Source organism: Nannobrachium achirus, assembly GCF_963921795.1.
Source record: "Nannobrachium achirus genome assembly, chromosome: 9".
NCBI lineage: Eukaryota > Metazoa > Chordata > Actinopteri > Myctophiformes > Myctophidae > Nannobrachium > Nannobrachium achirus.
Window position 1 is genome coordinate 3931741 of NC_137818.1, and position 72089 is coordinate 4003829.

General features: G+C 42.5%; 2 protein-coding genes across 2 annotated transcripts in view; one reads left to right on the forward strand and one right to left on the reverse strand.

Moving 5' to 3' along the window:
* Positions 1 to 19575, forward strand: part of LOC308291723 (angiotensin-converting enzyme-like) — a gene marked incomplete at both ends in the record, with an annotated part of 23662 nt that extends 4087 nt beyond the window's left edge. Inside the window, 13 exons of the mRNA XM_080733852.1 lie at positions 767 to 854; positions 2681 to 2791; positions 2908 to 3067; positions 3166 to 3323; positions 5693 to 5836; positions 6903 to 7094; positions 10997 to 11094; positions 11912 to 12084; positions 12533 to 12756; positions 15293 to 15437; positions 17438 to 17536; positions 18697 to 18819; positions 19362 to 19575. Coding sequence (XP_080589978.1) covers positions 767 to 854; positions 2681 to 2791; positions 2908 to 3067; positions 3166 to 3323; positions 5693 to 5836; positions 6903 to 7094; positions 10997 to 11094; positions 11912 to 12084; positions 12533 to 12756; positions 15293 to 15437; positions 17438 to 17536; positions 18697 to 18819; positions 19362 to 19575 — 1929 coding nt within the window. The remainder of the gene's footprint in view (positions 1 to 766; positions 855 to 2680; positions 2792 to 2907; positions 3068 to 3165; positions 3324 to 5692; positions 5837 to 6902; positions 7095 to 10996; positions 11095 to 11911; positions 12085 to 12532; positions 12757 to 15292; positions 15438 to 17437; positions 17537 to 18696; positions 18820 to 19361) is intronic.
* A 5643-nt stretch (positions 19576 to 25218) lies between these two features.
* LOC308291724 (suppressor of tumorigenicity 14 protein homolog) lies at positions 25219 to 53988 on the reverse strand (the record flags this gene model as incomplete). The annotated part of the gene is made up of 17 exons (XM_080733853.1): positions 25219 to 25380; positions 27069 to 27205; positions 28873 to 29147; positions 29967 to 30124; positions 32252 to 32501; positions 32700 to 32762; positions 32901 to 33023; positions 33228 to 33290; positions 34709 to 34812; positions 35523 to 35620; positions 37973 to 38109; positions 40180 to 40396; positions 41604 to 41815; positions 44568 to 44638; positions 49271 to 49407; positions 51016 to 51144; positions 53931 to 53988. The coding sequence occupies 17 exons, from the start codon at positions 53986 to 53988 to the stop codon at positions 25219 to 25221; spliced, it is 2394 nt and encodes a 797-aa protein (XP_080589979.1).
* Positions 53989 to 72089: the final 18101 nt, after the last annotated feature.

The window sequence follows — 72089 nt, forward strand, 5'->3', positions numbered from 1 at the left end:
TTCACCCCTGCTACAGCCACACATTAAACATCAATAACAAATACACAGTAGAAATACATGACAGAGGGGGGACACAACATTACACAGTGCACAGTGATTAATCAATACTCTAAGTCAGTGCTGTTTCAGAGCCTCATTCAACAACTTAGTGGACACAGGTACAAATGATTTTTTAAACCTAATGTACTTCCACGTCGGTTATACCTTCTTCCAGAAGGCAGAAGTTCAAACTTCCCATGTAACACATGGGAAGCATCACCAATTATTTTCTGAGCCTGCCTTAGTGCTGCCTGCTCGTAAATAGACTGCAGAGAGGGGAGTTGTCTTACTCCTATAATCTTCCCTGCAGTCTGAACCAATCTCAACAATTTGGACCTCAGTTGCACTGAGAGATTACCGAACCAAACTGTGATACCAAATCTAACCAGGCTCTCCAAGACTGCCCGATAGAACACCAACATAAACTTTTGGTCAAAGGGACCTGGAAATAACGTAAAGTACTTGATCTCTTTTTCACTCTCTACCAAATTTTATGGCAAATGTTCCGCCCCAGGATAATGAATGTTGGGGATATTTTGATCATGGCGATAATATCGTAAATCACTTTAAGTTTGAAATTGTCATAACGACCCATCCCTACTGTCTGTGTATGATATTGATATGTACTGTATAGCTATTCCATTCTGAATTTCCTTATGAATTAGATGTGCTGTCTTACTGAAATCAAACAGTGATCGCTCCCCTCTGTCCTGTCCTATTGTTTCAGTACAACACAATTGACAGCACCATGACAAAGATCTTTTCAACAGCCAAGGTGTGTCCAAAGCCACACGAGTGCTGGAACATGGACCCTGGTAAGTTTGTCAGAATTCCATTTTAGAAACCACAGCACCAGTCTTTGTATTGAACAGTCAGGTGAAGCGGTGCCTGTTTTCCCCCTCTTCTCTCTCAACTGAGACCTACTTCACCGTCCATGGTGCTGAAGATGGTGCATAGGGAAGTTGGCAAGTCACAGCAGACAGGAGCCCTGTTTTCATCCATGCTAAACCCCTAAACTTATTTGCCTGTTTTTAGTTTGAAAAGCATTTTTAAATCTACAAGCTCAGGTTTAGCATGGACAAAAATAGGGCCCAATTAAAGTGTTATTGCATTTGAATATTGAACTATTAAAGATGGGGTACCATCAGGGACGTGCTGGCCATTGGGAAAAGCGGGACAACTCCCGAACGGCCGGTTCATTCCCGGCCGTTTTTTTTCGCGAAGCAAAGCCCTGCTTCATCATACAAGGCTGTTGCACAAAAGTAGTGAAAACAGCAGATCTACAAGCACACAAGATCGGCTGTTTTCACTAGTTTAAATCATTTTTAAAATGATAAATACAAAACAAACGGTTTTGGACATACAAGGTTTCCACCCGACAACGACAAAATATAACTCATTAATTGGCCCACTGGCTTGTCACTTGTCATGATCTGAAATGGCAAATCTTTGAGTAGCAGCAGCGCTATAGAGAGAGATCTCTCTCTATAGCAAGCAATGAGGGCCTCTGCAACTCTTTTTCCCGGGCTGAATCAGTGGCCCAGCACGTCCCTGGGTACCATGATCAGTTTCAGTTTCTGACATACAGAATGGTTCCACAGTCTAGATGAGAACCTGACAGAATTGCGTGTAGGGTCCGTTATAACAGCAATGATGTCATTAACTGACTCAGATGCCCTACACATAAACCTGTACATGAGGTTGCGTAGTACAGCAGAGCAGGTGGGAACCCCCACACTGACAAACATCTGGCTCGCACTGGAGCTTCTCGGAGCTCTTAACTCATCCCCTGCTTATGTCGAGTTTGACGAGCTATATTTATGGGTCCACTCTGCTTATGTCGAGTATGACGAGTTTGTAATTGGACAGGTGCATGTGATAAATTATAATTGTATCTACCCCCTGACCAAGTCTGAGGCTCCTGTGATGTAAAACAATGAAAATATCACAAATCAAAGTTGGCTTGTTTGATAAAAGCAGCAAAATAACCCCATTTGTTTGAGAAAAACAGCAAAATAACCCCATTTTCCCACAGTAAAGATTGCATGAACAAACAGACCTAATTACCTGGTGTGACCTGACGTGACTCACACACAGACACTTCACAGACACTTCAAAGGCTTAGCCCGCCCTCTGCAGTGGCGTCAGTTCAGAAAAAGGTAAGGTATGGCAACATGACTGGTGTCACCAGTCATGTTGCCATACCTTAGCAACAGGCACGATGAAAATTAAATTTTTATCATGTCCCCCTGTAGCCAAGGTATGTCAGCTGCATACCCCTGCCATACCCAATTGACGCCCCTGGCCCTCTGGTGCCTCAAAAGATAAACAACACGCTCACACAAACGAATACAAACCCACATGAAAGAGATTACTATACAAAGAGAAATCATTTGGTACCTTTGCATTTGCCAGTTGAAGCCGAGCCGTGCAGACGTGTAAAGCAAGCAGCAGCAGAGCAAACCATTTGAAAGACAGTTTATAGTTCCTTTGAGTCTTCTCTTCTGTTAGCCTTTTTTTTTTTTTTTTTTTTTTTTAGAAAAAAGCAAAAAAAAACTAAAAAAAAACTAAAAAAAAGACCGCGGGCGCCTCTGAACCGGACTCTGGGTTCATCTGGACAACAGGGCCGTGGGTCTCCCAGTCAACGAGCCCGTGAATCGCACAGCCAACGTGGGCGCGGGTCTACCAGTCAACGAGGCCGTGGGTCTCGCAGTCAGCGAAGACGTGGGTCTCTCAGTCAACGAGGCCGCCCGTGGGTCTCCGACCCCGGGTAGTTCTGGCCGTGGGCGACATGGAGCTGTACCTGGACAGCGAAGCAGAGCTCCGGTACAGTCAACGCTGGACGCGTTTCTGCTCGCGTCTATCCAGTTACAGAAGACGAGCTGGAAGACGAACCACAAGTGGCGGATTGGCACACACCGCCGCCGGCTGTGACGCCGGAACAGTTGTCTTCGCTGGGGCTGAGGAGACGCAGAACCCCCGTACCGATACCCAGGGGGGTGCTTGAAAGCCCTTACGATTCACATAGGTAAGTTTATAATCCGTTGGCCTTGTGTCAGTGAACTGTAGCCTACTTTGTTCCTTTTGTAAACTTTTCTAACTAACTAAATCATTCAATCCATTCAGATCCTTGTCAACGTCGGATTCAGACAGCGGCTCGGAGTGGACGCCTTCGAGACAATCACACATGCGCCCCGGAGATCGCTTGATTCATCGTCGAGGCCTGGACCATGCCCCAGGCTCAGCCCCCCGTCCCCAGCAGACCCCCGGACCACAGCGGCATCGTCATGCACCAGATCCCCGGGGCCCAGCCAGCATCCATCGCCTTGCCCATCTCCCACCCACTCGCAAGAAGCGTCACATGTGTTACAACCACAACGTTTGTCGGCCAAAACTGCGGAGTGAAACTGCATTTCAATGCATTGTGTGCTTGGTGCCCCTGCACCGCAAATTCTGCTTCCAGCGGTACCACGAAGTCCATGAAGTAACCGGCCAAACCTGTGCGAGGTGAGAGACATTATATTTGTACAAAAAAGGAAAAAAAAGAAAGAAAAAAAAAAAAAAAACGTTGTGTGTGTAAACTGTAAAGAACAGACATTATTTGTACAAAAAAGACTAAAAAAACAAAAAAAAAACGTGTGTGTAAACTGTAAAGAACAGAGACATTTTGTGCACAAAGAGCAAGATTCATTGTGTGTAACTGTAAACTGTAAAGAAAAAGAGACATTTTGTGTGCAAAGAGCAAGATTCACTGTGTGTAGAATAAACTGTAAAGAAAGAGACATTTTGTGTGCAAAGAGAAGATTCATTGTGTGTAGATGAACTTGGTTCCATTTGAGAGAGAGGGGTTCATTTGGGTCCATTATGGTTCCATTACAGAGGGAAAGGGGGGGAAAAGGTCCATTTGGTTCCATTTGTGTGTCTGTACACTTGTACACATGTGTGTGTCTGGGTCTAAAAAGGTCTTATGTAATCTGTGGAAAAATGCATGTGATTTTGAGAAACAATTGAGAATGCTTTTATTATTTTATTTTATTTTTTGGAAGACATACTGTATCCATCCATCTGATCTGTCACTGAAGTTACTGTATCTGATCTGTCACTGCAGTCACTGAATAAAGTCAGTTGAAAAGGGACATTTTTGTTTTGTCTCCAGTTTGTTGTGAAAGGCCTCCAGGCCTCCAGGCCTTGATTTTGGTGAAACAGGGGTTTTGAATTGAATAGAACTAGTACAGTACATGAAAAACAACTTGATTATGTTTCTAAAATACATTAGAGGTTCCCCCCTTTCATCTGAGCTATTGTGTGGCAATGTTCAAGTCAGTTTTCTGCTTGAAAAGACAGCATTCACAAAAATGCATTTATCTCAATTTGATGTTTCAAAAGGGCTTGATTTGAGTATTCTTTTTTTTTTAAATGGCTGTAACTAAAGAATGGTAAATGCAAAATGCATCAAATATTTTTCTAAAAAAACTAGAGACTTTCCTCTTTCATTTCCATTGGGGCATGACAGTATTGCCATGACAGTATTGGCATGACATTGTCATGCCAATACTGAATATTTGGTGGGTCCTTGAACATCTTCAAAAATGGCTAAAATGCCTGGCAGGGAATCCTCAAGGTCAAGGTTCAGAAATGGCAGTAGATGAGTTAACAGCAGCCCCATACAGTCATTAGGCTATTTAAGCTTTGCACTGCAACGGCAGATGACAACGGCAACCGGAAATGATCAGCGCTCGATAGATCAACCTGCCGCCGTCGCGGCCGTCTCGACTACAGCAGAGTCTACCTTTCCACGTAGCGGCTACAACGCCTGCAACGTGGTCGCGTCGCCATGGGAACCAATACGTTCAGCGAAAGGGGTGGGACCCCGTCGCCGACGGCTGGTTGCTTAACGCTTTTGAACGCCTCACGTCGCCGTAGTAGAAACGCGCCCCTTAAATTTCCTATTATAGGCCACTGTGAGACGTCTGATGCTGCCTTGTCTGTAGCGACACCAAAGCTTGGCAGTATACAGTGGTGTACAAAAGGATCTAAAAAGAGATATCTTCACAGGTACTGAGCACACTAAATTTGCGACACAGCATGTTGGTTAGTCAAACAGCTTCCACCGCTGTCTATAGATGTCCTTGTCATCTGAAAGGTTGGAAATAATATGACCCAAATAAGTAATCTCACTGCACACATTTAGGGCAGAGCCAGCCAGATAGAAGTCAGGGAAGGTTGCTTGTCTGTCTTCCCTACTTCAGATAATCATGATTTTGGCATTGTGTTTAATTTCAAAATCAAGGCCATACTGTGAGCATACACTCAGAAGCTGTTGGAGACCCGCACTATATGGACTAAAAATTACCAAATCATCTGCATCAGATTTGTCTGTGCACCAGTTGGGGTCTACAATGTTTTTCAGACCAATTGGCCCCCTAGCTGAGAGAGAGATGAAGCAGAGTGGGGCCTATAGTATAGGCTGATGTAGTTTGTGCTATAATGTAGTGTGTGTGTTTGAGGGTGTGTGTAACTGGTTTGTTGTGTGTGTGTGTGTGTGTGTGTGTGTGTGTGTGTGTGTGTGTGTGTGTGTGTGTGTGTGTGTGCGTGTGCGTGTGCGTGTGCGTGTGTGTGTGTGTTTCGTAACTGGTTTGCTGTCCCTCTGTAGAGCTGACAGACCTCATGGCCTCCTCTAGGAGTTACAACAAGCTGCTGTATGCATGGGAGGGCTGGCACAACGCAGCAGGACGTCCCATACGGAAGCTTTACCCCGAGTTTGTCAAGCTCAGCAACAAGGCCTCTGTGGCAGATGGTAGGATCATTACTATCACCTCTGTTAGAGTGGTTTAGATGGTAGGATCATTACTATCACCTCTGGTATAGTGTTGTTGTTTTATTGTTACCTTTATTTAACCAGTAAACAAACACATTGAGACCATAGTCTCTAGGGGTGTAACGATAGATTTTAATAGCGATTCGATACATATCACGATACATGGTTGACGATACGATACATGGACGATATTGGTTCATTCATAGCGATACGATACAATTCGATTCAATGATTTAAAATCGATATAGTAACTATTTAGCAAAGACATTACATTTGTGTGAAAGGTGTGGATAGTGCAGGTTTATAAGGGAAACATGTATTATTATGGATATAAATAAGTAAATACTGTGAATATCTGCCAAATACATGGACATTGTATATTGACAAACCTGCACCTTGACATGAACCCAGAGATTACACACATTTAACGATAGACCAGTGTAGCTATATGGAATGGAAAAGTAATTAAACCCTTCCTTTTAATTTTTTTCTTCTTAAAAATGCTAAATACAATGCACACGTAGGTACAAAATCAAACGATACAATTCGATTTTAGCTGTTTTCATTTCGAAATACTTTTTAAGTTAAAAACGATATTTCGATTCAGTTACTATATCGTTACACCCCTAATAGTCTCTTTTACGAGTGTGAAAAACAATACCCACCTAAGAAGCTCAAGGAGAAACAGAGAATCTAACAGAGTGACCAATATAAGATTAATAAACTAATAGCAACAACATTTTCTACTAAACTACCGGTAATATAAAACTACAACATTTGGTACACATCAAAACAAGAGCAATGTCTGGGTGTGCCCATGGCAATCCTTTAAAAACTCACTAGATTAGAAGTGAAGCATTTGATCTGAGATTGAGAGAGCTTTGCACTAACTGAAGGAAGGAAGGAAGTTATTTAGTTAGTTAGTTATTTTCAGATACTGTATCTTTCTATCAGGTAACTTTTGAGCAAATGTTTTTATTGTATTCATCTCTGCGATGCGATGATAATCAACACAATCAATAAAGTCCTACATGTCCTGATCCAGGTTTTAAAGATACCGGTGATGACTGGCAAGCTGAGTACGAGACGGACACCTTTAAGGAGGACCTGGAGAAGATCTATAAGACCATAGAGCCTCTCTACCAGAACCTGCATGCTTTTGTCCGCCGCAAACTCTACGACCACTATGGACCCAAATACATCAACCTTAGAGGACCCATACCTGCCCATCTGCTAGGTACCTTATTATTATTATTATTATTATTATTATTATTATTATTATTAAATACATCAACCTGAAAGGACCCATCCCTGCTCATCTGCTAGGTACCTTATTATTATTATTATTATTATTAAATACATTAATACCCAGGGGGCAAAGGAAGGTGTGCTGCATTTGCCCCGACATACAAAGTTGTCCACCAGAAATATTATCTATGACCCAGTAGGATCACAACCTATATGGACAACCCGGTCAATTTGTACAACAAAGTCCAATATGGCCGCCTTTAGTTTTAATGAGGGGTGAATAGGGCAAAATTTTAAACTGAGGGATATTTCCACGAAACTTCACAGGTTGATCAATGGTATACATATGAACATTTTTTGTATTGCAAGTTTCCATGAAATCCAATATGGCCGCCACAATATGGCCGCCATAATGTAAGGAGTAAGGACCCAGAAAATAGGTTTTGCCTCTAACTTCTGAACCAGATGAGCTAGAAACGCAAACTTGGTATCTATTTCATGGTGTCTGTCCATGGGAGACCCAATGGAATAGCTAATTTTATTATTGGGTGTGTCTGGACCTTTATTGTAAATATTTGCAAGATGGTGGACTCCCAAAATAGAGCTTTAACATAATTTCTACCATGATTGTTGACTGCTTTTGCAAATACAAGCAATATGAATCCATTTGCTAAGATTTATGGCACAGAAGGGACTTATACCTGTATTATTCTTGAGTTTGCATGTTGTCAAAATGGCTGTAAACGAGATATTATATTTCCTGTCCGATTCTACTGTATGTAGTTGTAGCAATGACTTCAGATAAAATCAGAGACCAAAACAATGTATCTTAGAAATATTTTTTTAATTAAAAAAAAAGAAAAAAAAAAGAGTGAAATGAATGCAACTGCCTTTTTGGGTCTTTCACACATAGACATGCACATGCTTTCCAACAACTTCAGCTTCAGGGAAATTATAATGAACACATGATTAAAACAGGCTGCATTATAATGCAAATAATTGCTAGTCACTATCACTGTCATGTGTACCTATCCGGCTGCATCTTGTCTCCAGTCCTTGGCAACAACACCCCAAGTAGCATGCAATTCCCTTCTTCGCACATGAACAGTTTTTCTGGCAGCCTTTGATACAGCTACATGATATTGCCTTTGATATTGTGATATTGTCCATTGATATAGGCCAGGCTGGCTCTGTAGATGGACAGGGGACTGCCCTCCCATCACTGAGAGACCATCCATATTCAGTGAAGCAAGGGATGTCTGGCTTCGCGATGTGTGCAGTTTTATGTATTATGGCTGCTAGAGCAGCTCTTTTCAGGTGCAGGCCAAAAGCATTTTCTGTAGGTGGCAGCAGCTTCAACAGGGTTGATCGGTTATTTAGGAACTTGTACACTCTCAGCTTTGCCAGGTCAAAGTCCTCCGAATGGTCAGCTTTTGATGCATATACAGCTATTGTGAGGTCTCTAGCCTGATTCTTGACATCCTCTGAGAGGGAATAAGAGGAATTTTCACCAAACTCCTGAAGTGCAGGGAGATCTAGACCCATGCTGGTCTTGAACCATGCCTTCTTTCCAGTGAAAAAGGGATAGCTGGTGGTATCTCTGCCACTCAGGCTGTGAATAAAGGGCAGGGCAGTGGACCCAGTCTTAAGACAGCTGAGCAGGAACACAGGTATGTCCATTCAAAACCTGCAAAAGAATATGAAGTCTCTGCACAATATACAGCTCCTGATCCTCAAGAGTTTTTTGCTGTCTCTGAAAACAAAGCAAACCTTCTAAGATTCCTCTGTGAAGAATGGTGTCAAAATGAGACACTTAAGTCTGCTCTTGGTACAACCCATCTTTACCTGAGTGGAGGATTTAAAGAAGAGACAAGGAGTGTGGTGATCAAGGAGGGGTGTGTTGTTGATGTCCCTGCACTAGAGTCAACACAACAGGAGGCCGACACATGGGTAATTCTACACACCATCTACAGTGTCCAGGCTCACAAAGTTGACAGAGTTGTCATCCATGCTAATGACACAGACATCATCATCATGTGCCTATATCATGCTGCCACCCACCTCCTAGACTCCCTGCACTTCAGGAGTTTGGTGAAAATTCCTCTTATTCCCTCTCAGAGGATGTCAAGAATCAGGCTAGAGACCTCACAATAGCTGTATATGCATCAAAAGCTGACCATTTGGAGGACTTTGACCTGGCAAAGCTGAGAGTGTACACGTTCCTAAATAACCGATCAACCCTGTTGAAGCTGCTGCCACCTACAGAAAATGCCTTTGGCCTGCACCTGAAAAGAGCTGCTCTAGCAGCCATAATACATAAAACTGCACACATCGCGAAGCCAGACATCCCTTGCTTCACTGAATATGGATGGTCTCTCAGTGATGGGAAGGCAGTCCCCTGTCCATCTACAGAGCCAGCCTGGCCTATATCAATGGACAGGGCAATATCATGTAGCTGTATCAAAGGCTGCCAGAAAAACTGTTCATGTGCGAAGAAGGGAATTGCATGCTACTTGGGGTGTCATTGCCAAGGACTGGAGACAAGATGCAGCAGGATAGGTACACATGACAGTGATAGTGACTAGCAATTATTTGCATTATAATGCAGCCTGTTTTAATCATGTGTTCATTATAATTTCCCTGAAGCTGAAGTTGTTGGAAAGCATGTGCATGTCTATGTGTGAAAGACCCAAAAAGGCAGTTGCATTCATTTCATTGAGATAATCTCTCTCTTTTTTTCTTTTTTTTTAATTAAAAAAATATTTCTAAGATACATTGTTTTGGTCTCTGATTTTATCTGAAGTCATTGCTACAACTACATACAGTAGAATCGGACAGGAAATATAATATCTCGTTTACAGCCATTTTGACAACATGCAAACTCAAGAATAATACAGGTATAAGTCCCTTCTGTGCCATAAATCTTAGCAAATGGATTCATATTGCTTGTATTTGCAAAAGCAGTCAACAATCATGGTAGAAATTATGTTAAAGCTCTATTTTGGGAGTCCACCATCTTGCAAATATGCACAATAAAGGTCCAGACACACCCAATAATAAAATTAGCTATTCCATTGGGTCTCCCATGGTCAGACACCATGAAATAGACACCAAGTTTGCGTTTCTAGCTCATCTGGTTCAGAAGTTAGAGGCAAAACCTATTTTCTGGGTCCTTACATTATGGCGGCCATATTGTGGTGGCCATATTGGATTTCATGGAAACTTGCAATACAAAAAATGTTCATATGTATACCATTGATCAACTTGTGAAGTTTCGTGGAAATATCCCTCAGTTTAAAATTTTGCCCTATTCACCCCCCCCATTAAAACTAAAGGCGGCCATATTGGACTTTGTTGTACAAATTGACTGGGTTGTCCATGTAGGTTGTGATCCTACTGGGTCATAGATAATATTTCTGGTGGACAACTTTGTATGTCGGGGCAAATGCAGGTTTCCTAAAAAAAGGCTGGTTTGCCCCCTGGGTATAACCTTAGAGGACCCATCCCTGCACATCTGCTAGGTACTGTACCGTATACAGTACTGTACAGTATGTAGGTACATACTGTATTAATATCACTATTATTATTATTAAATACATCAACCTTAAAGGACCCATCCCTGCCCATCTGCTAGGTACATACTGGATCAATATTATTTGAGACTTTAGTCTTGATTAAGATTGGTGTACGATCAAAAGAATAAATAAAATAGTGTCTGTGGATCGTCTATTTTCACAATTTTTGTAGGCCACCATTTAATTGTACAACAAAGTGTAATACAGGATTAAGTGGTTGATCAAACTAATGGACTTACTTCATTATAAAATGAATCTATTCAAAATGCTCTGTGTTGATTCTAAATGATTATCAAACATGTCTCTCTTCCTCTAGGAAACATGTGGGCTCAGCACTGGAACAACATTTACAGCATGATGGTTCCCTATCCTGGCAAAGCCCATGTGGATGTGACCGACGCCATGGTCAGAAAGGTACGCGCTGTGGGAGACCATGGATTCTATTATTATTATATGTGAGCCAACAATGGACACTGTTAAAGACCCCAAAGCCTTATCTATTCACATTCAAAGACGGGGATAAAAAGAACAGTATTGCAGGCCTGCCAGGCCATTTTGACCATTTTTGGAGGGGCACTACCCACACGTTTGGCTGTGTTGCTCATTCCACAAATGCCAGATCTTTACATGCTGTACCTCGTTGTAAAGGTGACAAATCAACAATAACAATGACATCAAACACAAAACCATTTGGCATAATTAAAGGGGAGATATAATGGACTGGAGTAGAGTTTGTGAGCTTGTAGATTGGCTATTGGCTAAGTACAGAGTGAAAAGTAAAGTTTATTAAGTATTGACGGTTCAAGTGGTTAAATATCTGAAAACACAAATTGACATGAATCCAAAATACACTGATGATTGTGCTGTCAAACAATGAAACTATATGGAATCTATGAACAGGTTGTGGGGGTCCCTGCTTCATCTCTCTTTCAACTAAGAGGTCTTTGGCCTGAAAACATTGAAGACCTCTGCTCTATCTCCATCAGAACTATAATGCCACCCACATGTTCCTCTCCATCAGAACTATAATGCCACCCACATGTTCCTCTCCATCAGAACTATAATGCCACCCACATGTTCCTCTCCATCAGAACTATAATGCCACCCACATGTTCCTCTCCATCAGAACTATAATGCCACCCACATGTTCCTCTCCATCAGAACTATAATGCCACCCACATGTTCCTCTCCATCAGAACTATAATGCCACCCACATGTTCCTCTCCATCAGAACTATAATGCCACCCACATGTTCCATGTTGCTGAGGAGTTCTACACCTCGTTGGGTCTCATGGAGATGCCTCCTGGGTTCTGGACGGGTTCCATGCTGGAGAAACCAACCGACGGACGGCAGGTGGTGTGTCACGCCGCGGCCTATGACTTCTACAACCGCAAAGACTTCAGGTTAGCACGATTCACCCTTTATTTTGCCGAGCTGCATATCCGGTACCATTTAAACCCTCTATTGGTGAAACGGACCTAGAAATAATGTACTTGATAACAGTCTTTTTTTTTCACTCTACCAAATCTCTTTGCCAAAATAATTGTCAATCTACAAGCTTGTAATGCGTTGTGAGCTTGTAGATCTGCTATTTTTTGTCAAACGCTCCGCCCCAGGATGATGGAAGTTGCAATTTCTTTGGTCTCAATAATCGTGACATGAAATGTTAATGTTCATAATTATGGTCCTGTGTGTGTGTGTGTGTGTGTGTGTGTGTGTGTGTGTGTGTGTGTGTGTGTGTGTGTGTGTGTGTGTGTGTGTGTGTGTCTGTGCGCGCGTGCGTGCGTGCGTGCGTGCGTGCGTGCGTGCGTGCGTGCGTGCGTGCGTGTGTGTGTGTGCATGTGTGTGTAGGATCAGGCAGTGCACCAAGGTGACCATGGACCACCTGTCCACGGTCCATCATGAGATGGGACATGTGGAGTATTACCTGCACTACCGGGACCAGCCTGTAGGCTTCCGCCACGGAGCCAACCCTGGCTTCCACGAGGCCATAGGAGACGTGATGACCCTGTCCATCCAAACACCCAAACACCTGCACACCATCGGCCTGCTGGACTCTGTCACCCACGACCCTGGTAGCATCAATACATTCATTAATGACCCTGGTAGCATCAATACATTCATTAAATTAATGTTTATGTTTATGTTTATGTTTATGTTTATTAACAACCCATATAGAACGGGTACACATTATTGTGTATCATTATTTTATGCTTTAACTATTGAAAATTTAAAAATAGCAGATCTACAAGCTCACAGCTGCGAGCTTGTAGATCTGCTATTTTTGAAAAATCGTGAAAATTTGAATTTTGACCCGATTCTATAAGTGTCTTTTGAATCCTTCAAAGGTTTTTTGAAAAACCCTATGTTTCTATGTCCGCAATCTGGCCAGCCATCATCAAAGAAAAGGTCCTTTTCACTTAACTGGAGCTCAGTTAGTCTGTTCTTGAGAGACTACTATGTCAGTGGTTCTCAAACCTTTTCATGTGAAGGACCCCCAAAATGATATGTATTTGGCCACGGACCCCCATCTCAAAATATCTTGTTCCGGGGACCACCCAGAAGCAAAATCTGAGTTACAAACGTTTGCTTTGAAAATACATATATTCAAAGATTTGCACACATTTTCACAACTTTTTCAGTGAGCTTGTATATCTGCTATTTTTTAATAGTTAAAGCATCCAATACTTTTAGGTCTAAATGGGTTAAAGGATCCCCATTAGAGACTCACAAATGAGCCTCTAGTCTTCCTTGGGGTCCCTGTCTGTAGAACCAGCCACACAGATATGGGCCTTTTTGACCATCTGTTTTGGCCATATAAATTATGTGGAGTTAGTGTGGAATGTGGTTGATGTGGCCTCCATATATGGGAATTCCCTTATGAAGTCCTGTTAGATATGGGCTTAATGTTGATGACATCAGGGAACTCCATATATGGGCATAAAAGGGATTCTGTTAGTGTGGTTCCCAAACCCATAGACCGTAAAAAAAGGTGTACACGTCCAGACGGAGACATGATGTGCCGTTCAGTCGCAATTATATACTGTGTAAAAATAAATGCCATTCCTGCTAAGCTGATGAGAATATATATTAACAATATGAAAGATGATGATGCATATATTAGTCCTTAGCACATGAGCTAGATCTTCTGTCCTATGTCCTTGAGCCAGTCCAGTGTGTCATTGTCTAGGTCTATTAGTAAGCCACGATCACCATGATTCCATGGCTGATATTTGGGGCAGCTTGTCATGAGCTAGATTATTTTGTTGGATTTGATCCTAGATAGCCTAGGTGTGGTCTCAACAACTAGACAAAAACATGATAGGAAAGTCATGCAGCCAAGGAAGGCAGCCTTTATCAACCAGTCAAATGCACCATTGGCATTGTTATACGGTAATGCATTACATTACTGTAAGGCAGAGCCAGGTCCTCAAACATTTTTGGCTCGGGTCACCCCTGTAAGTGACTTCTTTTATTTACGGCACCCCTGAATTACATTGAAATACATTGCACCTTACAGTTATGCCATATTAACGGTATATAACCAAATATGTAAATCCTTACCCCCTAAAATACAAACTTGAAAGAATATCTGTTTCCGAGGTTGAAAATCACTGTAATATCTGGTGTTTAACCACTTGAACACCAGCATCCCTATTCTGGATGGAACATTCACCAAAAAGATAGCCGATCTACAAGCGAGTCACAACGCATTACAACTTGATGCTTTGGTGAACAGACACAGTGTACTGTAGGCTGAAAAAGAACACCCCAAGCCCCAAGTACAACTCAGGTCACGTTTTAAGTCTAAGTGGTTCAACTGAAGTGATATTGATAACTTCCAAATATTATCAAAGTATTCTGAGGCACCCCTGGACTTAATGTCAAGGCACCCTAGGGTGCTATGGCACCCACTTTGAGAAAGCCCGCTGTAAAGGCCCGTTCCCACTGGGTCAGATACAAGATACAACAAAAAAATGGGATGGTAAGATACAGATAAAAAAATATATCTGTCACAGATATTTTCTTTTTTTTTAAATCTGTGACAGATATATTTTTTATCTGTATCTTACCATCCACTTGAATGGAGAAAGATATTTTTTATCTGGAGAAAGCTATTTTGTATCTGTTATCTGGCCCAGTGGGAATGGGCCTTAAGGCTGAACCAAAGATTTTTAATATACCAGATTGGAAGCCACTACAGTGCGACATGGTGCACAAATCCTACAAATGGTCTCCTAAGTGGGCGCTGTCTGACAGCAAATCACGCAAAGGTCCTAAGTATGTTTACTGATGCTAGATCCCGCAAGAAATAAAGGTTGATAATAATGTTGATCTTTCCTAATTTGTGTCTCTGAAAAAAGCTATTTTAGTATGAACATTTTGGTAATGTGTGGCTTGTGACGATGGCGTCCAATATTTAGTTCAGTGACCATGGAGCTAAACTGTGTTCACGTTCACTCTCCCATTGGAAATTAATTCACTCCAACCTGCTTCTGGTCTCCTATAAAGGTATCCGTCTACGACACACAGATACGGGTAGTAAACCGGAATTGCCGTCTCTTGCTATTTCCCTTTGGCCTGAACACCCTGCGTTGTGTCTCTGCACAGAGAGCGACATCAACTACCTGTTGAAGATGGCCCTGAAGAAGCTGGCCTTCCTTCCCTTTGGCTACGTCATCGACCAATGGAGATGGAGCGTGTTCAGCGGGGACACGCCCCCAGAGCGCTACAACTCTGAATGGTGGCGCCTCAGGTAGGCCACGCCCCCAGAGCGCTACAACTCTGAATGGTGGCGCCTCAGGTAGGCTAGCAAATACATTATAGATATTCTTTAAAGTCATGATGTATAACATTCGTTTTAGTAGTTTAGTCTTTTTGACAACGCCTCTTGTACAGTAGCTCCGTTGTCATTATAGTGTTTGTCTATAACTATTAATTTAGCGAATGTTAGTCTGTCTGTCTGACCATCTGCATGCTGACATCACTGATACTACACAGTTTACTGTCTGACCATCTGCATGATGACATCACTGATACTACACAGTTTACTGTCCATCTGCATGATGACATCACTGATACTACACAGTTTACTGTCCATCTGCATGATGACATCACTGATACTACACAGTTTACTGTCTGACCATCTGCATGATGACATCACTGATACTACACAGTTTACTGTCCATCTGCATGATGACATCACTGATACTACACAGTTTACTGTCTGACCCTCTGCATGATGACATCACTGATACTACACAGTTTACTGTCTGACCATCTGCATGATGACATCACTGATACTACACAGTTTACTGTCTGACCATCTGCATGCTGACATCACTGATACTACACAGTTTACTGTCTGACCATCTGCATGCTGACATCACTGATACTACACAGTTTACTGTCTGACCATCTGCATGATGACATCACTGATACTACACAGTTTACTGTCTGACCATCTGCATGCTGACATCACTGATACTACACAGTTTACTGTCTGACCATCTTCATGATGACGTCACTGATACTGCACAGTTTCGCTGCCATGGTAACCGTCTGTCTGCCTGCTACTCTGACGTCATAGTACTGACATTACAGACTGGCCCTGGACACAGAACACCATATATGGGCATAAAGATCTGGCCAACGGGCGCTCCAACATTACTTCTGAGACTCCTACATTCAATCCCTCAGATACTGTGCAGACGTGTGCACCCCCCGGGCACAGGACTAGTAGATATAATACATTATATATATATATATATATAAAGCTGAATCTGTCTGAGATTATGTGAAATGGGATGTCGAAAATCCAACAAGTCACATTCAATTCAATTTTCAAGGGATTTTTAAAGGAGATTTATTGGCATGAGACATACATTTGCATTGCCAAAGCAAGTTTCAAACTATAATAAACTGTTGAAAAGGGGAACATAATATACAGTTGGAGGGGGTTCAGCATTGTGTAAACAGAGCTATGTCACATTCCGTTGTTATATACTGTACATGTTATATCCAGTATACAGGGTACAAAGCTTTGGGACAGCCTTTGCAGTCGCTTTGGGACAGATAGCAGCATTTTCTCTCAAAACTATTTTAAATAGTATACAAAAACGCCTCAGATTTAAAATGTGTCTAAAGGTAACAGCTCTGTTTATGTGTAAAGCAAGCTTGTCGATAAAGGCTTCCTGAATCTAGGATGTAAGAGAATATACATTTATATAGTTATATAAATATTATATGGTATAATATAACAAAGGAGACAGCTAAGGGGACCGGCTCTTAATCACTGTTGAGGATGAATGGATGAATGGATTGATTGATTGATTGATTGAAGAATGTATTCGAAGTTTGCATAGGAAAAAGTAAGGTTTCATGACAGTACAGTTCACTGGTACAAGGTCAACTAAAAGGAGATCCTAGTATTAGCTTTTTGGCTTATTTTCACAGGAACCACTTTATGTGTCTCATATAACATTGAAAGACAGACAGATAGAACACTGTACTATGCATCTAGGCTATCATCATAATAACAAAAGAAAAAAAAGTCATAAATAAGAAGAAAAGGGAGAAATGAAAAGAAATAGAAGATAATTTACAGTGGAAAAGGGGAGGTAAGTATGAGCTAGTTTCGAATAGCAGCCGTCTGGAGAAAACAAACCATGATCACACACTATATCACATGGACAGAGAGAATCACGTTGACTCCAATAAGAAACCAATGTCATTCTCTTGTTCCTTCTTGTAAAGGACAAAGTACCAAGGAGTCTGCCCCCCCGTGATGCGCACAGAGGAGCACTTTGACCCTGGAGCCAAATACCACGTTGCTTCAAACACACCATACATCAGGTAACAAAATACTGCATAACATTCCTTCAAACACGCCTTACATCAGGTAACAAAATACTGCATAACATTCCTTCAAACACGCCTTACATCAGGTAACAAAATACTGCATAACATTCCTTCAAACACACCATACATCAGGTAACAAAATGCTGCATAACATTCCTTCAAACAAACCATACATCAGGTAACAAAATACTGCATAACATTCCTTCAAACACAACATACATCAGGTAACAAAATACTGCATAACAATCCTTCAAAGCCATACATCAGGTAACAAAATACTGCATAACATTCCTTCAAACACACCATACATCAGGTAACAAAATGCTGCATAACATTCCTTCAAACAAACCATACATCAGGTAACAAAATACTGCATAACATTCCTTCAAACACGCCATACATCAGGTAACAAAATACTGCATAACATTCCTTCAAACACAACATACATCAGGTAACAACATACTGCATAACATTCCTTCAAACACAACATACATCAGGTAACAAAATACTGCATAACATTCCTTCAAAGCCATACATCAGGTAACAAAATACTGCATAACATTCCTTCAAACACGCCTTACATCAGGTAACAAAATACTGCATAACAATCCTTCAAACACGTCATACATCAGGTAACAAAATACTGCATAACAATCCTTCAAACACGTCATACATCAGGTAACAAAATATTCCTTCTTCTAACATGTCATACATCATTACAGTATATGTCAGCAGGTGAGGGTTGTATAGGGTTAGGGTTATTATTCTGAATCACCCAACAGCAGTCATTGTGTCAGTTTGTTGTTGTGCAAACACAACTAAACTAAAGTAAACATAAAGGTATGAGTCGACGTCTAAACTAAAGATGACTCAGCGACCCTCCGTCTCAACCTGCAGGTATATAATTTATTTTAGTAAATATAAAGATGACTCATCATCCTGCAGGTATATCATTTATTTTAGTAAATATAAAGATGACTCAGTGAAGCCTCCGTCTCCCCTGCAGGAATTACTAGTAAATATAATAGAAAATGACTCAACACCCTGCAGGTATATAATTTATTTAAATAAATATAAAGATGACTTATCGCCCCAAAAAGGTATTTTAATGTATTTTAATAAATATAAAGATGACTCATCATCGCCCCCTGCAGGTATTTCATCAGCTACATCCTGCAGTTCCAGTTCCACGAGAAGCTGTGCCAGGCAGCCAATCACGAGGGCCCCCTGCACACATGTGACATCTACCGTTCCAGAGAGGCAGGAGCCATCTTACAGTAAGTCCTCCTATAGTTCAGTGAAGTGTGACGTCATTTACACATCCTACCTGGTTCACGTTTTTTTCCCCCATTCTGAATTCCCATAGACCTTTTTTCATATTGCGTCATATAAGAACTGTGTTCCAAACATAAACAAATGATCTCAGCCAATTTCCATGACGGTACTGAAGGCTGGTTCTTTATGTTTCCATGACGGTACTGAAGGCTGGTTCTTTATGTTTCCATGACGGTACTGAAGGCTGGTTCTTTATGTTTCCAGGACGGTACTGAAGGCTGGTTCTTTATGTTTCCAGGACCGTACTGAAGGCTGGTTCTTTATGTTTCCAGGACCGTACTGAAGGCTGGTTCTTTATGTTTCCAGGACGGTACTGAAGGCTGGTTCTTTATGTTTCCAGGACCGTACTGAAGGCTGGTTCTTTATGTTTCCAGGACCGTACTGAAGGCTGGTTCTTTATGTTTCCAGGACGGTACTGAAGCCTGGTTCTTTATGTTTCCAGGACCGTACTGAAGGCTGGTTCTTTATGTTTCTATGTTTCCAGGACGGTACTGAAGGCTGGTTCTTCCAAACCCTGGACTGAAGTTCTCCAGTCGGCTCTGGGCACCACCAAGATGGACGCCGGGGCTCTGATGAGATACTTTGATCCCGTCATCAAATGGCTCCAACAGCAGAACGTCAACGACACCCTGGGGTGGCCTGACACCCACTGGGTGCCACCCGTCCCTGAGGGCTACAAGCAGGGTGTCGGGTGGTAAGGAGGGATTTGACCAGTGGTCTAAAGCACAGGTTCCCAAACAGTGGGTCACGACTTGAGTAATAATCCCATTTTTCTTTTCCTACAGAAAATAAAATATATATTTCAAAAGATGGAAAACCTTTTGAAATATATGATTTTATTTTTAGAATTTTTATTTCTAAATAATTGTATACATTTTCAAACGAACAAGCAAACACATCTAAGACATCCTATGAATAAAATATAATAATAATCTCAACGCGGCGCGAAGCGACACGTTGTGAGCTTGTAGATCTGCTGTTTTCACTAGTTTGGTTCCCGGGCAAATGTCTAATCTCTCTTTTGGGTCTCGACCAGAAAGGTTTGGGAACCACTGGTGTAAAGCAACTAAGTACATTTACTCAAGTACAGTACTTAAGTCAAATGTTGAGGCATTTTTACTCCACATGAAAGCTGCTAGCATAGCAGCCCATTCTCACCCCTTCTGCTTCAACCCCCCGACGCGTTCCCAACTCGCTTTCAGTTTCACCCGTGCGACGCTTTGAGACGCTTACAGTGTCTTCCGTCAGACGGGAACGGAGAGTCTTGGTGCGCATGCGCCGACATGTGTTTACTGGAATTCGGGGAATCGAACCCGGGTCTCAGTTTTAGCAGTCATCATGCTCTACTGAGCTAAGGAGACGACTGGGAAATACCTGTTTTTTGGTGCTTTTATCTTTGACAACGTGGATTCTAACGCAACGCGGAGGTAACGTGTCCGACCACCTAAACTATGCCTAACTCTAACCCTAACCCTAAACATAACCTCAGTAAAACTATTCCTAACCCTAACCCTAACCTTAACCTCAGTAAAACTAACGTGCCGGCGCCTCTATGCGGTCGCGCCGCCGCCGTTGATAGTGGCGTGATATGTAAAGTCGGGTGGCTGGTAAAACTTACATAGCGGTTTCGAATACCACTTCGAGAATGCCTCTTTTTTTCCTTCTTCTTAGACCACTGGGCATACCCAAAGCGTCCCCTCGTCCGAGGCATGACAGGGCGTCAGTTGTCTGACGCTTTGGAGGAGAGAACATGTGCAGCCTAGCCGCTAGCATAGCGCTGGGACAGGCAGACCGGCAGCTCTTTTTGCGACCAGCGCAACTGATTTCTTTGTTTGATGAGACCTGTTCCATAATGCTCAATATCATCACGGGTAGATGGCTAGTTCAACCAATCAGATTGCTTCGTTGGAACTACCTGTGTTGTATAATGAATGTTACAGTGAATGTAAATACAAGCATTATCTTTAGACAAATGCATAAGCCAATGTTAAATGACTTCATTACACTGATTCCCATGCACAAATGGACGTGATAAAATGTGAAAAAATGATTTTCTGAATAGAACTATAGAGAAACATCTCTCTTCATTCATGTTTGTAATAGGTGTGTGTGTTCAAAGTTCATACATTATCACAGTCAAACACACATCTGATCTGAATAAATGTTTATTCAAATACATTGTCAGAACTTTCTCTCCAATGGTAATATTTTGGTAAACCTTGCATTATTACTCGAATGAGTATAGACTCCAATCCCATCTACTTTATGAATACAGCACATTTAAATCAACAGTGTTGAACCAGAATACTAAAATAAGACTAAGAACAGAGTATGGGCACGGTCACGCCGCACTTTTATTCTACCTATGAGGGATGAAAAGCATTGGCAGTATCCGCCCTCATGGGCAAAATTTAAGTTCGATGTGACCACACCCTAAAAGTTTAAAAACCTAAGAAAAGGATAAAACACAAAATAAATCAAATGTAACAAGTGATAAATTACATAACTCTATGTTAATAGGAGACTCAGGACACCCCCATAGTGTCTGGCTTAAACGCAGTGCCTAATTTGTCAATGAATAGGTGCCAGAGCATGGGTTTTGCACGCATCAAAGTTGTTTTTTTTTTTTTACATTTTCTGCCTCTATATTTGACAATTTGGACAATGTTTAATTTGTAATTTTAGAGTCATTAAAAAGTCCTTAGATTGTCACTTTAGAAATGTGCAGTTACCCTCTATACACTTAAACTTTATGTTGGTGTGTTTACTGTTGAGTGAGAAAACAATATTTCACATTATTAAGTTAATCATCTGGGGATCCCCCAAAATAATTGGGGGGCCGTGTGTGATGTGATGACGTCATCAAACAATAAAGTCGACTTCAACTCAACCTTTTACTGAGTCGAGTCGACTTGCAAAAATCACAAGTCGTTAATGCCCTAATATATATATATATATGTATGTATGTATGTATGTATATATATATATATATATATATATATATATATATTACATACATACATATATATAGTTAACAAAAGTCTATGGCATCATGTACAGTATGTCTTTATATAGCTTGTTTATTGTGTGCAGTGTTGGGTGTAACGACGTTATAACTAACGACGTTACGTAACGACGTTAGTTTGGCGGTAGCGGAGGAACTTAACGAGTTACATTTTACAATATAACGGTTAGTTACTTAGTTATATTTTCGAAAAAGTAATCTCGTTATTTTTTTTAAAAGGTGTCCAATTTTCACTGTTCATTTTGTTCTCACCGATTAAAAAAGAAGCCCCGAGTCACATTTCCTCCTTCTGTCTATTCTGTCAACAAATACACGTGTGTGTGTAGCTGTCTGTCTGCCTGTCTGCGGCTCTGCCTGCCTGTCCAAGTATACCTGATTGCAGACCGGAGCACGGGGCGGAGTGGACGCGGCAAGGGGAGTGAACACGGCAAGGGGAGTGAACGCGGCAAGGGGCGGAGTGAACGCGGCAAGGGGCGGAGGCGTTTGATTATTGTCCACGACATTGCAAGCGGCGCGAAGGCCAGCGGACCTTGGTCCTGCTCTTCGCCCCCGAGCGCCGCAGGCGCGAGTGGCCGCGAAGAGCGGGCCAGGGCCGCGCGGCCGGCGGAGCGCCGCGCGAGTTACGAAGCCGTGGTGAATGCAATCGTTATATTTATGCCCAGGCCGTAAGGCCTGGGCAAGCCCACGATAAACATCAGCATTGATGGCTGAATGGATAGCGTCGCCGACTTGAGTGCCAGAGATCACTAGTTCGAATCTCACCGTTGCCCCACTGCACACGTCACCGAAGCCCACGATAACCGCCGCGTTCACTCCGCCCCTTGCCGCGGTCAATCCGAGAGAGAGAGAGAGAGAGAGAGAGAGAGAGAGAGAGAGAGAGCCGCGGCCTGCAATCAGGTAAGGCTCTGCCTGTCTGCCTCCCTTGTATGTCAGCCAATCACGTTCCTTCCTCTGCAGCTCAACCAGGAAATCAATTCACTCTGTTGTTGACTTCTACGGTGCTAGTCCATGTCCCACGAAACAACTGGAAGTTATAATTTATGGCTACTATTGCCTACGTGTTGATCGTTCCTCATAACGGGGAGATATAGTAGCGTCCGTGCCTTTAGTTGACTGTGTGTAAAAGTCCGCGTCGGTAGGGTATTCAAATGGATTTACTGTACATCATTGGATCGTATCTGGAGTGAACGGCGGACAACGGTGGATTGGGACCCCGGACCGGCCATTTAACTCCATATCAACAGCCTCCATATCAACACCATGGCACCGAGGTACTGTACAGTTTAATGCTGGGGAGCGTTGGTCGATTGAAGAGGACGCATGAGCTAAAAGGAGGCTGCATTCTTGTGTTTTTATGTTTACCAAACGTCCACGCTGGTGGGTTTTAATGGTCGGTAACGGTAACGGTAACTTGTTAAGTTACAATTGTCATTGGGTAGCGGAGTAACTTAACGGATTAGTTTTTCAAGTCAGTAACTAAAGTAACATAACGAGTTACTTCAAAATGTAACGATACCCAACACTGATTGTGTGTCACTGTCACCTATGAAGCACCACATCAGAAACATTACAAGAAATTGAACAAAAACACAGACATATAAAGTAAAGAAAACGCTGCAGCCAAAAAGTCTCCATTTGGAAGGATGAAAACAATAATGACCGAACAGTACTATTTTGATTGACATGGAAAGTCCCGGATCCAATCAAAGAGGTGAGGGAACATGTTCCCCCACAAATTAAGCACTGGTTAAAGGACAACTTTTTTACAACAAGCGTTCATATTTTAGATTGTAATTAAAGAATATAAAAGATGAGAGTTTAAATGTTTTCATTAATACTGTGAACTATCGTTCGCAATATGCCCCCACATTTTAGCACGCTAAACGTGCTAAAACAATAGAACGAAGTAAATGAAAACATTTTAACACCCACTTTTTCTTTTCTCTAATTACAATCTAAAATATGAACCCTTGTAAGAAACCAAAGTCCTTTAAAGGGATAGTTCACCTCTTTTTGACATGAAGCTGTGTGAAATACTTGCCATTAATGAATATAAATATAAAGTAGTTCCGGTGATTTGGCAGGGGCTCATGGCCCAATCATTAAAAATAGATGAATCCACAAAACTAGCTTCATTTGTATTGTTGACCTATTTCTACCAAATAGACCAACTTTCGTTCAACCTTGACCCCTCTGTCACATGGTACTATTTTTTGTGTCCAGTATCACTACGCCGCTGCAACGTATTTCCCCAAAACAAGGTGCTTTGCAGGCAGCTGATCAGAACGAAACCTCGCTCTACATGGTAGAAATATGCCAACAATACAAATTACGCTAGTTTTGTGGATTAATCTATTTTCAATAATTGGGCCACGCCAAATGGCCCCCACCCCATTTGAACTACTTGATATTCATTAGAAACTGACCAGAACTCTGACCACAGGACTCAATTAATACATTTTAACCACTGTTTTAATGGCAAGTATTTCACACAGCTTTATGTCAAAAATAGGTGAACTATCACTTTAAAAGACAAGAGAATGACGGGAATATAGTGGCCCTCTGGAGTGAGAGTGTAAATATAGTGGCCCTCTGGAGTGAGTGTGTAAATATAGTGGCCCTCTGGAGTGAGAGTGTAAATATAGTGGCCCTCTGGAGTGAGTGTGTAAATATAGTGGCCCTCTGGAGTGAGTGTGTAAATATAGTGGCCCTCTGGAGTGAGTGTGTAAATATAGTGGCCCTCTGGAGTGAGAGTGTAAATATAGTGGCCCTCTGGACCACTATAAAAAAACACAATATATCAAAAATCTATAGTAAAAATAGAACACTGAAATAGAACAAAGAATCAATATATAAAAGGGGAACCGGTCTGGGTTCTCCAACATTACTTCTGAGTCGAGTCTCCTACATTCAATCCCTCATTGCACACCCCCGGGCACAGGACTGGTATATATATATATATATATATATATATATATATATATATATATATATATATATATATATATATATATAGTAGTGAGCAGCTGTGATTAATAACACACCAGTAAGACTCCCTAATCGGGAGATAAGCGGATACACTTATGTTGTAGTTTGGCAGTGAAGTAATTTTCCATAGAAATAGCCCATTCTGTCAATACAATAGATCAACGGCCACCTGATTGACTATGTATCATTTGTTTACATATTTGGTTAGTTTAACAAAAGTCCCATTTGCACGCTTACCGGACCAAATGCCACAACGTAAACATTAATGGTCCCTGATCCGGACCTTCTAAGGGAACTTTGGGTGTGAAAGGTTCCTAAGTGTGTCCATCTAGACTCCAGTGTACTCTTTGATCCAGGCGCGGTACTTGGTGACCCGGACGTAAACTCCAGGCGTGTTCGGACGCCCACAGCCGTCTCCCCAGCTGACCACGCCCGCCAGGAAGTGGCGTCCACTGGGCCGTGGGACGGACAGCGGACCTCCAGAGTCCCCCTGAGAGATGGGACAGTGTCACTGTATGGTAATAAGCTCACAAGTTATCATGATCTGATCACTGAATTCAGCTGTCATATAATGTGTTTAGAAGGATCTCAATGGAAATAAGCCTTGCCTTATCTGAGTTTCCTTTTAGTTGACCTTGTACCAGTGAACTGTACTGTCATGAAACTGTACCTTTTCCTATGCAAAACCTCTAATAAATACTTCAATCAATCAATCACTCAATGGTAGGCTATTCTAGCCTGGCGGGGCCTGACGTCATACTGCGTTCACTCACTCATTCCTTCCCCAGTATAACGTCTGGCCTTCGGCCTATTGGCAGCTTGAAAAGTGGGCGGGAGTACTTGCCTTGACAGACAGACTCCTCTAACCAATCAGCGTAGCAAAACATCTCTCAGCCAGTCGGAAGAACGGCAAACAAACACGTCTGTTCGGCCGATAAACTCCGCCAGCGCATCCCCAGTGTTCCTTTTTAATTGTTGTAATTGATTCCAACTCTGAAATAACTGCACTTATTGCTTGTTTTATCGTTAGAGCGTTAACTGTTAGACTTGCAGCCATTGTTGTTTTGAAAATGCTGCAGCATGCATCTACCGTTGTTCCCTATTGAGCTTGGCACATTTCCTGGGCCAAGCTGCCCAGATCACACATGTCACACGTGTCTTCTTATTTTTTCACTCTCAAAAATGCGCCTGCAATGTAGTGCATTTAAAACTACATTGCAGTGCACATCATGGGGTGATCACTGCTTGCCTCCTGTGAATTGTTTTATTTTTATTTTTGTTTATTTTCTGTTAATTTCGTTGCTGAGTGAGGTCAGCAGACAAAGTGATGTGAGTGAGATGAAAAAACCTGGGTGAAATGTGCCAATCTCAACAAGAAACATCGGTACGTCACCGTCTACACATGGACCAATCAGGGAAAGCTTTTCACTTGTTGTCAGGAAGACTACGTTTGTTGTGCGGACAGGAATCACTGATTGGCCCCGATCAGAAAATAATCAGTATACTCGCTGCCTATACCCGTAAGGCCAGACGTTATACCGGGGAAGGAATGAGTGAGTGAACGCAGGATGACGTCAGGCCCCGCCAGGCTAAGGCTATTCCCCTTTAAAGCCCCTTTTCGACTGCAGTTTTAGCACCACACCACACCACACTACACCACACCACACCACATAAAAATATATACATTTTCCATTACAAAAAAGTAACCCTATCGGTAAGAAACAAATTGACCCTTTTAACTGTGATTATAATACAATATAAATTTGTATTACAACTATCCTAATTATAATGCACTGTAATGGATTATAATTGTGATTATAATACATTATAAAGTATTAATGTATTACTATAATAATTAAAATACACTATAATAGATTATAATAGTGGTTATAACACAATAGAATCTATTATCATGTATTACAACTTTATCCTGGTGGTCTAAATGAAAAGTCAGTGAGTGATCAGTCATTATGAAGTGTTTGGCCCTGTTTGGCCTTGCTCAGAACTACTCTAGAGTGGATACTTTTTAGTACCCTGTTTAGTACCACTTTCACACCACTCTACCCAGGTCCTTGTAGTGGAAAACCTGGCACAAGTGGGCGGTGTGGTGTGGAGTGGTGTGGAGTTGCGCCAGTGGAAAATGGGCTTTAAGCGGACACTTTAGAAACACTGGTTTACCTGACAGGCGTCGACGCCTCCCTTCAACACCCCAGCACAAATCATGTTCTCGGTGACCGGGTATCTCAGCAGCCTGTTGCACACGGTGTTGTTGATGAGACGAACCTCCGCCTTCAGTAGCAAGGGCTCTTTTTGACCTGCGTCCAGTAAAACCATCATAAATAATATATTATTATAATACTGTACATATAAAGTGAACCGTTTGGACAGTGACCGAGTTATGCCTGGGACAGAGATATAGCCAAATATATAGAATAGAATAGAACGGAATAGAATAGAATAGAATTCTGCAATTTATAAATATACAGTAGATATATCCAAAACATCTGCTTCGATTATAGTGTGGTTGCTATAGGCAACCAGACTATTGTTCTAGGTCAGAGAACTTTTATGTCACCTATTTTTTGTCACCTAGAGTAAACCTGTTTTCATTGAACATGTAACCCCAACAGTCCAATGAGTTCAATGGACCTTTATTGTCCCTTTTCTGATTGGACGATATCATGTCCAATCAGACAGTATACTGCTACCCAAGGTGTCTTCTTCACGGTTGCAACAATGTTTATACATTTTTTTACCGTTTCTTGATATATATATATATATATATATATATATATATTTCTTTTTTTTTTTTTTTTTTTGAGCGGTGGTCACAACGCTCCTATACGTGGCCGTGTGTGTGGGTCTCCGTCCGTCCGTGTCTGTCTGTATGTAGCCTAAACTTCGGCGCGTAACTAGTGCCGCACCATTTACGCCACTCGCGCAATATATACATCAAAATGTGCGGCTCGGCCGGGAATGGTGTGCTATTACCTTTCGTTCCGATCCGCCTTACCATGCCGACGTAATCGGCAAAAAACAACGCTTATTTGTCCCCATTGACTTATAATGGGACAATGCAAGAAATCACTTTCAAGTATTTTTCTCTCGTAAACCATAGGAGCTACAGTTTCAAACCTCGGAGAGGAGATTCATAATGATTTTAAGAATGAATCCAAAAATAATTACATCACTCGGCCTCATGGTGGCGCTATAACGGCCCACTTTGCGTTTTGCCCCGTAACTCTTGAACCGTAGATCGGAAAATTAAAATTATTTTTTCCCTGGATTCCTTGGGTCACGCCCATTTGCGCCAGGATAGATTTTCCGCCATCTTGAATTTTCTCCAAAACACACTTTTTGCTCCTTTTCCTACATATTTTCTTCAAATGTCACAAAAATCGGTACACATGATCTATGAGGTGGGTAAACCACCGCTCAGTTCACACGGGTGTGATTTTTTTTTTGGTTGCCAATTCGCGACCCTAGAGGCAACCTCCCTGCGATCCCACTTTGGGTCGGGACCCATAGTTTGAGAACCGCTGCATTAGACAAAATTGACACCAAGTGAAAAAAAAATGGGTTGCAAAATTGTGGGATAAAAAATTGTGATTAAAAAAAAAACTAATACTTTTGGTTTGAACAAAACCAAAAGTATTTGGTTTGTACTTTTGGTTTGTTCAAACCAAAAGTACAATCATCAAACAAAAAAAGCCTCTTTATCTTATCTTTTTATTTTATTTTTTGGTCTCTGTATAGTAGTTTATTTTGTTGGTGATGGGTTTTTGCACTTTTTTTTTTTTTTTTTTTAAAGTCAAGATGTCCATGCAGGGCCATGACATGTAAAAGAAAAATATGAACAATGACAGTGAATTAGTTTTTTTGGAAGATATGTTACATGTTGAATGACTTTAATAAAGTATAAAAAAAAAAAAAAAATAATAATAATAATAATAATAATAGCAATCAATAGAGCATCCTTCACCTTTCTCCCTGGACCTCCCCCAGCCAGTGATCCATGCCACCGCGCCATCATGGAAGTGGTGGGTGGCGCTGGGCAGACAGATGGGGTTCACCCTCTGGTGGAGGTCCAACGGAGCACCGTCCAGCTCCATCAGCGCGATGTCGTTGTCCTGGGTTTCGAGGTCGTATCCGCGGTGACGGATGATCTGTTTGATGTTTCTCTTCACCGTCCAGGGATTGGTCGAGTGCTGGTCGTGGAGCCCCAGGATGGCCTCCCATTGGTCGGCTCTGGAATACCTGGTGTTGCGTCACAATATACACACATGTCTGTTCATATTTTATAGCAAGGTTCCTGAGTGTTATTCTTATTATTTTTTGAGTGGTGGTCACACCGTCTCTTTAGCGTGACCGTGTGTGTAGCTTTTTTTTATGATATTTAAAGTTGCAATCCGTACATTTTATGTCAAACCTGAGGTCTGAGCCTCAACTAGCTCTAATCCAGATGGATATTAGAGCCAGGGAGTTATTGGGCTTATGGGTTTCAGGCAGGACTACTGAAACCTACTGGGACTATAAAGTATTTCCGTATAAACTATGAAACCTAGTGGGACTATAAAGTATTTCCGTATAAACTATGAAACCTAGTGGGACTATAAAGTATTTCCGTATAAACTATGAAACCTAGTGGGACTATAAAGTATTTCCGTATAAACTATGAAACCTAGTGGGACTATAAAGTATTTCCGTATAAACTATGAAACCTAGTGGGACTATAAAGTATTTCCGTATAAACTATGAAACCTAGTGGGACTATAAAGTATTTCCGTATAAACTATGAAACCTAGTGGGACTATAAAGTATTTCCGTATAAACTATGAAACCTAGTGGGACTATAAAGTATTTCCGTATAAACTATGCACGGAAAGACATTTCACAGACTTTTTTGCTACTGTAAACAACTGTGATGAAGCTAATTCTGATGTTGATCTGCCTTTTCCACTATTTTTGAAAATATATGAAAAGGTTTCAACATGGAAACCATTATGACGATCATCACAAATAATTGCCATTACGTAAAATAATTGCGATTTAAATAATTGTGACAGGCCTACGTACGGTTTCCCCCGCCTGTCATAGACGCAGTGGGCGGCGGTCAGCAGCCATTGGTCGCTGATCACCGAGGCTCCACAGCTGTGGTTCCCCCTGAAGTGGAGGCTGACCTGCCAAGGCCACTCCCCGTCCATAGACTCCTCCCCCCCCACGATGCGGGTGATCTGGTACGGTTGGTACGGCATGTCCGGCTTGAAACCACACTCTGACACACACACACGCACGCACGCACGCACGCACGCACGCACACACACACACACACACACACACACACACACACACACACACACACACACACACACACACACACACACACAAGGCTTAAAGGGCCTACACCATGCTTTTAAAACTATATTTTTTGTATAAATATATGCTCAAAATTGAGTCTTAGACAGGTTTTAACCCTCAACAAACACTCTGACCATTCTTTTTGTTTGTTCTAGCTCTGCTATAATGAGGCTCTCCAGCTGCAATACCAAAACGGCCTCTGTTTGCTCAGGGGCGCATCTAGTGGGGTTTTTCCACCCCTCCCCCCTCCCCTCCTCTTCACTCCTCCCCGGACCCCACGTTGACAACAAATAATGTTAATATTGGGCCAATACAAAAATAGGATAATGTTGCAGCTCTGATTATAGCCTACTGTAGGCCTATGTTGTATGTTATAGGCCTACTGTCAAATGACACAGGGCGACCGTTGCTAGACCAGACATTACAGAAAGTTAATCTACATTAGACAATCAACCCCACCTGCATTGTATTTATGTATAAAAAAAAAAGTAAAAAAAAAAAAAAAATGTTTTGAAAAAAAAATGTTTGAGAAAAAAAATAGAAGTTTTTTGAAAAAAAAGTTTTTTGAAAAAAAAGTTTTTTGAAAAAAAAAAGTTTTTGAAAAAAAAGTTTTTGAAAAAAAAAGTTTTTTGAAAAAAGTTTTTTGAAAAAAAAATGTTTTGAAAAAAAAAGTTTTTGAAAAAAAAAAGTTTTTTGAAAAAAAATCATCAGAATCCGTGTGACGTCACACGGATCAACTCTCAGAACAGCACTGTTCTGAGAACCCGTGGAAAGCTTTTCATCTCTGTCTTCCCAAAACCAGAGAAAGACACAATGGTCAGAAATAGGACTTTGTGAGGATAGAAGGTGCCAGTGGGACCCCAAAAAAAGGTTTTAAAATAGAAAAAGTGAAAATTCATGGCTTTGAAGGTGGCCCATTCCCACTGGGCGCGATAAAGATATCGATAATTATCTGACGGCATGACGGCATGACGTAGAAAGTGTTCCAAGCGATATCGTTTACGGCTATTGTTGTCTTTATCGTTGTGGTGTGGATGATTGAGAACGATATTTATTGTATATATTTTTCTTTATCTTTATCGCTGGGGGGAATGGGCCTAACATGAGCGCCAAAACTTAAGGAATGTCCTACTGTAAACATTCACTTTATACAACGCTTGTACGTAGAAGAAATAAGTTAACTCTAGTCTAGTTCATGGTTTCACAGCAAGAGAAACTTGGGTGTGTCTGGACCTTTAATTAGCATATTTCCAAGATGGACGCCACCAGAAAATGAGCTTTACTATGACTTTTACAGCTGGCTGTTATGGCAAAACATCTGCTTTTTATTAAGCAATATTAACACATTTGGTCAGTTTTACCTCAGATTCTATCAAGAGTTGTGGGGATGATTGCAGTGAAAAGCAAGTGTTTCTTGTCAGCAAAAGACAGACAGAAGTCCAGGTTTCTTGAGCACACTGGGAAGTTGGAGAGTCTAGAGACGTCATCAGATGGCCTGGCTGAATACCTTTTATTTGTGTGGCGCCTACTGTAGGTAGAATAGTTTCAACATCACCTACTGTAGGTAGAATAGTTTCAACATCACCTACTGTAGGTAGAATAGTTTCAACATCACCTACTGTAGGTAGAATAGTTTCAACATCACCTACTGTAGGTAGAATAGTTTCAACATCACCGTTGCTGAAAGCTCCTCCAGATGCAGAAGTCTGGTTTACCTGGCTTTTCAGCTTTCTGAGTAAACTTTCACCCACATTGTGACAGTTTTCAGAGCATTTCAGGGGTTTTGACCCAAAGGTGTCCCCTATTTGAATCTCTGGGTGTTGGCAACCCTATGCCACAGCACCAAATATCTGTTCTGTTGCGCAATAACACTGTACTATGAAGTATAAACTAGGATTTAGATATACAAACACACACAAACATGCTAAATGCATCCACATACAGTAACAGCATTCCACACTATATGCTCATGCATTCATAGTGTGCATAATGCAAAGGAATACATGAATGCAGATGTTGTATGAAGTAAACTTACGACAGTCTTTCTCGTCAGAGCCGTCGTCACAGTCCTCCTCTTCGTCACACTCAGGGTTGAGTTTAGCGATACAGCGGCCGTTTGCACAGCAGAACGCCAACGCTTCAAACTCGGCAGAGAAACCGAAGTTCACGTAGGACTCGTCAGAGATGAACTTGACCTTCATCTGGTTTCCCTGGCTGCTGACCACAGCACCGTCTGGTCTGTCCCCACAGAGCCTAGAGGACAACAGAGGGACAGTGAGGGAAGAGGACATGTCTGGTCTGTCCCCACAGAGCCTACAGTATACAGGACAACAGAGGGACAGTGAGGGAAGAGGACATGTCTGGTCTGTCCCCACAGAGCCTACAGTATACAGGACAACAGAGACACAGTGAGGGAAGAGGACATGTCTGGTCTGTCCCCACAGAGCCTACAGTATACAGGACAACAGAGACACAGTGAGGGACGAGGACATGTCTGGTCTGTCCCCACAGAGCCTACAGTATACAGGACAACAGAGACACAGTGAGGGGCGAGGACATGTCTGGTCTGTCCCCACAGAGCCTACAGTATACAGGACAACAGAGACACAGTGAGGGGCGAGGACATGTCTGGTCTGTCCCCACAGAGCCTACAGTATACAGGACAACAGAGACACAGTGAGGGACGAGGACATGTCTGGTCTGTCCCCACAGAGCCTAGAGGACAACAGAGGGACAGTGAGGGAAGAGGACATGTCTGGTCTGTCCCCACAGAGCCTAGAGAGGACAACACAGACACAGTGAGGGACGAGGACATGTCTGGTCTGTCCCCACAGAGCCTACAGTATACAGGACAACAGAGGGACAGTGAGGGACGAGGACATGTCTGGTCTGTCTCCACACAGCCTACAGTATATATACAGGACAACAGAGACACAGTGAGGGAAGAGGACATGTCTGGTCTGTCCCCACAGAGCCTACAGTATACAGGACAACAGAGACACAGTGATGGACGAGGACATGTCTGGTCTGTCTCCACAGAGCCTAGAGGACAACAGAGACACAGTGACGGGGAAGAGGGCAGGCCACCCCCCTACCAGCAGGTTATGTGATCCTTATTTAAAGGTTATTATGACCCAACACCCATTCACACTTCAATCACACACACATGTTGGGGACAGAGACCAGGGATGTCACCATTGATCACATTATACTTGATGATTACCGGTAATTGTAGGGTGGCCATATTCTGAAAATCCAAAAAGAGGACACTCTACCCGGCATATATATGTAACGGAGGTGATCCGAACCTCCCCACCCGGGTTCGTACCCGGGTCTCCCGCGCGAAAGTCCAATATCTTAACCACTAGACCAAAGGGGGAGATACTAGACTTTTGAGGCTTCAAGGCTGGGGCTGCGACTCTCTCCGTCACACTCACCCCCCTTTGACCTCCTCTTACGGGAAGCCCGAATCCGGGTCACGGCACCAATGTAACGGAGGTGATCCGAACCTCCCCACCCGGGTTCGTACCCGGGTCTCCCACGCGAAAGTCCAACATCTTAACCACTAGACCAAAGACCGGGGGAGATACTAGACTTTTGAGGCTTTTTTACACACACACACACACACACACACACACACACACACACACACACACACACACACACACACACACACATATATACATATACATGCATTTATTTTTTCCCCCAAAATAATTTCTATTATTAGTTTACAGCTCAATTATGCCCTATACCACTAATAGCCTATTATTAGTTATGTATTCATTTTTGAGGGGGTACAAATTGGACCCTTTACAAATCTATTAAGGCTAGAGAGATCCACTGATAAAGTATGCCTTTTGACTACTGTATGAACGTTCAGCTTTGTAACTAAATAAAAGAGAGGTAGCCCATTATTCAAACCGCCGTATCTTCTGCTTTACAAGGTTGTACACAAGATTCTGTCAATTTAGTTAGCAGAAGAGCTCTCACCTCGCACAGACTGTCTTGTAGGCTACTTTGCAGTGTTGATATGGGCTTGAAGCAGAAGAACTTTTATTTGTAAATGCCTAAATGGACACAGAAGAGTACCAGCTTTGCTGACAGAACGCTCTGCTTCTCAATGTTGGCCACTGGCACTTTTTGTGCATTTCATCAGTGAAACAGCATTAATTGCGTTTGCAGTTCGTTCGTTTGGCTTGAGCAGCGCGAGCTGCTGCCGAGCTCGCGCTGCTCTGCCTCTGATCTGAATGAGACAGGCTGAGAGGGAGGGAGGGATCGCAGCGCAGGCAGAGAGTAGTATGAATAATACACGTGCTACACTGTGATATGCGCGAAACCCCGGACATTTGAAGGAATTTATAAAAACCCCCCCGGACAGGCCGGACAGCCCCCTAAAAGAGGACATGTCCGGGGAAAAGAGGACGTATGGTCAAACAAAATGAAAGTAGATGTCTGACCTTTGTCCGTTGATCTCGATGTAATCTTTCAGACACTCCGTGGAGTTCGGCTCAGACACAGAGAACCTGCTGAACACAACCTTCACAAACCTGCCTTCAGGGACCTGAGAGAAATACAGTGGATTTATATTAACAATATTTATAACAGTGTGTCAATAATTGCAACCGTATGAATTGAGACCTGGCAGATCCTGTCTGTCAGTGAGTAACGCCTCAATGTCTATAGCTGACCTGTTGTGACATCACATTGTTCACTGTCACGCTCCATATATGGCCAAGACAGAATTCATTTGCAAATCAAGACTGCTCATTATCATCACCTGGATCTCCATATATGAAGCAGGCATTGACACTAAGGCTTGCCCACCTGCCCCTGGGAAGTAAATAAAACTTTCGGGCAGGTGAAGTTGGCTTTCAGGTTGCACAGCCCCAGAAAGTAAAGAAATAAGTGTTAAATTGAGCGCTAATTAAAATCGTACGTATCATCTTATAATGGACGATTTACTTCCATTATAAGTGGTTGTTTAGGCTAAAACCTGAATAAAACCATATTATGGACCAATATTTATATAAAATATATATTTTGAATAGCATGGTGGGGCCCCTTTAAATGATTGATGAGTGAGTATCAGAGCGGCAGGCGAGGCGTCAGACCCGCGCCTGCGTGCGGCAGGCGAGGCCCGGTCTTTTGGGGGATAACCGACCATCCCCAAAAATCCAGTATTTGTTAGGCTCTACTTAAAAGGATCAATGGATCATTCAAATAACAATACTGTAGGTTGTACTGGGGTCCTAATAAGAGCCTTTAGTTTACCTGGATGTCCCAGACGCAGGTGATTCGAGGAGGGTAGTTAGATGGAAAGTACGGAGATGTGAAGGAACCTTTGAGTCCTGTCAGTTTACCGCCACATTCTACAAAAGTAGGGTGCAAATAAAAGCAAACAGCTTACCTCCACACTCTACAAAACAACAGTGCAAATAAAAACAAGATCGTTTCAGGAAACAGTGTCACCAAATGTTATATTTTGTTATAGCCTACATTTTATATTTTTTTACCAGATTGCTGTAATCTAATTACTATTTAAACCCCATACTCTTCATTGGCCGTCGTCCCCCAGGGGTCTGTAAGAGGTGGTGCCATAGTTTTGGGGAGATCATTGCACCAAGTTAAAACCAAGTGTTTCCGCCTCTGTACCAAATCTCTTTGCCCAAAACAGCCGGTCGACAAAACTGAATGTTTGTCCCAGAATAGAGATGTTTATGTGGTTAGTAATTAGATTACTTTAATCTCAATATTGTCATATTTTTGTAATGAAATTAGTGTAATCTCAATACATAGATTGATATGTTCAGATGACTGTGGCTGCTGACAGGGACCTGGGAGTATAATCTGTACATTGATATGTTCAGATTACACTTGCAGATGAAGTACTCTTGACAGGGAGCTGGGAGTATAATATCAGATTAACATACTGTGGCTTCTGACAGGGACCTGGGAGTATAGGTTAACAGATTATAACATACTGTGACTCCTGGGGACCTGGGAGTATTGATTAACAGTTTATAACATACTATGTCTCCTGGGGACCTGGGAGTATAGATTAACATACTGTGACTCCTGGGGACCTGGGAGTATAGATTAACATACTATGACTCCTGGGGACCTGGGAGTATAGATTAACAGATTAACATACTGTGGCTCCTGGGGACCTGGGAGTATAGATAAACAGATTAACATACTGTGACTCCTGGGGACCTGGGAGTATAGATTAACAGATTAACATACTGTGGCTCCTGGGGACCTGGGAGTATAGATAAACAGATTAACATACTGTGACTCCTGGGGACCTGGGAGTATAGATTAACAGATTAACATACTGTGACTCTGACGGGGGACCTGGGAGTATAGATTAACATACTGTGACTCCTGGGGACCTGGGAGTATAGATTAACATACTGTGACTCCTGGGGACCTGGGAGTATAGATTAACATACTGTGACTCCTGGGGACCTGGGAGTATAGATTAACATACTGTGACTCTGACGGGGGACCTGGGAGTATAGATTAACATACTGTGGCTAGAGACGGGGACCTGAGAGTATAGATTAACATACTGTGACTCCTGGGGACCTGGGAGTATAGATTAACATACTGTGGCTAGAGACGGGGACCTGGGAGTATAGATTAACATACTGTGACTCCTGGGGACCTGGGAGTATAGATTAACATACTGTGGCTAGAGACGGGGACCTGGGAGTATAGATTAACATACTGTGACTCCTGGGGACCTGGGAGTATAGATTAACATACTGTGGCTAGAGACGGGGACCTGGGAGTATAGATTAACATACTGTGACTCCTGGGGACCTGGGAGTATAGATTAACATACTGTGGCTAGAGACGGGGACCTGGGAGTATAGATTAACATACTGTGGCTCTGACGGGGGACCTGGGAGTATAGATTAACATACTGTGGCTAGAGACGGGGACCTGGGAGTATAGATTAACATACTGTGGCTCCTGGGGACCTGGGAGTATAGATTAACATACTGTGGCTCCTGGGGACCTGGGAGTATAGATTAACATACTGTGGCTCCTGGGGACCTGGGAGTATAGATTAACATACTGTGACTCTGACGGGGGACCTGGGAGTATAGATTAACATACTGTGACTCCTGGGGACCTGGGAGTATAGATTAACATACTGTGACTCCTGGGGACCTGGGAGTATAGATTAACATACTGTGACTCCTGGGGACCTGGGAGTATAGATTAACATACTGTGACTCCGACGGGGGACCTGGGAGTATAGATTAACATACTGTGGCTAGAGACGGGGACCTGGGAGTATAGATTAACATACTGTGACTCTGACGGGGGACCTGGGAGTATAGATTAACATACTGTGGCTAGAGACGGGGACCTGGGAGTATAGATTAACATACTGTGGCTAGAGACGGGGACCTGGGAGTATAGATTAACATACTGTGACTAGACGGGGACCTGGGAGTATAGATTAACATACTGTGACTAGACGGGGACCTGGGAGTATAGATTAACATACTGTGGCTAGAGACGGGGACCTGGGAGTATAGATTAACATACTGTGGCTAGAGACGGGGACCTGGGAGTATAGATTAACAGACCTAGGAGTATAGATTAACAGATTAACATACTGTGACTGCTGACAGGGACCTGGGAGTATAGATTAACAGATTAACATACTAGGACTCCTGGGGACCTGGGAGTATAGATTAACATACTGTGACTCTGACGGGGGACCTGGGAGTACTCGGCTCTGAACCCAAGGAAGTTCCACTCCTCGCTGGTGACCAGGACCAACAGCATGACGTTCCCAGAGGACAGGAAGGACATGGGAGCGTGGGAATAGCCACACTTCCTGTGGGAAGATAAGACGCTTTACTTTACCATTTAACGATTTACAATGTCGACATTTAGCATCAAGACTTTGCAACTGAGAACTGGTACTTACTATTATGCATCTATAAATCCACCCTTGCTTTGCTTCCCTCCCTTTGTGGGTAAATTTCACACAAAACCAGTAAATACAGTTTATATTCAAGGGACTCCCTAAAGCTCTGAACTGAACTTGGACAATGAGCCTTCATCACGCTTTAGAATTAGATCTTTTACTGTCTGACCAAAAAATACTTCAAGTACAAAAGTAGAAATGATGCAGAATGTCCCATTTCACAAGATTTCAAATGTATACAAATATTTTAAAATAGCAGATATACAAGTTCACAATGTGCCGCATCATGGCTGAAATGTATATAGGGCTGAAGTTGTTAAAGGAGCTATAGTCAACCTTTTCTTGAAAAACGGATGCTAAAATAAAAATTATGTTTCGAAAATATTTTATAAAAAAATAAGCTTCATATATGTGTTTCTATTCAAAAATGACCACAAAAAGCGTAAGATAATGATAAAATAATCGTTTTGGCCATTGTCAGACCGACACTTTGTTTATATCCTAGTCTATAGACTAGGATGTAAACAAAGTGTCGGCCCTACAATGAACAAGTTGACTATAGCTCCTTTAATGAATGTTTTGTAATAATAATACAAATCTACGAAGTAACTAGCACTAGGAGTACAATATTTTGATCCGAGATGTAGTGGAATAGAAGAATACTTGAACTAGAAGCAGTGCTCTTCCGAGCACAGGTCTCCACCAGGCCAGGCGTCCTGGTGGTGCTACTGTATAATAGGCCAGTGTAAAAAGGGTGGCATATGTTCTTCACCTTAGACCTTTCATGGCAATCAGATGCTGCATGCATGATTTGAAGCATTGTGTTCAAAAAATGTGTTTTGCTAAAGTCTACCTGCTGTACTCCTAGTGCTAGTTACTTCGTAGATTTGTATTATTATTACAAAACATTCATTAAAGGAGCTATAGTCAACTTGTTCATTGTAGGGCCGACACTTTGTTTACATCCTAGTCTATAGACTATAACAGGCCAATGTGAAAAGGGTAGCATTTGTTCCTTCACATAGTGGGAATATGTGTGGCAAATTTCGTGGTAATTGCAAGCTGCGTTGATGATTTGAGGCATTTTGTTCAAAAGCTGAGCAATCCTGCAAACTTTGGAAGCTAATAGTAGCCAATCAGGATGGAATATGAAATATCAGACGGATCAGACTTGATCATATGACTATAGAGATACTGTGTACTGATTTGTGTTATTGTTGGAGAAAATCTGAAGGCGTAATATCCTAAAATGTGTTTTACACAAGTCGGCCCAAAGGTGGTGCTATAAAAGGCTGATGTGAAAAATGCAGAGAAATGGGTTTTCCTTGGCCTCTAGGGAGTGCGCTTACAAAGTTTGAAACTGATCGGTGGAGTTATAGGTAAAACCACAAATCGGCCTGTTATAGCGCCACCATGAGGCTGATTTCAAAAATTTGAAGTGGCATTTCTTCCTCGACCTAGTGGGAACGTGTGTGCGCGATTTCATGATAATTGCAGTTTGCGTTTATGATTTGAGGCATTTTGTTCAAAACGGCTCAATCCTACAAACTTTGGAAGCCAATCTTAGCCAATCAGGATGGAATAAACTGATCGGTGGAGTTATAGGTAAAACCACAAATCGGCCTGTTATAGCGCCACCATGAGGCTGATTTCAAAAATTTGAAGTGGCATTTCTTCCTCGACCTAGTGGGAACGTGTGTGCGCGATTTCATGATAATTGCAGTTTGCGTTTGTGATTTGAGGCATTTTGTTCAAAACGGCTCAATCCTACAAACTTTGGAAGCCAATCTTAGCCAATCAGGATGGAATATGCAAAATCGGACAGATCCGTGTCGATCACATGACTGTCGAGATACTGCCTAGCGATTTGTAGGATTTTTGGACAAAACATACTCTCCCCCATGCCTTCGGCTGGTGGAGACAATAAAGTACAAATAACTCAAATTGACTTAGTTAATTTCCACCGCTGCTACTCACTCAGTCAGCACCAGGTTCTCTATGGGAGCCATGGAGTCGTAGATCTTGATGAAGTCCTGCTTGCAGTCGTCCCCCAGATCCAAGGTGTCCAAGTCCAGTTTGACCTGGTGACCGGACGTCGCCCTCAGCTCCCACTGCAGGACGGCATTTCCTGGGTGGAAACCAGGAAACAGGAGCGTCCCGTTCTTACTGGTGTGGATTTGAAACGACTTCCGGGCTGAAAACAATCAAATGTTAAATATTACACACTTTTGAAAAACTTCCAAAACATAAAAAATGCATAGTTTATTTGTGTTTCATATTGTTTTGTCGTTCTTTTACTGAAAGCTGAAACTGAAAACACCAACCAAAAGGAAAAGTCACTTGACTGGTCATTTAAATCCTTAATTGACAAAAAAACATCAGACAACAGCCTCTATATTTAATATATTATATATATTATAATTTTATTTTTATTTTTTCTCACAAATGTTTTTTGGTTAAACTATGTAGAGTTATGGTTAAACTTGCAGGTGTGAACAATACAATACATTAACCAAACATTGGTAACAGTACAGTAATTTGATGAGTATTATTAGAAATACATCTTACCAAGATCTTTCTTGATCATACGGGGGTCCAAAGCTGAGAAAATGAAAAAATGAGCTTGTGAGCTTAGATATCTGCAGTTTGCTATAAAGGATAATAATAAGTGTAATAACAATATTATTAATAATAAAACATTTATGAAACATTTTCAACATCTGTTTCTTTTTCAATGTGTAAGTGTAAATGACATTGTTAATTTTATCTAGCTTTATACAGTAGAATGGAAAACATTTGAATAATTATACTAAAATAATAGTGATCGCTGAAACGAATGATGATTGCTTGCCAGCGATTCTCCAAAAATAGAAAATAGACGATCTACAAGCACACAAGGTGTCGTTAAGTTTTTAGTTTAGTATAGTTTATTTCGGTTAATCATTTTAAAAACAAATACAGTGCAGTTTTGTCATCAAAATGCAAATTGTCCGAAAAGGTATGGGCTGAAGCTGAAGCTTATAATGCCCACCTTTTTTCATATAAAAATAAATGATCAAAATCGCACAGAGAGAAAAAAAATTATAATAACAATAATGATAATAATAATTTAAAAAAGCAAAACAAAGGAATCTTAACCATCTTAAAGCTTCAAAGATTACAATTTGAATCAAACAAGAGAAAAGTAGATCAGTTGTGTACTTGTAGATGTATGTATGTAAATGAGGGGTTCAAGTGGTTGAAGTGATTGTGATGCTATATTAACTTTCACAGGAGACCCCCTCATGATGCAGGGACCACTTGTGGGTCCCCGGACCCCACTTTGAGAACCACAACAGCTAATAACTGTTACAGACCCTTCTGTAGGTCCTCACATACAATGTGGAAGACAGTGAACCTACCTCCTGCCACCACGTTCTTGTAGCTCAGCAGGTTTTTGCCGGTAGGTCTGACCAGCAGGCGTCCCTGTGGCTCCCACGGCTGTCCGTCTGTGTCGTCGTCCTCCACGTTCTGGAGGGCCTCGTCCAGAGAGCCCAGCCTGGACCCTGGCAGCTGGAACTGGGACTCATAGTAGGCCACCACCCCGTCAGACCCTCTGGAGTCATCCCCTTCACTGCATGACGACACCACAGTAAACACAACACCAGTAAGACTCTCTAAATCGGGAGATAAGCGACAAATCAGCCTGAAGGTGGCGCTAAATGGGACAGATCCATGTTGATGACATGACTCTAGACATACTGTGTACCGATTTGCGTGATTTTAGGGCAAAATTTGTAGGAGCAGTGTCCAAAAATGTGTTTTGCAAGAATCGGCCTCACGGTGGCGCTAGAAGAGGGCTATGGGAGAAATGAGGTGGAAGTAGTGGTTTGGCAGCCAAGGAGTGTGTGTGCAAAGTTTGGCATGGATCGGGGCAACGGTAGCGGAGATATGAGAAGGGCAAAAGTGTGACGTGTGACTGACAGACAGACTGACTGACTGACTGACAGACTGACTGACAACTGGTAGAGGTTTTGATAGTAACTGCGACCTGACGGTCGCAACTACATCATCCGCATAAAAATATCTACATTTTCCATTACACAAAAGTACCCCTATCGGTAAGAAACAAATTGACCCTTTTAACTGTGATTCTAATGCAATATAAATTTGTATTACAACTATCCTAATTATAATAGACTATACTGGATTATATGTGTGATTATAATACACATAAAGTATTAATGTTTTACTATGATAACTATAATGCACTATACTAGATTATAATAGTGGGTATAACACAATAGAATCTATTACCAGTAAGACTCCCTAATCGGGAGATAAGCGACCGTCAGGTCGAAGCGTGATTTTAGGGCAAAATCTGTAGGAGCAGTGTCCAAAAATGTGTTTGAAAAAATCGGCCTGATAGTGGCGCTATATGGGGCAGATCCATGTTGATGAGATGAGTGTAGAGCAAGTGTGTACCGATTTGCGTGATTTTAGGGCAAAATCTGTAGGAGCAGTGTCCAAAAATGAGTTGTAAAAAATCAGCCTGAAGGTGGCGCTATATGGGACAGATCCATGTTGATGACATGAGTGTAGACATACTGTGTAGCGATTTGCGTGATTTTAGGGCAAAATGTGTAGGAGCAGTGTCCAAAAATGTGTTGTAAAAAATCAGCCTGAAGGTGGCGCTAAATGGGACAGATCCATGTTGATGAGATGAGTGTAGGAGCAGTGTCCAAAAATGTGTTTTGCAAGAATCGGCCTCATGGTGGCGCTAGAAGAGGGCCATGTGAGAATTGATGGGTGGAGGTTGTGGTTTGGCAGGCAAGGAGTGTGTGTGCAGAATTTGGCATGGATCAGGGCAACGGTTGCGGAGATATGAGCAGGGCAAAAGTGTGACGTGTGACTGACAGACAGACAGACAGACAGCTGGTCGAGGTTTTGACAGTAACTGCGACCTGGCGGTCGCAATCATATATCCTGGTGGTCTAAGGGAAAAGTCAGTGAGTGATCAGTCATTATGAATTGTTTGGCCCTGTTTAGCCTAGCTCAGACCTACTCTGGATTGGATACTTTTTAGTACCAGGTTTAGTACCACTTTCACACCACTCTACCCAGGTCCTTGTAGTGAGAAACCTGGCACAAGTGGGCGGTGTGGAGTGGTGTGGTGTTGGGCCATGTCAGTGGAAAAGGGGCTTAAGTAAGTAGTGTCTCTCTCTCTCTCTCTCTCTCTCTCTCTCTCTCTCTCTCTCTCTCTCTCTCTTTCTTGTAGACAGACAACATATTCTACAATCTCTGAATTGAAAATTAAAAAACAGCAACAAGCTGCAGATTTAAAAGCTCAACATGTTCAAGCTTTCAATGTGGATCTGCTACTTTTGATGCTTTGGTGTGATGTTGTTTTATGATCAAGTACAAGTAGGGCATTAATTTGCAAAAAAAAAAAAAAAAACACAACAAAAGTTAAATTATGGAGATAAGAGGTTTCTGCCCGACAGCAACGATTTACAGTTGGACAAATTTACGTGACTGCAAAGACTAAATGGAAGCAGGGGGAGACGGGGCGTCCGAATCATGACTCATGATGACTGTATGACAGAAGCATTTGAATTGTGTGAGGCAGCAGTCTGTTTCGAGCGACAAGGAAGTAGGCTAAGCCTATTTATGGCTGCAACTAGTGATTATTTTATTAGTGATTATTCTAATTCTATCAATGATTTATTTCGGTTAATTTAATAAGTGAGCACATAAGTTAACGAAGATCCCTTCTGAAGGTTGTCATTATGATATGATATGATATAGTACTTTATTGTCAGTTCACACTGAAATTTGTCTTGCGACACAGCAGCCATGTATGCGACACATAACATACAAACATTTAACACAGGTAACAAAAACAAGACATGTTTACATACATAAGGATAATATAGACAAGAGCAGTGTCCACCGCCAAGCCTACCTATGGCCAAACTCCTGATTAAGCCTTAAAGTCGACTGATGGACAAAGGACCTTTTTAGTCTGACCTTATTGTATTCTGGAACACCATATCTCCTTCCTGAAGGCAGCAACCTATATTCTCTATGCAACACATGGCTACTATTAGAGGTAATATTTCTTGCCAACCTTAGAATGCTGTTATCATACGTAGTCGTATATAGCCTCTGAAGTGGTTGTCCAACTATCTATAGCCACTTAAACCCAGTCAGGAGCGAAACAGATCTAAGTTGCAACTGTACTCGGTCTGCTCTCTTGCTGCCTTCTAAACCAAAATGTCTTCGCCGTTTTAATTCTCGTGGTAATCATGCTGCTTCGTTCAAGGTTACAGTTCTGGGACCTTGTTTGGAAAAGCGCTGTACAAATAAATTAACACGAATCTTACCTGAAGGCTTGAACCGTTGATCCCGTGAAATACTTGCTCGGCTCTGCGCTCTCGTCATAAATCAGTTTCAGCTGAAAGGAACGAGACAACATGTTTATTCATAAATGGTGTGATGGTAAATTGACTGCATTCATACAGCAGTTTATACAACGCTTTACAATGCATTTCACATTCACCCATTCACATTTCACACATGGACACATCATGAGCAATTACACCTGGAACACATTATTCTGCATTATTATTATATTGGAATATATATTTTTGAAAGCGAACATTTGTAACTCAAATATTTGCTTCAGGGGGAGGGGGGGGTTCCTGGAACAATAATTTTACGGGGGTCCGCAGCCAAACACATGTCATTTTGGGGGTCCTTGACATGAAAACGATTGAGAGCCACTGATGATAGAAACATGAGTTTTTCAAAAACCTTAGAAAGATTTAGAAGACATTTTCAAGGCAATATATTCAAAGACTTCAGATCTATAAGCGAGCTTGCATAATCTTCTATTTTTCAATAGTTAAAGCATAAAATAATGGTTAAGTGATTAAAAGGTTCCAGGTCTTGGTTAAGGGTTCAGTGCCTTGCTCACAGCCAGGAGGAGGTGGGGATTCAACCGGGAACCTTCCGGTTCCAAGATGGCCACAACATGCTTTGGCTTTCATTTAGTGAGTTTATCCATTTTGGCATCTTTAATGGTTACTGTGGACTTTAAACTGATTAATATTCGGTAACCAACCGTGGGAAACAACAAATGTGAGAATACACCGTTATATATATATATATATATATATATATACAGTATTTTCTGGACTATAAGGTGCACCTGACTATAAGGCGCACTGTCAATGAATGGTCTATTTTCAAACTGTTTTCATATATAAGGCGCACCTGACTATAAGGCGCACATAATAGACGCTACCGTTGCGTTATGCATCCAACAGATAGAGCTGTGCTAAAGGGAATGTCAATGTCAATGAATGATCCATATATAAGGCGCACTGGACTATAAGGCGCACTGTAGTTTTTTGAGAAAATTAAAGGCTTTTAAGTGCGCCTTATAGTCCGGAAAATACGGTATATATATATATATAACTTGATTCAATGTTATCACTATCCATCTGATAATAAAACAAACTGGTGCAAATTCATTCATCATTCATTTCTAAAACTATGGTAATAATAAGAAGTATGAGGTTAATTCTGAAAGATGGGAATGTGAGGTTTAATCCTGGTAACATTTCAAACTGAAACACATGTGAAGCATGTTTATCTTAATTGTTTGATTCCATAAAAAATAACGTTAAGATTATTCAAAATATGTATTAGAGCTACAAATATACTGCTTTACGTATCATTTTATTTTTTATTTTAAATATAATCTTGCTAAATACGTCAGTATTGCAAGACATTTAACAGAGGAAGGGAAGTCTACAGACTGTATACTCTTAAAGGAGCTATAGTCAACTTTTTCTTGAAAAACGGATGCTAAAATAAAAATTATGTTTCGAAAATATTTTGTAAAAAAAAATAAGCTTTATATATGTTTCAATTAAAAAATGACCACAAAAAGCGTAAAATAATGATAAAAATAATCATTTTGGCCATTGTCGGGCCGACACTTTGTTTACATCCTAGTCTAACACTATCAAAGAATAGACTAGAATGTAAACAAAGTGTCGGTCCGACAATGGCCAAAATTATTATTTTATCATTATTTGACACTTTTTTGTGGTCATTTCTGAATAGAAACACATATATGAAGCTTGTTTTTTTAATAAAATATTTTCGGAACATAATTTTTATTTTAGCATCCGTTTTTCAAGAAAAAGGAGAGACAGCCGCTGATACGAACGACCTACGGCCTGGTCGCGACCTAGGCCACGACCTGGAGGTCGTAGGTCCCGGTTCTGGAGGTCGTAGTTCGCGGTACATACTTGTTAGGTCGCGGCCGGTCTAGTTTCGCGACCCCCGGCCGTGGTTGCGCCACCTCGGTCGTCCCCGGGCCGTTGTTGCGCGATCGGGCCGTTGTTCAGCGACCTGGGAAGTCCGCGGTCGTATTTAAAAGGTCTTTTTGCAGAATATTCTAGAGCAGCAGCGCTATTCAACCTTTTGAAGCTTGTGATTGGCTGAACCGGAGGTAGGAAGCGCTCCATTGTAGTCACTTGGACCGCGCGAGGTGCACCAAAACCTATCCTTAACCCTAACCCCAACTCTAACTCTAACCCTAACCTTAACCCTAACCCCAACTCTAACCCTAACCCTAACCCTAACCCTAACCCTAACCTGCCGACACTGAGTAGCTAACCTGCCGACGCTGTTGAAAACGAGCGCTCCTTCCCTTAGCAAGCGTAGAGTTTCTAAACTCGCGTCCCTTCCCTTAGCAAGCGTAGAGTTTCGATCGCGGCGCTCCTTCCCTTAGCAAGCGTAGAGTTTCTAAACTCGCGTCCCTTCCCTTAGCAAGCGTAGAGTTTCGATCGCGGACTTCCCAGGTCGCTGAATTACGACCGAGATCGCGCAAAACCTCCAGAACCGGGACCTACGACCTCCAAGTCGTGGCCTAAGTCGCGACCAGGCCGTAGGTCGTTTGTATCAGCGGCTCTTGCTGGGAAAAAGTTGACTATAGCTCCTTTAAGTTTCTTGAGTACATCCATAATATGGATAATGGATCTGAGGATCCCTGTATAACGCAGGGATATCTGGGTTGTAAGGCCAGATATGCTGTCTCCTATGGAAGGCTATGGGTGAATAGTAGTGATGCGCAGGTCAGGTTTTTTTCATAACCTGCACGGCCCACAGCCCGCACGGAACGTAACCCGCCCGCCCGCACCGCAGAACAATATACAAATCAACGAATCCGCCCGCCCCGCAACCCGCATTTAAAAAAAAGATGGTATATCATCTCCACAATAGCTCATCTTTATATACGGCTCTTCTAAGTACCCAAAGTCGCTTTACAGAAAGGTTTACAGTAGCACAATATTGTCATGGGCTAAATAAACAAACGTGTTGTTCAAATTGGGGTTTAGCCTAAAAGACATTCATTCAAAGACGTTCATTCTCTCTAAATCGCGAGGGCATCGTCGGGGTAAGAATGGCGTTTCGCACTTTAAACAGACAGCAAAAGACGGGAGCGACTCGAGGTGAGCGTGGTTGGTTAATTCAGTCAAAAAATCAAATCGTATCCGTTGACTGGCTGGTTATATAACTTAACCGACACAAAGTATTTATAAACAGACTTGTGTGGATGACGGAGGCATTTAAGTGAAATCCTGATCAGCGACACGCGCTGAATTGTTTGTGCATTCTTCTCTGGCATCTGCTGTGCTCACGTTGTGTCTGATGGGTGTCAGATAGCGCAAATGTTGGCAAAATGTGGTTCGCGGTCCCAACAGGAGCGGAATTGGGACGGTCCTCGCACCAAAGAGCGGAGGAGAAACCTCGCTCCTCTCCGGCACATTTTAAAACTTGCTCGCTCGTGCTCGTATGCAAAACTACTCTTATTAAGAATAAAAGGCAAATTAGAACAGGTGATTATTCTTATTTATTTTTTGCACAGGTAACACCTTGAAATGTTGACTTGATTGTGCGTTCATTTGACTGTGGAAATCCCTATAATGTGTTTTTAAATATTGTTTGAGCAAGGGTGTCTTAACGGACAGCGTAGTGCCTCTAAACTAGGATCACAGTAGCCATAAATCCTAACTCTTTACTCTCTACAAGAGTTATAAAGGGGAGTCAGAACGCTCTTGCTGGTTGAGCCCTAACGTCCATTTTCGGCTCAAAACATGTACAAATCAATAAGGTGCTCACCGCATCGTCCAAACAGTTTTCTATCTACCGTCCCGTCCACTTGTTGGCATACAAAAACGTCATGTGCTAGTATGAGCGAATAGCGACGGCGATCAACGTCACGTGATATGTTCGGCCATTTTTTACAAAACTAAGGAAAGCGATGAGACTCTGAGAAGTTTGAGTAAACATTAATTTATTGGAAACATATCTGGACTAACACATGCCGACAAGTGGACAGGACGGAAAAAGAGTGTTTTGACAATGTGGTGAGCACCTTATATATTGATTTGTACATGTTTAGAGATGAAAATGGACGTTAGGGCTCAACCAGAAAGAGCGTTCTGACTCTTGTAGAGAGTAAACGTCCCAATATAAACAACCTCTACAAGAGTAAGGCTGGACTCACACATATGCGTGAAACATCTTCTCCGTATCGTCTGAGAATGGCCACTGGGGGCGCCGTACTAATGCATTGTCAATGGAAGGTTGTTTGGTTTTTTGTCGTTGCCATGTCTCAAGTTCAACCGCAGCCTGTCTTTTGGCCAAGAGACACGGCAACGACAAAACACCAAACAACCTTCCATTGACAATGCATTAGTACGGCGCCCCCAGTGGCCATTCTCAGACGATACGGAGAAGATGTTTCACGCATAATATGTCTGTGGTGCGCCCAAGAGCGTTCTGACTCTTGTAGAGAGTAAACGTCCCAATATAAACAACCTCTACAAGAGTAATGATTTATGGCTAGGATCACAGGTAACATAATAACCTAGCATCAGTCTAAAAAATTTTCAATCATAAATAATAATCTGTGCATGCCATTGAAACAAAAGAAACCTGCAGCTGTCTAAATAACAAGCTATATGAATAACATGTTAACCTTGAAGTGCGCCGTGATCAAACTGACCTGTTTGTTGACGAGTTCGGCCAGAGCTTTAAACTCTCTGCTGTCTGGGTCTTCATAAGCATCTATAAACCTATGGTTGGAGATCCCCAAGGAGCCGATGTAGACCTTCTTCACACTCTCGTCTTCTTCTTCGCGCACTGAAACACACACACACACACACACACACACACGCGCGCACACACACACACACACACACACACACACACACACACACACACACACACACACACACACACACACACACACACACACACACACACACACACACACCTGCATGGTGACATTTCTGATGGAATAAAATGCTATGAAAATATTAACTTGACGGAGCCTTTGGACATTTATACAGTATTACAATTACAGGAAGATTTGTATGCTGTAGGATCCTATAGAATATGATATATTCTATGTGCATGTGCGAGTGTGTTACCTTTTAAACTGTCTTGTTTTTACTAGCTTTTTAAATTAATACTGTATGAGTATCCAGTACATACAGTATATATTTTTGCCTTTATTTTATTTATTTATTTTGCTTGTTGAAAGCATCCCACACCTTTCAATTACGTTGAACTTCAGTTGAACAAATCCAGAACCAAATATCACAATTCAACATTTAGACCTGACACATGTAGTATGTAGGCTAAGGGCATGTCCATATGTACTGTATGTAGGCTAAGGGCATGTCCATATGTACTGTAGGCTAAGGGCATGTCCATATGTACTGTACTGTATGTAGGCTAAGGGCATGTCCATATGTACTGTATGTAGGCTAAGGGCATGTCCATAATATGTTGCAAACTTCTGAAGGGAAGTTTAAAAGGCCAGGTTTCCCCTACTCTAGCCAGACTGCCAGCCAACCTGCCACTCTGTGTCTCCACCAGCCGAAGGCAGGGGGAGAGTATGTTTTCGCCCCTGTCCGTCCGTCCGTCCGTCCGTCCGTCCGTGCGTGCGTCCGTCCGTCCGTCCTCCGAGTTTGTGTACAGCTAATCTCCGGCGCCGTTGGCCCGATCGCTGCCAAACTGAGCACACACACTCCCTGGATGCCAATTCAGAACCTCTGCCCCACATTTTTCAAATGGCCTTGTTCTAGCGCCACCATGAGGCCGATGTTTGCAAAACACATTTTTGTACACTACTCTTACAGATTTTTTCCAAAAATCCTACAAATCGGTAGACAGTATCTCTACTGTCATGTGATCATCATGGATACGTCCGATCTTTCATATTCCATCCTGATTGGCTACAATTGGCTTCCAAAGTTTGCAGGATTGCTCCGTTTTGAACAAAATGCCTCAAATCATGAACACAGCGTGCAATCGTGATGAAATTGGGCGTGCACATTCCCACTAGGTAGAGGAATACATTTCTCAAATCAGCCTGATGGTGGCGCTATAACAGGGCAATTTGTGTGGCCTGGTGGAGACCTGTGCTCGGAAGAGCACTGCTTCTAGTTGTATAATATTTGTTAATAAAGATGTTCAGTGTATTTAATAGCCTGGGTTTTCATTGAGGTGGGTAGCCTTTAATTGTATTTGTTTGTTTTGTTTGTTTGTCACATGGAAGCATTCTAGGGCCGTTACTGTTGCTCCTTTACATTAACACAATGACTGCCACCTTTAAAAATCGACTTACCCAGTTCCCTGCCACACACTTTTTACACCTTTTTTTTTACAATTTTTTTCCTAATTCTGTGTTGGTGTGAGAATGTCAAACCATGCACCATATGAAAGATGAGAGTCTCTAGTTACACACTTCATCGGCCGCCAGCAACAAAGGGTTAATGGTTTTTGTCCAGATCACGTGGCACTGCTGCTTTGACTGTGATTGGCTGGGGGAGGCTGGGTCTTTCCAACAATGAGAGCCCTTGTGTAAGCGATCTGGTCACACGATTGGTCCAGCGTGGGTCACATGACACAGTCTAAGATGGCCACTAGCACTACACAGAGTGAAGAACATGAAAACATGTATTTTCTGCCATGTTTTGGCTGTAAAAGTCTGTTTTTGAGAAAATGGAGATTTCTTTTTGGGGATATAATGCATTCTTTATGGCCCGGGCTTCACTTCACATGCACGGCCAACGTGCATTGTAATCGAATCGCGGACTTTTACCGATTCACACGGGACCGGAGCCAGCGGCGTAGGAGACGGGGGGGTCCCGTACGTTTTGTCCCCCGTGGGCTGCGGACCACCAGTTGGGCTGCCGCGACGCTGAAATCCAAAAAGGAGAGGAAAAAAGCCTCAAATGGGGCCGGCACTAGGACCACGCGGACGCTAGAAGAGGCTGCGGTCAGCCCGTAGGCTTCCCTATGCTCGAAACCCACTAGAAACTGGTCGTGTCATGTAATTCTAATTAAGTCCATTACTTCCCAAGTTCCTGTAAGTAGAGTTAAAAATAAAACCAGTTCCCAACGGGAGTAGCCTCTTATTTTGAAATCTAGAGAGGAAGTGAAGTGCTTCTGCTTGTTAGTAGCCCAATGTAAACAGAATAACTCACGTGTGGACCAGTGTGGATTGTACAAGCTTTTGACTAAACTAAAGTTCATATTATGATATGAAAACAATGCTCCTTTGACTTAAACAACGTACACCCTTTGAAAGTTTGTTAAACTTTGCACATCCGCAGCAGATTAGGTAAGGAGCTGGTTATAATTACCTTCTGCTAGTTGGCTTCTTGTTGTGCCTTGTGATAACTAGCCTGGGCTGGCTTCCAATTTCGGGCTTTTGATCCGGTCGGGAGCGGAAGAGCTCCTACGTTTTTCTGTAGTCCAAAACGGACTACACTTTGGCCGGAAACAACGACCGGAAACAGTTTTAACCCGTACTTGCGCATGCGCTAACTACTTGCGCATGCGCTAAACTGGGTTGAAACTGTTTCCGGTCGTTGTTTCCGGCCAAAGTGTAGTCCGTTTTGGACTACAGAAAAACGCAGGAGCTCTTCCGCTCCCGACCGGATCAAACGGCCCGTTTAGTAAACGAAGACCAGGCTTTCTCTCAGGGGAAAGCCTGGTGAGGCGAGGTTATGTGATAACTGATAAGAGCATAGATTGTAGAAAATAATTATGTTGAGAGGCATAGAGCTGTTGCTTTGGTGTTTCGACCGTCTCTTTCTCTTTATAGTTGTTTATTTTGTCTCATCTCTCTGTGATACAGTAGTAGTTGTGCTCCGTGTGTACAATCATATACAGGAGTGTTATCAATTAAAACAAGCATGCATGTCGTCACTCATCATGCCGTCATGTAATTAACGGTTCATTGCTTTTAAATGTTCTAATGATATTTTGTATGGCTCTGTTGCACTGCACTGTTCGGCTATGTGCTCTAAATCAGTGCTGAAGTTTCTCCTCCATTCTGTTTTTGCACAGTTGAAATTGGCTTAAAAATCCACATTCAAAGACGTATTTGACATGTATTTAATGGCTGGGCTGGCTGGGCTGGGCTGTGAAAATTGATGCTGTGTTGGGGCAGTTTGAGCTGGGCCAGAAAATGTAAATGTGTCCATCAAAACCCTACACGTGCATCACTAGTGTAGTGCATGTGTGTAGTGTGCACGTATGTACATGCTGCGCTGTGTGGTAGGCTATAACTCATTGTTACACACCAGAACCGACCTGGAAATGCACACAGAAACCCAAACCAAACCGAATTTTCGGCCGATCCGAACCGACCCGAACCGCGATTTTTCGGCCGGCGCCTAGCGGCGCCGGCGAATCATACTGGACTAGGCTGTTGTGGGCTGGGCCAGTCCAAATAGGACCCCCCCACCTGGGAACCTAACGGTACGCCTATGACCGGAGCGACGTACTGTAAGTAATCAGTGTAAAATCATTAATGATGATAAAATTACAACTCGGGCAACTCGGGCCGTGGCATGAGTACACACCGGGCCCAGCTCGTGCAACTCGGGCAAGGGCAGTCATTGTGTTAACAACATGAATGCTAAATGCAAACTGTTCCTGTTCGCTGATCAGCACTCCTGATCTCGGGAGAGGACAAATTGAAGCTTGAGGAATCTCTCAGCTCAGAAGTCACCAAAATTTGTACTTGGCTTACTGATAACAAACTGTCTCTACACCTTGGTAAAACAGAATCCATTCTTTTTGGGACCAGACATTCTCTGAGTGAGATGAATGTGCACGATTTCAAGGTCAAAGTTCATGACACAGTCGTCTCTAGCAAGGAAGAGATGACCTATTTGGGCTGTAGGCCTATTCTTGACAAATACCTGTCTGGGGATAGCATGGCAACAATGGTGATCAAAAAAGTAAGGAGTGAGGAGCCTCCCTAACCCTAACCCTAACCCTAACCTCATAATCGTAAAATCGTAAAACTTACGAAACGAATTACCGTTCATTTTAACTCGATTTGTTACCGTCCCATTAGTTCGGTCAAATATAGATGGATAGATGGATAGATGGATGGATAGATGGTTGGATGGATGGATAGATAGGTAGGTAGGTAGGTAGGATAGGAAATAAATAATAGGAGATAGGAAATAATAATAATAATACTTACAGTGAAAGTGCCAGACCAACAGTCCAGTCAGGTAGGTAGGTAGATAGACAGACAGACAGACAGACAGACAGACAGACAGACAGACAGACAGACAGACAGACAGACAGACAGACAGTATACTTACAGTGGAAATGGCAGATCAATCCCACACCAACAATCAGAACCAGAGCTGCCGCCACCCCCAGAACCACCTTCCACGTATCACACATGGCTCCTTTATCCTTTACACTTTAATACACCTCCAAGACTGATGTTCTTCTGATGATCCTGAAGTCTCCTTCGATCAGCTCCCACCACCAAAAAACGACCACGCAGCCGCTGGTTCCTCTGTGCTCCTGCGGTCATTGTTGTTCAAGAAGTCAAAAAAAAGAAGCAACAATTTCCCCAGTTTAATGTTAAAAATGAATTAACTACAGTTTAAGGCGAATCTCTAATCTGTATGCATGATCATATCTCTGAGATAAGTGCATGAAGAACACAACAGAGAGCAGAGACTGGAGTGACCTCTGTTCACTGTGACACCCTGGGCTGACAGGTTTCAGAAAGAAGTTAGGAGTGAGACTTTGGGGGGGGGGGGCCGGGGCTGGGCTACAATTGACAGCCCATACATCAAAACAGAAAAGTCCTATCTGATTGCATTAAACAACGTTAAACTCAATTTGCCACTCACTTTGCCACTCGATTTGCCATTCACCTTATACATGCGCATACCCTCTATATCATACATGGGCAACTGGCGGCCCGGGGGCCACATGCGGCCCCCACCTTCACTTAATGCGGCCCGCAGGTTGATATTGGAATACTGTTATATTATTGATTTCAGCTGTTAACAATTCCAAACATAAAAAAATTACCCACTTTAATTACTTAGCTTAATGACTAGACTAGTATTAAAATGTTTCTGTATTTTCTGTACATGTCCAATGTATTGGTATTTAAGTTCATAACGTTAACATACTGTAAGAACATATAAATGCATTTGATTTTTTTTTTTTTTTTTTTTTTAAGAAGAAAAAAAGTTACTTTTCAGGATTCCCATTAAAAAATAGCAAATCTACAAGCTCAAAACGCATCGCACTGCGATGCGTTTTGAGCTTGTAGATCGGCTATTTTTGCTATTATGCATTGTGGCCCTCTGGAGTGAGTGTGAAAATGTAGTGGCCCTCTCCATCATCAAAGTTGCCCACCCCTGCTCTATATAAATGAACCATTTACCAGACACAATTTGGAAAGGGGATCTCATGGGATTGTATTTATATTTAAAAAATCTTCCTTGTAGCATGAAACTATTGTGATGCATCAGGACACATCTACCTCGGTGTGACACTGCATTCCTTAAAATCCTGCCATGCTCAATGATCTAATCACTCATCATGTACAGCATCTGTTTTGTCTGGTAGAAGTTGTAGAACTGGTAGAACTTGATCCCCTCCTGTCCTCAAGTAACCCTGTCCTTAGCCAGTATGTTTAATGGGAATTCCATCATTCAATAAGCATGTGTCAGGTGTACAGTAGCACGCACACCTTACAACACACTAGCTGCAAATTGCAACACTAGATTTTTTTTTTATCGAATGAATCTAGGGTTGGAATACCTCCCATAGGCAGCCAATGCATCAAACCTGTTTTGTTTTCTTTTTGCTATCTGATTGTATTAAACGACGTCAAACTCACCAATATTGGGGCTCTATGGAAAGCTTGAACGTGCTCTTTCTATCTACAAAGTGTTTGTTTCATAAAAACCCAGCGTAGACATGTTTATGAGCTACTTTCTATCAATAAATTCAGTTCAGGTGATTCTGGAGTTTGATTGATTGAAGACTTTATTAGAAGTTTGCATACTGTAGGAAAAGGTACAGTTTCATGACGGTACAGTTCACTGGTACAAGGTCTACTAAAAGGAGATCCATGAAAAGACTAAGCTTATTTCCACAGGAAACCATTAAAGTATCTCATATAACATTGAATGACAGACGAATAGAACACAGTACTATGCAGTAGAGTAAGTAAGTATATACAAAGAAGGGGCAGGGGAGGGTAGGGTTGGGCTAGGTTAGTGTTTTTTTTTTACCAGTTGCGAACGGCTGCTGCCTGTAAGTGGTTTTTCAGGGCAATTTTAAAGTGCTGGAGTTTGGAAGCGCTTGTGGGAAATCACTCAGCCTCCTGTGTACCAGCTGGTTCTATATGTCAGGTGGCAGCAGGGCATGGTGTTATAGAAGACGAGCGCTTCCAAAGTTAAAAAAAAAAAAAAAAAAAAAAAACATGTCTGCTTGCATTTATTGACATATATAACTCATAACAATTCTACGGTGGATTTTTATGAAACAAAAACTTTGCAGATAGAAAGAGGATACTCCAAACTTTCCATTGAGCCTCAATATTGGTGAGTTTGATGTTGTTTAACACAATCAGATAGCAAAAAAACAGGTTTGATCTTTGATGCATTGGCTGCCTATGGGATGTATTGCAACACTAGATTCAACCGATAAAGAAAAAAATCTAACGTTGGAATTTGCGGCTAACAACACACCTGCACATGGAATCACCCTAATAATGGGGACTTTTTTCTTATTTCCACATAACTCAAAGTTATGTGAAATGAAATGGGTGGTTCTCCCCATCTAATAATAATAATAATGTTGTGAACCACCGTCCTAAACTACGGGTAGGCCAAATGGCAAAAATAAATAAATAGGCTATGCGATTTATTGTGATTAAAATAATTAATCGCGATTAGCATAGCGGTGAGTTAATTACATTTTTTATATAATATATATATATATTATTTATTGTTATTATTTTAACTTGACATAACACCTATTATTGTGGTTTGAGAATAGAATGAAAATACATTTCTACTCACTCAGTTTTAACAGCAAAATGTCCGTCGTCTGTTGGTCTATCTCTTGTTTGCCCTCTCTCTCTCTCTCTCAAGAAAACTCTCTCTGCCTCAATCTGGTCTCTGACAAGACAACTGATGAGAAAGGAGGGGTTATTATGGGTGTGTTCAGAAATGCACAACGGCGCTGTGGCAGTGTTGCCAACCAAGTATGTTCGTAAACATACATACAGTACCTCGGAGTAGTAATAGACCATCTTTTGTCATGGAAAGATCAGATTGAATCAGTGTGTAAGAAAACAAAGCAAAGAGTCTACTTCCTTCGCCGTTTAAGATCAATTGGTCCTAGTAGACAGATTCTTCGTCGCAGTTACTATCAAAACCTCGACCAGCTGTCCGTCAGTCTCAGTCTGTCACACGTCACACTTTTGCCCTGCTCATATCTCCGCAACCGTTGCCCCGATCCATGCCAAATTTTCCACACACACTCCTTGCCTGCCAAACCACAACCTCCACCCATCAATTCTCACATGACCCTCTTCTAGCGCCACCATGAGGCCGATTCTTGCAAAACATATTTTTGGACACCGCTCCTACAAATTTTGACCTAAAATCATGCAAATCGGTACACACTTGGTCTACACTCATGTCTTCAACATGGATCTGTCCCATATAGCGCCACCATCAGGACGATTTTTTTCAAACACATTTTTTCACTTCTGTTATTATGAGTGTTCTTCAGTACTGTTACTGTAGTACCAGTAAGACTCCCTAATCGGGAGATAAGCGACCGTCAGGTTGCAGCGTAATTTTAGGCCAAAATGTGTAGGAGCAGTGCCCAAAAATGTGTTCGAAAAAATCGGCCTGACGGTGGCGCTATATGGGACAGATCCATGTTGATGAGATGAGTGTAGACATACTGTGTACCGATTTGCGTGATTTTAGGGCAAAATCTGTAGGAGCAGTGTCCAAAAATGTGTTTGAAAAAATCGGCCTGATGGTGGCGCTATATGGGACAGATCCATGTTGATGACATGAATGTAGAAATACTGTGTAGCGATTGGCGTGATTTTAGGGCAAAAATTGTAGGAGCAGTGTCCAAAAATGTGTTTTGCAAGAATTGGCCTCATGGTGGCGCTAGAAGAGGGCCATGTGAGAATTGATGGGTGGCAAGGAGTGTGTGTGCAAAATTTGGCATGGATCGGGGCAACGGTTGCGGAGATATGAGCAGGGCAAAAGTGTGACGTGTGACGTGTGACTGACGGACAGACGGACAGACAGCCGGTGGAGGTTTTGATAGTAAGTGCGACCTGACGGTCGCAACCACCTGGCATGGATGCTTGTCTGCAGCCCTAAAGTCACAACTGCTGCAACAACTGAACATTTTGTTCAAAGATAGATAGACAACCACTTCAGAGGCTATAATACATCTACGTATTATAACAGCATTCTAAGGTTGGCAAGAAAAATTACCTCTAGTATCCATGTGTTAGAGAATATAGGTTGCTGCCTTCAGGAAGGAGATACGGTGTTCCAGCATACAATAAGGTCAGACTAAAAAGGTCCTTTGTCCATCAGTCAACTTTAAGGCTTAATCAGGAGTTTGGCCAGAGGTAGGCTAGGTGGTGGACATTGCTCTTTGTCTGTATATGTAATCCTGTCTTTGTTCCTTTGTGTCAATTGTTTGTACATATGTTGTCACATACATGGCTGCTGTGTCGCAAGACAAATTTCAGTGTGAACTGACAAAGTACTATATCATATCATATCATATCATATCATATCATATCATATCATATCATATAGGGGATTTGACGCTACAATTCTGGCTACTTTTTCTGCTGATTTGGGGACACATATTGTTGACAGGAGCCAGAGATAAAACACTAAAATGTCTCCACTCTCTGCCTCCATTTCTTTCTTTCTCTCTCTCTGTCTTCCTCGACTCAGTTCCTCCTCCCCCTGCTGCTAGTACACGCACACGCACGCATGTAGGTACGTACGCACACACGCACGCACGCGCGCACGCACGCACGCACACACGCACGCACGCACGCACGCGCGCACGCGCGCGCGCACGCACACACACACACACACACACACACACACACACACACACACACACACACACACACATACACATACACACACACACACTCTCTTGGCCTCAGCAGAGCTCACTGACTCACTCACTACTGTTTGAGTGAGTTAACTTTCTCCCCCAAGGTACTGCTGCAGTGCAAAAAAATAATAATAAAAAAGTAAAAAAATAAAACCAATTATTACCCCTATCGTTAAATCGGTCCACGAAGCCGAGGTCCTAGGGCTGGTGTACACGACAAATTTCCAAACCCCGCTGTGTGTTCCCTGGGGGCGTGAAAAATAAGGGGGTGGGCTCTACATGTCCTCTGGGACCCCATCTACGTATGGACACCACTTGTTCGCCCATCCGTCTTACGGATGCTTTTTTATTCCATTTTATTTGTTTTAGGGTCCTATCTTGCAGTTCAAGCCTATTTCCACAGGGTGGCAGGCTACTTTCCCAACCTACTGGAGGTGAACATGCAGGGGCGTCAATTGGGTATGGCAAGCTATGGCAGCTGCCATACCTTGGCTACAGGGGGGAAATAATTAAATGTACTTTTCATCGTGCCTGTTGCTAAGGTATGGCAACATGATTGGTGTCTTGCAAGACACCAGTCATGTTGCCATACCTTAGCCTTTCCTGAACTGACGCCGCTGTGAACATGTGTACACAGCCAGCATATTACTCAATGCCAAACTTTGCACACACACTCCTTGCCTGCCAATCCACAACCTCCACCCCTCCAGGGACCCCCAGGGCTTATCTCCCGATTAGGACACTTTCCAGCATAGTGACATGCAGAACAAACTGTCCATATAGTATGGTTTACATAAAAGTCAGTTGTCTTTCACACACACACACACACACACACACACACACACACACACACACACACACACACACACACACACACATATATATATATATATACACATATATATATATATATATATATATATATATATATATATATATATATATATATATATATTTCATTTATTTATTTCATAAATATTTTTCATCACAATTGGGTTTGTGGGGAGCCATCCCTGCTTCAAGCTGTCACAGCACGGCACCAACACTTCAAACTAGTTAAAAAACCCAATACAGCAGATCTACAAGCACCTCACAGATCTACAAGCACCTCGCACATGCCAGGGACAGAGTAGGTTGGCCTGCATAAGCCTTGCTGTCAACACACTATACTACACCACTCAGGCCACCAAGCCAGGTGTGGTCAATTAGTGCCTTCTTTTGATCAGTGGCTTCTGCTTGATGAGTGGCACCAGTCTGTCTTTGTTCCCTGGTCAGTCAAGTTCACTGGGAGAGAATGTTTCAGATCAGTGCAAGTGTATTTGTTTTCCATTTGGACTTACTGTGTTTTGTTGGTACAGTATGCGTGCGACTAACTAATATTTCTGATAATTCCAATTTGTTTGTTGTTTAATTAGCCGGATTGTGAATGCCCTGCATTTTTCTTTCATCTTTAGAACCACACGTGTGTAACAAAACAGAGTGGTGATCATTTGGTGTGGGTGAAGAGAAGAAAAACATTTCATTAAAGGAGTAGTTCACCCCCAAAGTGACTTTTTTTCTATTGAACTCAAGTCTCCATGGCGTGAGTAATACATTGAAAAAATAAGTCATTTTGGGGGTGAACTACTCCTTGAATGTCAGTTTTGTGGTGTTTTGACTGGACACCCTGAACATATTGCCAGATAGATAGACAGACAGACAGACAGACAGACAGACAGACAGACAGACAGACAGACAGAGAATTGTAGGCCTTGCATTTATTTGACTTGGTTCCAACAGATGGCGAAAATAGCTAATCTTCAAGCTCACAATGCCTCACTGTTTGGACAAAGAGTTGAGGCGTTACATTTTGTAAAACACGGCCTTGTGAAAATAGCAGATCTACATGCTCACAACACCTCACAACGCAGGGCGGCGTGAGCATGTAGATCTGATATTTTCACAATTTCTGCCCCTAATATTTAATTTATCATTTTAAAAGTATTAAAAAGTCCTTAAATTGTCTCTTTAGAAATGTGCAGATAGCCTCTGTATACTGTTGAGTGGAAAAACAATGTTTCACATTAAGCTAAACATTTGGGACCACCCAAGATCATTTGGAGACCCCTCTAGGGGTCCCATAGTTGAACCACTGACTTATAAGGGGAGTATGGAGACCCCTCTAGGGGTCCCATAGTTGAACCACTGACTTATAAGGGGAGTATATGAGGCTGGATCCGTCTGGAACACTGCACTAGGCTCTCGCCAGCTCTGTAGCTCTCCACACTTGAACAGTTGTGTCCTTAAATTCAATTATAATAATTAACCCCTGTATATACGGGCAATAGTTTTACATGACTTTGTGTACACAGCCAATAGTTTTACATGAACATGTCTAGGCTTTAGTACTGTACTGCCTCGTATAGCCCAACAGAGCCCAGCACAGAACAGCACAGCCCACCAGAGCCCAATACAGCCCCCCAGAGCCCAACAGAGTCCAGCAAACCTAAGTCCAGCCCAGCCGAGTAGGAGTATAGACCGGGGAAAGGGGGTAGTTAGATGACTCCACCAGGCCATTACTGTCCAGATCTGGCTTGAATAGGCCAGACTAGGGTAGACAGGACTGCACCAGACAACACCAGGCTGCTCCAGCCTGGTGGGACACTCAGAGACTTTGTAAACGCCTGTGTACATTTCCCATAGATTCTATGGGACTTGAACACTTGCTCCTGCCCTTCGTGTACACAATCTGTGCCGTGTCCCCTCAGAGGGACATTGTGGGCCCCCCGACCTCACTTTGAGAACCGGCCATGGACCACTTGATAAGCCCACAGTGTCCCTCTGAGGGTCCCCCGACCTCACTTTGAGAACCGACCATGGACCACTTGATAAGCCCACAGTGTCCCTCTGAGGGTTCATGTAAAACTACTGGTGACTTTGTACACGCCTGTGTACATTTCCCATAGATTCTATGGGACTTGAACACTTGCTCCTGCCCTTTGTGTACACGGTCTGTGCCGTGTCCCCTCAGAGGGACACTGTGGGCCCCCGACCTCACTTTGAGAACCGACCATGGACCACTTGATAAGCCCACAGTGTCCCTCTGAGGGTCCCCCGACCTCACTTTGAGGACCGACCATGGACCACTTGATAAGCCCACAGTGTCCCTCTGAGGGTCCCCGACCTCACTTTGAGAACCGACCATGGACCACTTGATAAGCCCACAGTGTCCCTCTGAGGGTTCATGTAAAACTACTGGTGACTTTGTACATGCATGTGTACATTTCCTATAGATTCTATGGGACTTGAACACTTGCTCCTGCCCTTCGTGTACACGGTCTGTGCCGTGTCCCCTCAGAGGGACACTGTGGGCCCCCGACCTCACTTTGAGAACCGACCATGGACCACTTGATAAGCCCACAGTGTCCCTCTGAGGGTCCCCCGACCTCACTTTGAGGACCGACCATGGACCACTTGATAAGCCCACAGTGTCCCTCTGAGGGTCCCCGACCTCACTTTGAGAACCGACCATGGACCACTTGATAAGCCCACAGTGTCCCTCTGAGGGTTCATGTAAAACTACTGGTGACTTTGTACATGCCTGTGTACATTTCCCATAGATTCTATGGGACTTGAACACTTGCTCCTGCCCTTCGTGTACACGGTCTGTGCCGTGTCCCCTCAGAGGGACACTGTGGGCCCCCCGACCTCACTTTGAGAACCGGCCATGGACCACTTGATAAGCCCACAGTGTCCCTCTGAGGGTTCATGTAAAACTTAAAACTAATGCCCGTGTACACAGTGGTTAATCGCATGTGCAAGGATCTACAGAGCTGGCTGGAGCAGCCTGGTGGAGTCTGGTGCAGTCCTGTCTACCCTGGTCTGGCCTATTCAAGCCAGATCTGGACAGTAATGGCCTGGTGGAGTCATCTAACTACCCCCTTTCCCCGGTCTATACTCCTACTCGGCAGGACTGGGCTGGACTTAGGTTTGCTGGACTCTGTTGGGCTCTGGGGGGCTGTATTGGGCTCTGGTGGGCTGTGCTGTTCTGTGCTGGGCTCTGTTGGGCTATACGAGGCAGTACAGTACTAAAGCCTAGACATGTTCATGTAAAACTATTGGCCGTGTACACAAAGTCATGTAAAACTATTGCCTGTGTACACAGTGGCTTTTTCCTTGACCTTTCGAGTTAGGAGTGTCGTAGAGACACGAGAACGGGTTTGTTGGATTCAGCGTCAAAAAGTAAGTCAGAATAAGTGTCTTTTATCCGAAAGAATGTGTAATCGTGTTGGTGGCGTGCAAATTTCGTGTCTTTTTCGCAATCATAAAGGGTTCAAAGTGTCGGAGAGACACGAAACCCATTCCATCGGATCAGGCATCCTTCAAATATGAAAAGTGTTTCCTGCGTAAAACAAACAGATTTTTTTAGATTTTTTTATTGATTTTAAGGACAAAAATCCGGGTTTCGGTGTCTTTTTCGCAATCGTAAAGGGTCATGAGAACCTAAGTCCAGCCCAGCCGAGTAGGAGTATAGACCGGGGAAAGGGGGTAGTTAGATGACTCCACCAGGCCATTACTGTCCAGATCTGGCTTGAATAGGCCAGACTAGGGTAGACAGGACTGCACCAGACAACACCAGGCTGCTCCAGCCTGGTGGGACACTCAGAGACTTTGTAAACGCCTGTGTACATTTCCCATAGATTCTATGGGACTTGAACACTTGCTCCTGCCCTTCGTGTACACAATCTGTGCCGTGTCCCCTCAGAGGGACATTGTGGGCCCCCCGACCTCACTTTGAGAACCGGCCATGGACCAGATCGGGCATGCTTCAAATATGAAACGTGTGTCCTGCCTGAAACAAAACATATTTTTTTGATTTTTTTATTCATTTTAAGGACAAAGGGCCTGTTTTGACGCCTAAAACGACCCTTTTCCTTGACCTTTCGAGTTAGGAGTGCCGTGTACACAGGATCTACAGAGCTGGCTGGAGCATGGAGCAGCCTGGTGGAGTCTGGTGCAGTCATCTAACTACCCCCCTTCCCTGGTCTATACTCCTATTGGGCAGGACTGGGCTGGACTTAGGTTTGCTGGAGTCTATTGGGCTCTGGTAGGCTGTATTGGGCTCTGGTGGGCCGTGTTGTGCTGTGATGGGCTCTGTTGGGCTACACGAGACAGTACAGTACTAAAGCCTGAACATGTTCATGTAAAACTATTGGCTGTGTACACAAAGTCATGTGAAACTATTGCCCGTATATACAGGGGTTAATTATTATAATTGAATTTAAGGACACAACTGTTCAAGTGTGGAGAGCTACAGAGCTGGCGAGAGCCTAGTGCAGTGTTCCAGACGGATCCAGCCTCATATACTCCCCTTATAAGTCAGTGGTTCAACTATGGGACCCCTAGAGGGGTCTCCATACTCCCCTTATAAGTCAGTGGTTCAACTATGGGACCCCTAGAGGGGTCTCCAAATGATCTTGGGTGGTCCCAAATGTTTAGCTTAATGTGAAACATTGTTTTTCCACTCAACAGTATACAGAGGCTATCTGCACATTTCTAAAGAGACAATTTAAGGACTTTTTAATACTTTTAAAATGATAAATTAAATATTAGGGGCAGAAATTGTGAAAATATCAGATCTACATGCTCACGCCGCCCTGCGTTGTGAGGTGTTGTGAGCATGTAGATCTGCTATTTTCACAAGGCCGTGTTTTACAAAATGTAACGCCTCAACTCTTTGTCCAAACAGTGAGGCATTGTGAGCTTGAAGATTAGCTATTTTCGCCATCTGTTGGAACCAAGTCAAATAAATGCAAGGCCTACAATTCTCTGTCTGTCTGTCTGTCTGTCTGTCTGTCTGTCTGTCTGTCTGTCTATCTGGCAATATCCTCAGGGTGTCCAGTCAAAACACCACAAAACTGACATTCAAGGAGTAGTTCACCCCCAAAATGACTTATTTTTTCAATGTATTACTCACGCCATGGAGACTTGAGTTCAATAGAAAAAAAGTCACTTTGGGGGTGAACTACTCCTTTAATGAAATGTTTTTCTTCTCTTCACCCACACCAAATGATCACCACTCTGTTTTGTTACACACGTGTGGTTCTAAAGATGAAAGAAAAATGCAGGGCATTCACAATCCGGCTAATTAAACAACAAACAAATTGGAATTATCAGAAATATTAGTTAGTCGCACGCATACTGTACCAACAAAACACAGTAAGTCCAAATGGAAAACAAATACACTTGCACTGATCTGAAACATTCTCTCCCAGTGAACTTGACTGACCAGGGAACGAAGACAGACTGGTGCCACTCATCAAGCAGAAGCCACTGATCAAAAGAAGGCACTAATTGACCACACCTGGCTTGGTGGCCTGAGTGGTGTAGTATAGTGTGTTGACAGCAAGGCTTATACAGGCCAACCTACTCTGTCCCTGGCATGTGCGAGGTGCTTGTAGATCTGTGAGGTGCTTGTAGATCTGCTGTATTGGGTTTTTTAACTAGTTTGAAGTGTTGGTGCCATGCTGTGACAGCTTGAAGCAGGGATGGCTCCCCACAAACCCAATTGTGATGAAAAATATTTATGAAATAAATAAATGAAATATATATATATATATATATATATATATATATATATATATATATATATATGTATATGTATATGTATATATATATATATATATATATATATATATATATATATGTATATATATATATGTGTGTGTGTGTGTGTGTGTGTGTGTGTGTGTGTGTGTGTGTGTGTGTGTGTGTGTGAAAGACAACTGACTTTTATGTAAACCATACTATATGGACAGTTTGTTCTGCATGTCACTATGCTGGAAAGTGTCCTAATCGGGAGATAAGCCCTGGGGGTCCCTGGAGGGGTGGAGGTTGTGGATTGGCAGGCAAGGAGTGTGTGTGCAAAGTTTGGCATTGAGTAATATGCTGGCTGTGTACACATGTTCACAGCTGCGTCAGTTCAGGAAAGGCTAAGGTATGGCAACATGACTGGTGTCTTGCAAGACACCAATCATGTTGCCATACCTTAGCAACAGGCACGATGAAAAGTACATTTAATTATTTCCCCCCTGTAGCCAAGGTATGGATAAGCCCACAGTGTCCCTCTGAGGGTCCCCCGACCTCACTTTGAGAACCGACCACGGACCACTTGATAAGCCCACAGTGTCCCTCTGAGGGTCCCCCGACCTCACTTTGAGAACCGACCATGGACCACTTGATAAGCCCACAGTGTCCCTCTGAGGGTCCCCCGACCTCACTTTGAGAACCACCACGGACCACTTGTTAAGCCCACAGTGTCCCTCTGAGGGTTCATGTAAAACTACTGGTCGTGGACACCACCTAGGGCCTGTGTACATATGGCTCTCTGCTGCCCCCCATTAAGAAACTATAGACGGCACAGACCGTGTACACGAAGGGCAGGAGCAAGTGGTCAAGTCCCATAGAATCTATGGGAAATGTACGAAGTCGTGTACAAAGTCACCGGTTGGTCCACGAGCCATAGTTTTTTCCATTGTAGCTCCCTACAGTGTACACGAATATGATTATTACCCTTAAACTCATACCCTGCCAAAAAATATGTTTCTATGATAAAAACGTCTTTAAAACGTCTTTTTCACTATGGACCTCCCTGCCAGACGTCTTCTGAACGTCTTTTTTAAAAAAATAATTAAAAAAAAAAAAAAAAAAAAATTGAAAAAAAAAATTTTGAAATTTTTTTTTTTGGACCTCCAACAGTGTACTAGGCATGATCGCGATCGCGAAATTGCATGTTTAACCCCCATACCAACCCCATCTTTCAAACATGGCAGCCATGTTTGTTTACATTTGAAGAAAACATAAGGGCTCCTTTCTCCTGAATGCCTGAACGGATTTCCAAGCGGATTTTTTTGTTTGAAAGCTGTGAAAAGCATGCACATGCATAGTGCATGATCTGTGCACGAATGTGTGCACCAGCGTGCACACTATTTTTTTAACCCTTTGTTGGCGAACCGGCAATATAAGAGGTCATCCCACTTTAAATATGGCACCGACTGAGTTAAAACGCACACGCGCATCTGTTCACGTGCACGCGCTTTTTTGTGCGCGCACACCCCACCCCTAGAGACTTCTAGCTACTTCTGTGAGAGCCACTAGCTACTTCCATTACTGGGGAGTAGTTGCCTAGTTCCCCTTTAAGGTCATTAATTGTACGGGTGGTTTTGCCATTTCAGCCCCTGCAGTGTGCTGGAGTTTCCTATGCCTTGTAGCTTCATACATAGCAGCATGTCCAGGGGCATTACAACTGTGAGGTGGTGCGTTTTGCCCTCGACTGCACAGGCTTGGGGAAGAAGAAACACGCTGCTGTTTTGCCTTACCTCTATTTTACTACTGACAGCACTGGTTTTGGGGTTTATTGTAATCATCCAGTGTCGTGCAACACCCCTGGCCTATTAACCCAAGAGGTCCAATTCATATATGAATGAATGAATGAATGAATGAATGAATGAATGGTCGAATAGTCTAACCATGTCATTGTATTTAAATCGGTTTATTTCTCATTATTAAAAACATATTGCTGTTTGTAAGCCTATTGTGAAAAGTAACAAACCTTACTGGGTATTACAGTTTTTCACAACACGTTTCTCAGTACAATAACTGCATTTGTATTGCAAAGCATTTGCTGCACACTACCAAGCATTTACAGCACAATGAAGTGCAAAATTGAAAACACAATCATAGAAATGGAACACACCATATGAATGACAATGACTCTGGAGAATGAGACATTTCTCCTTTTGTAAAATGAGTCAAACCAAACGGCACCCCAAACCATCCATCCATCCATCCATCCATCCATCCATCCATCTTCAACCGCTTATCCGGAATTGGGCCACGGGGGTCACAGTTCCAACTGAGACTTCCAGATTTCGTTATCCCGAGCAACTTCCTCCACTCCCTCAGGGAGTATACCGAGGCGTTCCCAAGCCCGTTTGGAGATATATGCAGTTGTATTTCGGGACATGATTTACAGTAGATTTAGGCATCATCCCTCCAGTTCCTGTTGGGCCAGAGGACCTCGTCTACATCACGGGCTCATTAGATATGCACACATTTTGGTTGATGCTTAGAGATGTTACGCATGAAGTGTGTGCAACAACTGAACATTGTGTGTAGTGTTTAGACAACAAGGTGATGTGTAATTGACATCAGAGTGTAAGGAAGGGTGGCGTGAGGCCCCCCTGCACATATACAGAGAGTTGTCGCATTCACATCACTGTTGGCTAGGCGCATTATTCTATTCAAATGGAAAGATGAAACACCTCCATCACATAATCAGTGGATTATTGATGTTATGCGTGAGTTCATAGACTTTGTCAACAACCTGCCTGGGCTTGAACCATAAACATAATGTACCAGCTCCTAGGGTCTGTCCTCTTTTAACATACTGTACTGCACACTGTCTTACTATTGTAATAATGTAGTTTTGTGATGTCTGCTGTGTTTGTGTTTGTAATGTCAGTTGTATTGTTTCGTCTTGTCTGTAATGTGATTTATGTCAATAAAGAGAAATAAAATAGAAAAAAAAAGAGTGTAAGGAAGGAAAATCCGAGTCTAATGCAGAAAAGAGAGTGTGAAGTAGTGCCAAATCGGGTCGAGCGATAGGTACATGAAGTTAAGGTTGTGCAAATTGTGCCAGATTTTTTGATTTTTGTGTGTTAACAACCGTGAAAAACTGTAAGCCAAGAGGCAAAAAAACCAAACATTTGACTTCCATTGGGAATGAATTGGATGCCATGACTCAGCACAAAACAGCACACAAATGTGCAGCCAAAAAGGTTTTATTTCGGACCATGATATGTAGTTGCATGCAACGTAGGTTCAGGAGTGGAGACCCACCTCTGCTCAGCCTTGCCACTCCCCGGTCACATACCTGCCTCACTATCTCCTGGCCAATCCCCTTTGCAATCACCACAGTATAAAAGCACCTGTGTTTGCCTCCCCTACCTGTTTGTATCTGCAATAGCTGTAGTAGGTCTCAAACGCCCTCCTTCCACAAACACCTAATCATTTTACAATCCTTGCTCTCCTATCCTCGTTTTTTTGTTCCTTCTCCATCCGTGCCGTCACTCCAGAGACTACCCACACACCCAAGTTACACCACTCAACACCCATATTCACTTTGCTTATTAAATGTGTTCAACTTCAGCAGAGGTGTGGTCTCTTACTAGTGAAATAGGCATCAGTGTGTGTGTGTGTGTGTGTGTGTGTGTGTGTGTGTGTGTGTGTGTGTGTGTGTGTGGGTGTGTGTTTTGAGTGTTTGGACAACAAGGTAATATGTAATGGACATGCAGAGATTTGAATATTTGTGTGTTGTACGTTGATGCCTTGAGATTTTATGTGAGAAGTGTGTGCAACAACTGAAAGTACAGTAGTGTGTAGTGTTTAGGCAGCAAGGTGATGTGTAATTGGCATCAGGGGGTAAAGCAGGAAAGTCATAGTCATAAGGACGGGCGGGCAATATGTACATGAAGTGAAGGTCGATTTTCGGTGAAAAACTACGTTGACGATTTTTAAAACTAGGCTATATCTTTATCGTGCCCCTGTGGGAATGACGCTTAAATGACTTCATTACGCTGGTTCCCATACATAAATGGATGTGATAAAATGTGAAAAAAAAAAAAAAAAATCTAAATTGAGAAACATCTGTCTTCATTCATGTCTGTAATAAGTGTGCCGTGCGTTTTCAAAGTTCATACATTATCACAGTCAAACACACATCTGATCTGAATAAATGTTTATTCAAATACATGGTCAGTAGTAAACTTTTGGTAAATATTCAAACTTTGCTTCGTTACTCGAATGAGTCTCCCATGGACTCCAATTCTAACTACTTTAATTATAGTGCACATTTAAAACAACAGTGTTAAACCAAAGTAGCCTACTAAAATACATTCTGACAATGCTTTTCAATGGTAACACAGGGGTTTGGGATTTGCTGATTTCTGAGAAAAGAAAAAGAAAAAATGTTTCCAAGTTCAGTGTGACCACACCCTAAAACAAAACAGTTTAAATGACAAAGAAAAGGATAAAACACAAAATAAATCAAATGTAACAAGTGATAAATAAATGACATTATAGCCGGGGAGCCACTGTGCCAAAATGAGAGAAGACCTGTAATGTCATGACATACTCCAATTTTTAGTTTTTCCTATTAATTTGGTCAATAAGGTACACAGAATGAGAGGCCTGCTCTGCCGGAAACACTGCAAAAGAAAGTTTCCCATTGACTTCACTATTCTGGAAAAAACACACCAAAAAAAGTAGCATGTGAGGGGTCAAACTAAGGATTCTTCATGATTCTGAATCCATTGCAAGCATTTGTTTTGCATGAAAAACATTCCTTGGGCTAGATTTCAGCCTCTCAAACCTGTGAAAAGTGATGAGTCATCACTTTTCACTGTTATTTAGGTCCGTTTCTAGCCCAAGGAATGTTTTTCATGCAAAACAAATGCTTGCAATGGATTCAGAATCATCAAGAACCCCTAGTTTGACCCCTCACATGCTACTTAAAGCATATTTTTTTGGTTTGTTTCTTTCCTGTATATTGAAGTCGATGGAGTGAATATACAAATGGCCATAACTTTTTTTCGCAGAGTTTCCGGCAGAGCAGGCCTCTCATTCTGTGTACCTTAATGACCAAATGAATAGAAAAAACAAAAATAAAAGGTATGTCATGACGTCACAGGTAAAACCCTATTCTTTGAGCTTTTGGGCCTGTGGCTCCCCGGCTATTAATATAAAAGGACACTCAGGACACCCTCATAGTGTTTGGGTTAAAAGGACCCCATAGTGTCTGGGTTAAAAGGACCCCATAGTGTCTGGGTTAAAAGGACCCCATAGTGTCTGGGTTAAAAGGACCCCATAGTGTCTGGGTTAAAAGGACCCCATAGTGTCTGGGTTAAAAGGACCCCATAGTGTCTGGGTTAAAAGGACCCCATAGTGTCTGGGTTAAAAGGACCCCATAGTGTTTGGGTTAAAAGGACCCCATAGTGTCTGGGTTAAAAGGACCCCATAGTGTCTGGGTTAAAAGGACCCCATAGTGTCTGGGTTAAAAGGACCCCATAGTGTCTGGGTTAAAAGGACCCCATAGTGTCTGGGTTAAAAGGACCCCATAGTGTTTGGGTTAAAAGGACCCCATAGTGTCTGGGTTAAAAGGACCCCATAGTGTCTGGGTTAAAAGGACCCCATAGTGTCTGGGTTAAAAGGACCTCATAGTGTTTGGGTTAAAAGGACCCCATAGTGTCTGGGTTAAAAGGACCCCATAGTGTCTGGGTTAAAAGGACCCCATAGTGTCTGGGTTAAAAGTACACTAACTGCCTCAGAGGGTACAACAGCCGTCAGCAGGTCCTGGTTCTATTAGTCCAGGCATTTAACCCAACAATGTGGGTCAAACTCACACAAAACTGTAGGCAATGCAAGGCCCAGGGTATTGTTTGTTACATTTCAGCATCAGCACAATTCAATGTGCTTTACACAAATCGTCAAGCACAGGAAAGTAGGATACATTAAAAAACTAAATTGTAAAAGTCCACCGCAAACAGGTCTTTAACTGAGATTTAATATTACCACCTGGGTTTCAGACAGGAGCGCTCAGATAAATTGTTAATCCACATATTTATCTCGCTCGCCTCGAAAGTCCTTTTTTCAAGCCGCTACTTCCAATGCACTGCAAGTGAACGGCTCCCAGAAGCAGCACGAGACTCAAGATTTCAACGGGGGTTCCAAGTTTAGCGGCTTTACGGCAATAATGGTGGAGCTGGGTGGAAAATAACAATGCATACTGACTCTATTATCAGCTGCAGGCATGTATTGAAAAAATGGACTTTCGCGGATTAACAATTTATCCGATCGCTCCTGTCTGAAGCCCTGGTCGGGTAGGACAAATGGACGCAACATGGAATAATATTGCATCTTTTGAAACAAAGACCACCTGGACCATCTTTTGGGGGGCAAAATAAAGTCCTTTAGAGGTAAATATAGCCTTTTTGCTCTCCTTTAGGCCTAGAATTATTGAATGCTTTAACCAGTGAAAAATAGCAGATATACAAGCTCACAATGAGCTTGTAGATCTGCTATTTTTGAAAAAGTCGGGAAAATTTGTGCAAATCTTTGAATATATGTATTTTCAAAGCGAACGTTTGTAACTCAAACTTTGCTTCTGGGGGGTCCCTGGAACTAAATATTTTGAGATGGGGGTCCGTGGCCAAATGCATGTCATTTTGGGGGTCCTTCACATGAAAAGGTTTGAGAACCACTGACACTAGTAGTCTCTCAAAAACAGACTAACTGAGCTCCAGTTAAGTGAA